General features: G+C 46.2%; 1 pseudogene across 1 annotated transcript; it reads left to right on the top strand.

The window, feature by feature from the left end:
- The first annotated feature begins 12,018 nt into the window (after positions 1 to 12,018).
- Positions 12,019 to 59,102, top strand: LOC309835926 (cilia- and flagella-associated protein 337-like; annotated as a pseudogene). The gene is made up of 10 exons: positions 12,019 to 12,202; positions 36,562 to 36,628; positions 46,682 to 46,767; positions 47,645 to 47,751; positions 52,089 to 52,195; positions 52,636 to 52,716; positions 53,753 to 53,795; positions 54,811 to 54,856; positions 56,146 to 56,205; positions 58,866 to 59,102. The product of its transcript is annotated as a cilia- and flagella-associated protein 337-like (transcript).
- Positions 59,103 to 64,938: the final 5,836 nt, after the last annotated feature.

The raw sequence follows: 64,938 nt of genomic DNA, 5'->3' as shown, positions 1-64,938 counted from the left end.
TTTAAGACACATACAGATTTCTGATACTGACACTGGAAAGAAATGTGTCTAGTAGGTCCCTTCTGTCTTTGGAAATAAAAAGAGCAATAAATTAAATCTAATGCAAAGTGACAAATTATTTGTCAAATTTAATGTAGCCATGTATGGGGACAGATGGTTATTAGACTTCTGGTGATCATTTCATAATGTATGCAAGTGTCAAGTCATTATGCAGTACACCTGAAACTAACATCATATTGTACATCAACTATACTCCTCAAAAAAAATGTAACGTAGCCACATAATGTCAAACAAGCCTTGTAGCTGTAGTGTTGATACTTCCCAGACACCGGCAGGCCTTCACCTCTTGTATCTACCAGGCCACTTTACTGGCTTTGACAAGAAACCCAACCGCACCAAGCATTTAATGATTTTTGTAGATACTGAGATTTGAGGGGTCGCTGGGAAAGGTCACCCAGTCAAGGTCTTGCCACTTCGCTGCCCACTGTCCCCACCCCCTCCTTCTACTCTTTCTTGGCCCCTTCATCCCCTCTCCCAGCCAACTCCACCCATGCTCAAGTCTTCTTCCGTCCGCAGCTGTTTCCCTCCCTCTGGTCCTGGCACCAGCCAGTGGGCACCCTACCCTGGAGCCAGCCATTTACCCAAAGTGGGGTGGTGTAGCATTTCCCCATGAAAATCTGGCCGCTCTCCATCTTGTACACTAGGATCGGGAAGCCAGTCTCTCCTTCCTCACTCCCTCCATCTCCCGTCTGGCAAGGGAGATGCTGACCATGTCAGGGAAGTCCCTGCCTCTCCTTCCAGGCTGGTCGATGCAGTTTGGGGTCTACGTGACAGAGGGTTCATCAGCCTAAGCATCTCTTTATATAGTTAGCTCTCAGCTCCAGCACTGGTTTTATAAATAAATTTCTTATTTTAATTATGAACCTGCACAGTGGAAGGAGATGATTAAACGAAGAGAAATCTGAAATCACTTCTGATCTGGGCGAAGTAAACAAGTGCCTATTTCCAAGACTGTTCTGCAAATAGAACACAGACGTGACATAAAGGACACTCGTCAGATCTCCCCCTCCCCTGCGCTGTTGTTGTTCTTGATGTCTGAAGATGATTTCTTTTTTCGTTCTTTGCTTTAGTTACGAGGATCCTGACAAGTGCCTGCTTCTCTATGGTGATGATCAGGTAGGTGTGCGGGGGGCAGGAGAGGGCAGGAGGGGGCAGTCGGCACTGATTCAGAGGCCAGAAGACCATCTGCCATCCTTTCAGGGAGAAGCAAGGGGGAGGGAAGCGGGTGGGAGCATCTGTGTCTTGAAGCCGAGGTGCAAGAAGAGGAAAGAGAAGAGGAAATACTGCATTATGGCAAATATACAAAACACTGAGAAGTTAACACGTACGGCGTGCTGGCCTCTGCCCGGTGCTGTGCTCGGTGCCTTCAATCCTCACACCACCGCCACCAGGCGATGTTCTTACTGCCCTCTGTGAGAACGGAGGCAGTGAGGCACAGAGCAGTCATGCAATTTCCCGTTTACATGCTGCTCGGAGGTGACAGAGCTGGGATTTGAACCCAAGCAGTCTGATCTGAACCTGCATTTAAGCACTGTGCTTTACTGGTTTTTAAGTAAAACGAAAGGGATGTTCCAGGTACATGTGTGGAGAAATGGGGCTGGGAATGAAGGAATCACTCGGAAAGCTTTAAAGCGGGAGCACAGGGGGAAACGCACGTTTGGTTTGCCTCCCATTGGGCAGGGGAGGCTCCTGTTAATCAAGGCCAGCAGGAAAGGGGCCAGGAGGGAGGAATCCTTCTCTGGATCTTGCTTCACAATTAGAAGTAAGGTTTAAATGCAAATTCTGGTGGAAGAGGAGACAGAGTGATGTAAATGCAACTGAAGTTGACGGTGTGATGTCCTAGAATCTTTTTGAAGAGCACACTGGAACAGGAAAAAGACAAACCATCAGGAGGGCGCCAGATTCTTGGATCAGAGAGTGGGACAGAGGAAGAAGGAAGAGGGAACGTGGCAGACACTGGAATGCACTGGTCCCAATTTCTGATTTTGCTCGGGTGTCACCTTTCTATTTTCCCTAGAGCCCTTTAAGGCAGGTTTTTAAAATTGAGGAGCCGTGAGAGGGCAGATGGGCACTCCTACAGAGACCCACAGTCCAGGGCCCTGCACAGCGGGAGCAGGGAGTCTGCGCTCACTGCCCAACTCCAGGGGGGCGCCACTCACACAGGCTGCGACATGAATGGTGTCCCTGGATGTGTGCTGTGCAGCGTCCAGGCCTGGAATTTGCCCCCAGTGGACGCTGGCACCGGGATGGGATGGGAGAGGGAAACCCACCCCATCCCCGCAGGGTCATTCGTGCCCCTGTGGTCACCAGCCCCAGGCGACTGTTAAATCCGGCTCCCGGGCTCTGTCTGTCCCCCGCGCTCTAGTCCTGGGTGCCGTCCAGCCTGGTGACTGGCGGCGGTCCAGCAGAAGCCAGGGAGGCGACGCCAGGGCCCATCCGGGCGACACTGCCTGTTCATTATAATGCAAGTTCATTGGCAAAAAATGCAAATGATTCATTTCACTTCATCCTTCTGACAGACTGTGCTGGTAGCACTAGCTGGATGCTCCCTGCACCTGTCATCGCTGCCGCACTGCTCACTTTGCGTAGAAGGCCTGCCACACTTCAGGTGCATATATAGCAACCGTCGTGAAAGCCGCCTGGGGGAAACTCGATCATTCACTGCCCCCTAGTGGACCGGAAGTGGATGAGCCCGTACACCGTGTTCCTTTGATTTAGGTTCTAAGCAAATCAGAGTTGTGCTTTTGTTTCAGGAATAGTTTGCGGGGTCTGCGGCTTTCGTCGCTTTTGCTCGTGGCTGTGGTTCTTAATTAACAGCACTTTAATAAGATAAAATGTCAATCATGGGTCGCTCTTTTGTGCAGCTATATTTGAATGTTAAAAAGTCTCGACATTTTCAAACAGTATTGAGCCTTCATATGATGCTCATTTTAAAAACCAAATATTCTTTAGGCTGCAGAAAGGCTTACGGTGAAGGTAGCGTTCGAGAGCTCATGTTGCCATCTAGCAAAGTTGTGAGTTGTGCCTCAGAGAGAAGTAACTTTATTTATCGAGTAGAAGCACCGGCTCTGCCTGTCTGATCACCTAAGGTCACCTAACCACCCTTTGGCAGCTTTCAAGGCCTTCACAATCTGCATATTTCTTGCCGGGTGCATATCCCTGGAATCGGGGACATGCTCAGCATAAGGGAAGCTACACTGGCGACCTGCTGGCAAAGACAAGGGAAACTTGATTCATCATCGTCGTACCACAAAAGGCTGTCTCAGTGAGTGACTATCCTTGGGCTTCTTTCTTTATTGCATCTGGCCCAGGATTACACACTTAAAGATCATTTGATAATACTCATCAGTGTTGCATTCAGCATACTAAGAAATCTGATTTTTTTTTTTAATTTTTAAAAATTGAAGTATAGTTGCTTTACAATGTTGTACCAATCTCTGCTGTACAGCAAAGTGACTCAGTTATATACACGTATAGACATTCTTTTTTCATTCTTTTCCATTATTGTTTATCACAGGATATTGAATACAGTTCCCTGTGCTATACAGTAGGACCTTGTTGTTTATCCATCCTGTGTATAATAGTTTACATCTGCTAATCCCAAACTCCCAGTCATTCCTTTCCATCCCCCACTTCAAACCCCTTGGCAACCACGTCTGTTCTCTCTGTCCATGAGTCTGAAGAAACCTGTTTCTTAAGAAGGTTAATAATCTACTTTTATACCCTTTCTAAGCTATTTGCACATTGCAAGGACCTGAACAGATGTGTAACTATTTCAGAGTTAAGTGACATCATTGTTCTGATCTTTTGGCATATCTACCACTAGAATATTGTAGATACTAGAATAACTCCCTTTCCATAGCCTGGACTCTTGCCACAAAGACCTCAGTTAATAAGGTCTAGGCCAGTCACGTCCAGAGCATCCCTTGTATGGAGGGATTAGCTTTTCACCTGTGCATCTAGAATGATGCTAGCTATGTGCCATTCTTGGGAGAACTGAAAAAAAAAAAAAAAGTCCCTCGAATTATTTTCTGTGCTTAGTGGTACAGATGAGGAAACTGGGCAGAGATGGTTACATAAGAAGTGGTACCTGGGTGAGATTAGCATGGGGGTAGTGCTATATTCCCCCTAGGACAGCCCTGTTCATTTAATTCATTTATTTCGGGCTGACTATAGGGTAGACATAGTCCTGATGATAGGAAACTTCTAAGAGAGAAAAATATTGGTGAGAGAGCTTTGGTGTGTCAGCATAGAGCAGAACTCAAATTTTTCCACGTCTGTGTAGATCAGAAACCGCAGTAAGTGAATGCTTCTGAGTTCCTCCTAAGCAAACTGTAGTTTTCCCCCAGAATGTCACAGGAAGTTCTGCCGCTGATTCAACAGGTTAAACTTTTCCTCCTTAGTCAGAAAAAAACGAAGCTGCTGTCCAGTGTGAAGGCCCAGTGGGTTCTGGGCCCTGGGGATGGGGTGGGGTGCAGGGGGAGCAGGAAGCAGGCTTGTTTACTGACCGGTCAGAACATTCCAGCCGTGAGACTTGAATGGCTGCTGAAGAACACAGTGAAAGCCTCAACCCATGGAAATTTTCAATCCAATAATAAAAATTAAATAGGCGCGGGGTACAACTTATCAGAGAGAAATAGGTCAGTAGAGCTGCCTTCCTGTAGGTCCTCATACCAGCCCAATGAAGCTCTGTGGCCGCCTGGTTTTTAAAGTTGGGCAAGACACCCATCAGATGGCTCCATTTTGCCTGACCTAGTTTAAGTCAGTCAGTCAACGTGTCTCATGGACCCAGAAGCCCCAGAACTGAGTGGTCATCTGGTCTACCCCCGGCCTCCTCAGCCAATATCTCTGAGGTATCATCTCTAAGGAGGTGCCGGAGTAGGACTGAATTAGGTGCTAGAGGCAAGGAGAAGGGAAAACAAATTGGGGTCGTAGGCAAAGCTCAGAAGATTCTTTCAGCCATGTTGGGAACTTGACAACCTAACCAGAAGAACCAAGGCAAAAGACATGGGAAATGATTGAAAAGTACACCTAAAGAAGGCACATAGAACACAACCACTATTTCTGCTTTCTGACCTTATCCTGGTGCTTCCTCCTATTAAGATCACCGGCCTCCCTGCACGTGGGAGGTGGGCGCAGTGGTACAGCAGGCGGAGGGGCACAGAGAGGAGCCCCCGTCCCGATCTGGCCATCATTCAGCAGAGAAGCTGGCTTTCCGTGAGGCTGCACGCACGCCATGCTGCAGACTCCTCTCCAGCTGGTCTCCGGCCAAGCTGCCTCATTGGTGATACTGAGCAGGTTTTATGTAAGAGTTTCAAAGCTGCTGCAGCAGCAGCAAGTATAACCTGGCCTTTCACGTCTCAGTCTAGACAGATGCAGGGCTGAATAAAGGCTTCCTCCAAGCCCCGTGTCACGTTGGCCATCTGGAACGGAGCCGACCACTCATTTAGCAAATTGCTCTGTTTAAATGCAGCTGCTGTGTCTCAGTGTTTGCTGCTACCAAGACAGATCGCATGATTCCTCTGCTTTCATTTATCTAAGCCGTTCCTCTCAATCTGCCTGGGAACTTAAAAAGCCTGTTAATGCATGACAAGGCACTTGACCTGCATGATTTCAAGCCCGGAAGGAGCATTCGTCTTGTGCTGGGCCGTCCTTTCCTCAAAAGCAAGGGCACCTTGCCTGTGCTCCCCGTCTTAATGAAAGCCTCCTTTATTAAGAATCCCATTAAGCTCCACCATGCCCAGCCATCCAACACTGTAAATATTACCCTTTAGAAATGCACCCAGAGGCCTGGCAGCAAGTAGGGCGGTGACCTCAGACCTCTGTGGACAGAAAGGTGTTGCTTAACAGCTTGGTGCCTCTCTCCTTTTGGAAAGAGGGATTACAGTCATTAGCAGATAATGTCAACAAAGCCCCTGGGACGGTTCGAATAAGAGTCGGAAGCAAAATGATTTCAGATGAGCAATGAGCACTCAGGTTTGGTTTTGTTTTCTTCTACGTTGGTTTTCTTTTTTTCCAAAGGAAAAGGCTAAGCACTTTATTGTCAGGATGTCACTGGTCACCGTGGCCTGGTCTTATCATCTGCAGTTTATGAAGCAAATAACCCTGCTGTGACCACTGGTTTCACCAACTGCTTAACTCATTTGGGGTCACAGTATCTTTAAGTCTAGAAGTCAGAAGCCAAAAAGGTGAGTGTTTATTAAATAAATACCATGTGCTCCACCCTTAGCTAGGCCCAGTGGAAAAGAAAAAAAAAAAAAGTACAGTAAATGATCTTTGCCGTTGAATCCTTTAGGAGACAAAAAGAAACAAATACAGAGTAGTTAGCACAGGGCAATTTGGAGGTATGTGGGCTTTGGAGTCAAATTTCCTGGGTTCAAATCCCAGATGCAGTTTGGGGCAAATTCACCTTCTGCACCTCAGTTTTCTCATCTGCAAAACTGGGTGGACATTTATTTACCTATTGGAGTTAGTTTTAGTGGAGATTGAATCAATTTTGTACACTGTAGGAATTCAACAAACCCTACTAATGGTAGTTCAAGGATGCACAGTCTTGACTATAAATGCTAGAGGAATTCAGAGGGAATGAAGAACATTTTGGACTGGGAGAGACAAGGCAATCAATGGATGGGCGAGATCCTGAAGGAAATATAAACTCTGGGTAGAGGAAGAGATCTGATATGAGCAAGACATAGAGACAGGGGCAGATCAGGAGGCGGGGCAGCTGGGCGGACTGGAGGGAAGAGCTCCCACTTTGCAGTGTAGGGGTGGAAATGTTGAATGAACGAGGAGCCCCACTGATGGAGAATCTTGAAATCAAGCTAAAGGGTTTTTACCTAATCTAATTGGTAACGGGGAACCATCGTGATTTCTTTAGCAGGAAAGTGGCAGAGGGAGAGCCGTGGGTTAGAAAGACTTACCTGGTGCCAGGGAATAGGGTGGTTAAGTGGAGAAGCCGGGGCTGGGAGGCAGGGTCCAAGCCCTGCACTGTTCCAGGCCTGATGGATGAGGGGTTAAGTGGAGGTGGCCCCAGGATGGATGGGGTAGAATAAGGCTGGTACTCCCTTCCCCACAAGACTGCCTGATGCCTAGGTAAACACTGGGAGGGAGGGAGGGAGGGAAGGAGGGGGCGAGGGGGAAGGAGAGTGCAAGAAAACCGTTTTTATGGAGCACTCTTTATGAGCCGGGCTTCCTCAGCCCTTCTCATTTCATCCAGACCCAACTGTAGGTCCTCAAGATGCCAAGAGACTAGCAGGCCCCAGGGGCTACAGAGCCTCTCAGAAGGGGAGCTGTGTTCCAGCCTGATGGGCTAATCGGTGTGGCTTATACATGTGGAGGATGTGACGTCCTACACATGCAGGGTCGTGTGGGAAACTGCAATCCCAGCTCGGGATTCAGGGCAGAGCTGCAGTCGTGGGCGCCACTAGCTCAGGGAAGACAGCTCAGCTATGATACTACAGGAGCATGAGAGAAAGAGAGAGCGTGTGTTTTGGAAGAAAAGAGCAGAGGGCTAAGACCCCCACCTTAGAGGCACGAGGAAGGAGCTGAGAGGGGCAAGGAACCAGAAGAAGCCATGGGAGGAGACGTGTCCTGGAGGAAAGAGCTCATTAGTAGCTGAACACCCAGGGAACTCGGGGACGATGAGAGACTGAGACAACTGCATTTGATGTATTAGAAATGGAGCCTGTAGCGAGAAAAATGTCAGTGGAGGAACAGGGAGACAAGCCAGATTGCAGGGCTCTGAGGAGGGAACGTGGGGGAAGAAAATGACACATTGACTAGGAGAGATGTGGAAAGAGGGCAAGAGTATACCGCGATTTCTTGAAATAAAATGAGTTTCTAAATGGTACTGTAATCGCAGGAAAAAGTGACAGAACCCAGTGACACTAATGTAATTCTCATTAATAGACTATGCACTGGAAAAATATTACAAAAGACACATGACGCAGAATTTTGGGTGTATGTCATACTAAGGTTAAAAAAAAACAAAAAAAACAACACACTGAGATGCCTTTTGTATCCATCAAGAAAATGACATGACCTACTGTGAACTCCACAGACTGTGAACTCAGCTAAGACCATAGCTCGATCCAGCACTGATCCACCTGAGCTCAGAGACCACGTGAAATGTAGCAAGCCCAGAGCTTATACCACTTAAGACTTCTGTTACCTTGGGCATGCCACTCAAGCTCTTTCTGCCTCAGTCTTCTCATCTGTAAAATGGAAATAATAAAATCGCCTACCCCAGAGGATTCTTGTGAACATTTAATGAGATAAGGCATGCAAAGCAGCTCATTAGAGCAGTGCCTGGCACTTATTCAAGGAGATATTTCATCATGGGACACCATCCACAAACTAGCAGTGTTGATTTCATATGAGAGACAGCAAGCTCTGCTATTCTACACGCCTGCTGTTATGCAAGTGTCTTTCTCTGTGTCAAATGCTGTTGCAAGTGCAGGCCGCTGGGAGAAGTGTCCCGGAGTGATCAAGGTCCTCCAAGTGCATGGTCACATGCAATACGGAGCTCCCTGTGACCCCGGTCTGAGCATTTGGACAGGGCGGCCTGTCCAAGCTCATGTTCCACTCAAGGTTATGGCAGCTCCACTTGCTGGATATGAAGGCCCAGCTGTTTGGCGAGAAACAGAGACACCTGAAAACTATCTACTCCCTTTTAAATGGAAAATGATTGCTTGTTGTTTCTGCCGAGGGAACACAAGCATTTAGTGTGCAGGAAATAAATGGAATGTGTTGGCTTTTTACTTCTGAAGGGAATTTATTTTTCTTTTCTTTTTTAAACTGTGTTGCAGGGATGTGTGAACATTCTGTTTTTGGCTTCTGTCGGTGAACTATTAAGGTAAATATTGAAGTTTAAGTCTAATTTCTAAATGAAGGAGAATAGCACTTTTTTTTTTAAAGCAAGGACATAATCTCTTTATGTAACTGTTGCCATGGGGTAAAAGAATAAACCCAGAAAATGCTCTTACATTAGCTTAGGGGTTGGCTTTGCTTTCTCTTCTTCTTTCTAATTTTCCCATTCCCACCCCCTGCTGTACTCATTTGCCTGCTCTGCTCTGATGTTCCCCTCTCCTGGATACCACTACGGACCTCCAAAGTTGGTACATTTATTCATTCATTCAAGAAACGTTTTCTGAGGATGGATCAGATCATTCTGCTGTGTTCAGAGGATAGAGCAGTGAAACCAATACTAGTCACAGAAAGTCAGGATGGACATTGCAACTAAACATAAAATCTTCAGAGTATCAGATAAAACATCATCCGCCTGTGTCAGTCAGGGTGGACACGCTGCTGTAACAAACAAGCCCCTACATGCAGTGGCTTCTCACATTAGAAATGTATTTCCGGCTCATGTAACAGCTCACTGCCTGTACTTGTGGGTGGCTTCCATGTGGTGATGCAGGGACCCAGGCTTCCCTTGGGCCTTGGACCCTCTGCACCCAGGCAGCATTTGAGGAAGAGGTTGGGTCCCGTGGGGGATGGTTTGGGCTATGCCGGGAAGTGCTGTGGATCACTTCTGCCCAGATTCCCAAAATCAGGCACGTGCCACCCCGATTGCCGTGGAGGTCAGGAAGGGTGAACAAGCACAGAGGGAGACGGGTTTGGTGAGGCGTCAGCCTGTCATTGCCAAGTAGCCTGAGAAGGAGGTACCAAGAAAACAACACACCGTATGTCTCCTGGAACATTTCTGCTGCTGGCAGCGAATCCCCTGTCACCAGAGATTTCTCTCTTCCCATCACCTCTCCCTTTGCCTCTCTTTCTGCCCCTCTTTGCCACTGGTGGGCCCGCTGAGTCCATCTCCTCGCAGCCTCTGGTAGAGGTCATATTTGCCTGGCTACAAACGTCACGTTGGGAATGTGTCCTTCCCTCCATCCCAGCTTTTCAAATCCCTCTCCCACCTTCAGCGCTCAGATCAAACCCCGCCTCTTCCACGAGGCCTCCCCGATTGCCGCACAAAGCCCTCCCTCTGCAACATCATCACCTGTCCCTGACCTGGGCCTTTCTTCTTCACCTCCTCATTGGGAGCTTTTATAGATACGCCTCATCTTTCCAACAGACTTAACGCCACTAGAGAGGATAGCACCTGCCACCCAGCAGGAGCTCAAGACATGGTTGCGAGAGAGGAGAGTGAGGTGATGGGACACAGCAGTCCGAGCTCTGTCCTCCGAGGCTTGGCTGTAGTGAGACCCCACGGCTGCCCCCGTGTCCTCATCCATAACCCAGAGACAGTAATGTCTGCACCACCTTTCCTCCCAGAGGGGCTCTGAGGTTCGGATGAGGTCGTTCAGGTGTATCCAGAAGGAGGGCAAGGAAGGTTAGTCCCCAGGTGATCTGACCGAGAGGCAAATGCGAAGTGTCCTGGGGGGAGGGGCGGGCTCAGGTGGGTCCCAGCACCTGCCAGGGAGCAACAAACCCCATGTGTGAGTGAGACAAGGAGGTGAAGGGGTGGCCGTCTGTGGGGCTTCTGGGAAACAGGTGTACTCTAACGTCAGTGGGAAGGGCTAAGGCTGGAAGGAACACCCCGGCTTCTGGCACTGAAGTTAGCAACGCAACAGCTTTTGCAAACAAAAGAAAGAGTCGGACACCCTAAAGACGAGCACAGGTGCGCCCAGGTCCCAGACTTAAGGAAACCCGGTCACGCTCCCCTGCCAGTTTCGCCTCTGCCCCAGCCTCTGGCTCCCCTCTGGGATGTCACTCAACCTAAAGGGCGGCTCCAGGCTCGGGCAGGGAAGGGCCTGCTGAGTCCCATGCTGACCCAGCATCTGTGAGATGTGGGGCGGAGGGAGCTGCGGAGGAGAGAGGCCTTCCCCCGCTTGAAAACGTGGGAGCAAACGCAAGCGGCAGCCCAGACTTCCAGAAAAGGCTTAGAGTTAACGCTGAGCCCAACACCACGGCTTAAATGTAAATCCCACCCCGCCCCCCATGGCCTCACGATGAGGCGACATGGATTCCTCTGAATGGACGTAACACTGGTTGATTTTAAACTTCTGGGGTAACGAGAAAACCACAGTCTCTACAGAACATTTCATTTCTGCTTAAGCAGAAGCCAAGTGGATTGAAGTCCAAGCATCTTTGCTCTTTTGCTCATTTTTGGAAACTGCCAGAAAGAGAGGTGCCGGACGTGCCTCCTCTTGACCCCCCCCCCCCACCAGTTAGTCCTAGAGATGACAAGTGTGAGCTGTGGTCAGTGGAGAATCCCAGGTGTGTGGGTGAGACCCCTGGATGGGGTGAGACCTCACGGCCATGTCCACACAGGCAGCAGTCAGCAAGACCTGGCCAGCTCCCGCTTAAGGGAGGTCACACACCCCACTCCCTCTCAGGGGATGTCACACCCCACGTCCCTCTCTGGGGGAGGTCACACACCAGGGTCCCTAAACCTGAGGTCCTTCTCAGAGGGAAGGTCACACCCCGGTTCCTTTTAGGGGGAAGGTCCCACCCCAGGTCTCCCTCAGGGGAGGTCACACCCCGGGTTCCGCTCGGGGAGGGCATATCCCGGGTTCATCTCAGGGGGAGGTCACAACTCAGGTCCCTCTCAGGAGTGAGGTCGCACCCCAGGTCCCTCTCAGGAATGTCACAGCCCAGGTCCCTCTCAGGGGAAGGTCGCACACCACACCCTCCATCGCTCAGGGAAGACGTCACTCCGGGTCACTGTGCTGTCACTCTTCGTGACTGTGGGCCCTCAGTAGATAGCTGTCTTCGGCCTGTCACAGCGACACTGGGGACACAGAAGCACGGAGGTGAGGGCCGTCCTGGTGAAGCATTCAGAGCCCATCTCACTTTCAGGTGTGGTGAATCCTGACACACGAGCTGCAGCGCAGGCACACGGAGATCTGCGGAGGCTCCCAGACACCAGCAAGCCCTCCACCGACACTCGGCACAGACGCCCCAGAGACACCCCCCAAGATTCCCACGGGTAAACGTGCAGACACTCGTGAATGCGCCATGGTCCTCCACACCTGCAGAGACATCTTCACGTTCACCCCGCAGACGCCCTACAGATACTGTCTCACGCTCACGCACGCCACGCCTTCCCCACTGTCGCCACACAGGCGCTTTACAGACACCCACACATCCTCCACAGACACCTCAAAGTATACCCCAAGCCCCCTGCGACAGCGCTCCACAGGTCTCCCCCAGATTCCCACACTGGTCTCCCAATTGCATCCCACCGTCTCCCAACGCAGACACTCACAGACGCCCTAGAAAGCGTTCCCCGCCTCGCTGTGCACTGCGCAGGCCCAGCACTGTCACCTCCAGCACAGTCACACGCCAGGGGCACACACAGTGCCCCCCGACCCCGCGCACGTGGGCAGCCACACACCCAGGCCCTGTGCACACGCACGCACAGAGCCGTGTCCACACCCAGACACAACTCAGACACCCAAGCGTGGCCGCCCCCTCCCTGAGCTACGGCACCATCCCCTCAGACAGGCTCTCAGCCAGACCTCACAGACCTCGCAGAAACACCCCGTCAGACACGTGAACGTGGAAGCTCACAGGCCCAACAAACGCAGACGAAGACACAGACGCCTGAGCTTCATTTCTTCCATTTGTCATTTCAAGCAGTCTTCCGGCTGTCATCTTGAAAATCACTAACAGTCCTTTAAAAGCTGTTTAAAGACAACTGAGAATATGGTGCGACGCTCTCTGGTCCTGGGGAAGGGGACAGAAATCCGCTGAAATGAGATCAAATGGTGCCCGTGAGAGTGTCAGCCAGGGGACACCTCCCACCACGCCCTCCAAGAGTGGCCTGCAGAGCCCGCAGACCCAGGGGTGGCTTCTGGGACACGCTGGCCCCTTTGTCCCCCAGTGGCCTTGTCAGGAAACAGTCTGTTCTGACCCCTTTCTCGTGGGAGGCTTCATCCTGCCCTCAGAGACAGCCTTTCCTCCCATACAGCCCTGCAGCTGGTCTCCACACAATACAAAAGTAGAAGAAAAAAGAGGTGATGCTCTAAAAAAAAATCCTCAAATTCTCTTAGAAAATAGGTGCTTCCAAAGAGGGGTAAATTGTGCCTGTTAGAAGCAGGAGGGGAGAGACAAGGAGATCAAAAAGAAAACCAAGAGGAGGGATAAAGGGACTAGAATGCAAGAAATAGCCCAGACCAGCTGGTGGCCATCTGGGAGCTGCAGAGAAAAGGAAGAACAAAGTTGCTGAGTTTCTAGCAAGTGGGTACAGTTTATCATGAGAGGAGATTACTGCTTTGAGGAAGTGGAAAGAAGCCAGGGCCATTAAAAAAAAAAAAAAAAATCGAGTGGTTTCCCTAAGGATTGGATTGCAGTGAGTTTGCTCCGGTCTGAAGTAAACTAGTTAAGGACATTATCATCTGGGGAAAAGTTAGGAGGTTAGGAGGCATCCGAGATGTAGTGATATAGAGACTACATCTCTGGATGTCAATGTAAAAGTGGACAGTGGAGGGCTTCCCTGGTGGGGCAGCGGTTGAGAGTCCGCCTGCCAATGCAGGGGACACGGGTTCGTGCCCCGGTCTGGGAAGATCCCACATGCCGCGGAGCGGCTGGGCCCATGAGCCATGGCTGCTGAGCCTGCGCGTCCGGAGCCTGTGCTCCGCAACGGGAGAGGCCACAGCAGTGAGAGGCCCGCGTACCGCAAAAAAAAAAAAAAAAAAAAAAAAAAAAAGGAGAGTGGAGAAAAGGGAAAGATATCTGGATATACCTCATACAGATGTTTTTTTAAACCTCAAGTAAGACCATAAGGAAGGCCAATGACTATAGGATAAGCAGTAAATTATTGTAACCAACTGTTTTGATTTCGGTAAAAATTTGAGGTACATTGAATGTGTTTGCATAGGGGCTGTCCATAGATGGGAAATAAATAAATTATAAAATCAATATGTACTGTGCAATACAGAAAGACTCGCCCCACAGAGAACTGAAGGAAAGTGTGTCTGAAACTAAGCTCTTTGTGTCTTTGGCATCCACCAAAAATTAGCCGTCCTCTCTCCTCCTCCGGAGTGGAAGGCACTCCACTAAGTGGTGATGGCATCACTTAGCTCCCACATCCAAATAATTGGTCACCATGTCCTGACAACTCTGTCCCTTTAATAACTCTAACCTGGACCCTCCTTTCTCTCCCCATGGCCACTGCCCCATTCAACCTGTCATCATCATCACAGCAAACTCCTAACCGGCCTCCCCGGCCCTAATATCGAATCCCTGCACAGCGACCTCCACATTTTCATAGGGTGGTTTTGTAAAAAAAAAAAAAAAAAGATCTAATTTCTCTTCATTCAGTATTTGCTCTAGGTGCTGGGATACATTGGTGAACAAAGCAATGATATCTGCCCGTACAGAGTTAGAGTTTAATGGGAGGAGAAGGACAATAAACATCATGTTTTGTATGATATCTTGGAAGGTGATAAGTGCTGTGGAAAAGAGGAAAAAAACAAGCAGGGTACAGGGTATCAAGAGTGCCGAGTGTGTGTGTGTGTGTGTGTCTTTAAGTGGTGTGGCCAGGATAGGCCACAGTGAGAGGCTGGCATTTGCTCAGAGCAGGGGATGGAATGAACTCCATGAATATCTGGGGGAAGCACATTCCCTGTAGACACACAGCCAGAGACATGCCCTAAGGTGGAATGTACCTGGAGGGCTCTAGGAAGGGCAAGGGCCATGTGGCTGGAGCAGAACAGACACAGGGTGAGAATGAAAGGGGGGTGAGGTCAGAGAGCTAAGGGAGGTTGGTCACATGGGCCTTGTAGCAAGTGGACCCACTGCAGCGTTTTAAGCAGTGGGTGACCTGCTCTGACTTCCATATTGAACAGTCACTCCGGTGATGATGGTGACCAGGGGTAGCAGAAGAGATTGTGAGAGACCGTGATGTGTCTGTCCGGCTCAGAATCCTGCAGTGACTCCCCTTTGCTTTCAGATAAAATCTAAACTCTTCTGTGTGACCCACGAAACACTTCAGGATGAGGACCCTGCTTCTTTTTCCACATTTCTCTCTTCCTGGCACTTTCACACCCCCAAGCCCTGCCATGTTCTGAAGCAGATGGGCTTCTAACAGGCATCCTCATCTCTCATGGTGCCATGCATTTGTGTAGGTTTTCCTGCCTGAACACAGTGCCCTTCTGGGCCTTCACTAAGCATTTCTCCTCAGGGAAGCCTTTCTCTCTTCCTGGAGCCACGCATCCCCAAAGCAGTCCGTGCGTAGTTCAAATATTGGGGCTATAGCCCTGAGTCAGAATGTCCTGTCCCCAATCTGTCTCTGTCACCAGACTGGGAAATCCTAGAGGACTGAAATAGAGCTCTTATTTCTGAGTCCCTAGTAGACATGGATGAGGGATGGATGGATGGATGGATGGATGGATGCTGGCTCTTTCATCAGATCTTGAATTCTAGGGATTTTGTTTTTAGCTTAAAATTAGTTAAGCGTTAGAAACGCTTAAAAACTGTCTATAAGACATTAACTTCTCCATCGTGGAGGAGATGGCTGAAGGACTGTGCTCAGGTAACTACTTGTGAGCACGTGTATATATCAACCGCACCTGATGGCTGCGTGGCTGGAAAGTTGAATATAAGAAAAATTTGTATAAATGGCACTAATTTGCCCATTGACCAAATATAATTTCATACAGGCTTTATTTTCTTGTCATGCTGTTCAATTAGCAGTAGCTCACGCTGTAACTTTAAGTTCCTTAATACTCATCTTTCCCTGCCAGCCACTGTCAGATATGTCATTTGGCTACAGATGATTGATTTCTGTTTGGCAGAATACTGAGGAGAACCCTTTCAGGACATGAGAGTCTTTCCACAATACAGAAGCATCTCTCAGTGCCTCTTGTTTTCTAGCGTTGTCACCGTCCAGTTTGGGTTGGCTTTAGGGTCTCCTTTTTTTATCTTGAGAAACGCTGGAACATGCAGACCATATGTGTTTGACCAGAAATGGATTTCGTCCCCACCTCTTGTTGTTTTAGGGAGGCCTAGGAGGCAGTTCCCTGACAATGACTAAAGACTGACTTCTTATCACCTATAACCTTCTGATGACAGAACCAGAAGATGCAAGCTTGCCCCCAGGTGTCACTTCTTCACCAAGGCCATTCCTCCACAAAGTACAGAGGAAGCTGTACGGAAAATGAAACAAAAACAAAAGCACATTTTCTCAGAGCTCTCTGGATATGAACGTTACTCCAAGCCTGGAATAAGCATAATGTAATCAGAGTTTTAAATGAGTGAGAAAGTCCCAGGTAGGCATCTTCTCTAACTTGTGACCACCCCAGTAGAAGCAGAAGCCTCTCTGCCACATCCCTGAGGAGCAGACGTTCCAAACCGGCTCAGGCCTCCCAGGAAACGGGAGCCCCTACCTCACAAAGGCAGCCCTTAAAGACGTGGATTATTTCCAAATATCAGAACACAGTCCCTTAGGTGATTCCAAAGAGGCGTTCCACACTTCCAGGAAACAGAGCAGACTGAATTCTTGCATCTACTTTTATTCCCTCCTAAATAACACTCGTCTAAACAACAGGAAAGGGATTTTTTTTTCCCTTGAAGGTACAGCCCCACGAGGATGGGGTGAATGAGAGGAAACAGCAGCAATAAAATTTAGAGACTTAGGAAACCCAAAAAAACTGAATCCTTGGATCAGCTGTGGGAAAAGCTGAGTCAACATATTTCATAAAACAGAACCCACATCCTCACCCGCCCAGGCCCAAGAACTGACAGCACTGCCTCCTAGATTGCTGACAGCCGTACTTTCCCCTTCTAGGCAGAAAACAACGACACAATACCTTTATTCTCTTTGGAGAGAAGAGATGAAATCCATTAAATACGAAGATGCCACTACAGAGGAAAATCCAGAGAAAAAAAGAATTCTTGGATATTAAAATCGTGATTTTAAAAATTTAACTTAATAGAATGGTTGGAAGATAATATTCTCCCAGAAAGTTGAATAAAAGGACCAAAAAATGTGAAATAAAAAAGATAAGAAAACCACAGGACCAATCTGGGAAGTACAGTATCCAAATACTAAACGTACAAAAAGAGAAAAGAGAGGGCAGAAAATAATCCAATAAATAGTTTGAGAATAGTTTCCAAAACATTGAGAGCAAAGAGAAGATTCTAGAAATGTCCAGAGGAGGAAAAAATCAGTTCACCATGCATAGGATCAGGACTCAGTAATGGATTTGGACTCCACCACAGCAGCACTGGGAGCTAGAACGCAATGGAGCAATCCCTTCAAAAATGTAAAGGAAAATTGTCTCCAGTGTTGAATTTTATACCCAGATAAACTATTATTGAAATTTGGGGGTAGAATAAAGTCATTTTCAAAGATGCAAAGTTTCAAAAATGTACTTCCCGTATATGTATCCTTCTCAGGAAACCACTGAAGGATTTTCTCTATAAAATGAGGGGGGAAACTGAAAAAAAGAAGAACCAGGATACAAGAAAACAGGAGATGCAAATGGCAGAAGGAGAAGCAGAGGAGCGAATGGCAGCCTCAGGATGATGGTGAAGGAAGGACCTGAAGGGCAGCAGAATATATCACCCCAAAATATGCCTTTTTGCCATAAGGATTATATCAGGTTGATTATTTTTAAGAAACAGCAGACACAGGAGAAGCTCTGAAAGCCAAGTAGAAGTTACCCTTTTGTAAGAGCATTTTACATTTATAAGGGAAATCTTCATTTGTAGGGGTATCTCCTTCTCTGTACTGGCAAGGGGAGGATGACTCTAAAACCCTAGAAACACTCACCAGGAGGAAGCAATGGTTTAAACCTACGTAATGACCTTGCCCTTGTTTACTGTTCTTTGCCTGATAATCTCCCATAACTGGCTCCTCCACCCACATCTTCTTTTGTCTTTAGCTGAAGACGGTATTGAAGGTGATGACTTGGGCCATTTGGGGTAAAATTCACTCAGTTTTTCTGGGTATCTCCCATGTATACGGGAGGTATGCATGTTATTAAATTTGTCTGGTTTTCTTCTGTTAATCTGCCTTTTATTGTGGTAGGGAGGGTGGGGTCTCAGCTAAGAACCTAGATGGATCTAGGAAAAATTATTTTTCCTCTCCCGCAGACCCAAGATGGCAACTGTGTACCGGGCATAGGGCGGCCAGGGCCCTTCAGAAGGCATAACCATTGGAGTGAATATCTGGTGGAGCCGACTATCTTGAGAGGAGATTGACATGGTTGGTAAATATGAACGCTAAGTACTCAGAAGTCTAAGCAAATGAAAGTCCAGAGTCCAAAGATCATACCCGCAACTGAAAAACCAAGAAGAAGCAGTGCAAACGTGCTATTTAGAGACATGGAATAGATACCAAATAATCATCTAAAAGAAGGAAACGTGGAGGCCTTCGGGGATAGAAAGGAAGAAAGGGGTCCAGATTCTTGCAGAACTGTTTGACTCTTCAAGCAACTGCATGTAACTTAGATTAAAATAAAAATAAATTTTAAAAAAAGGAAAAGAAAAAGAAGCAAAACTTCCCCAAAAAATTCCAGATTTTCAACTATTTGAAGATGACTCTTAAGTTTTCCCTTCTCCCAGGTAAACTGTTCTAGTTTTCTTAACTGTCCTTCATCCGACCTCATTTCAAGATATCTTGTCATCCCGGCATCTCTTCTGGACAATGTCCCAAGTGCTCAGAACTGAGTACCACAAGGTATCACACAGCCCACCAATGCTTGACCCACTGGCATATTACAATACCTCCCACTTTAAAGCCATGTATTCCTCATCCTTTCCTTATAAGTTAATATTCTGAACCTAAATCCAGGGCTTTCATTCTTACTAAACTTCATTTCATTGATTTTTTTCATCCTTATCGTATTTGGTTAAAATAATTTTAAATTCTGATAATACCATCCAGTAGATTAGCTCTGTCTCTCTCTCAGCTTTGGGTCGTCAATAAATTTAACAGTATTTCTGTGTATTTATCCAAGTCTTAGAGGAGATCATTGAACTAGTCACAGTGAGAAGAGAGTCCTGAGTTACTCAACTTTCCCCTGGGTGGGATTCACCTGGCATCACGCACTTTGCTTTGAGTAGAGGTATTCATTCATTTGCTCCAAGATGTAATACAAGGACACTTTTGGGAGAGGAATGGAAAAGAAAAGGTACTGGTAATAATTCTAGGAATTATTCCTTCTAAAGGGTCACAGCAAGACAAATTCACAGTACCCTTCAGCTGCATCTGAGTGAAAGAGAATGAATTTTTCGGAGTTTTGCCCTATAATGGAAAGCCACATACACACACAGAATTGAGTGAAACAATTTCCCTGTGCATTTGCTAGAAGATAGAGTCCCATGTAGCATAAGCCTCCCATAGCCATGGAGCCAGAAGGCTGTGCCCTTGTGAGGTATGGAAAGGTACCACACTTCACCACCTGTCAGGGGTCCCTGGATGGGGGCAGCAGATTTGAGGTTCCAGTTGCAATGACAGCCTCCTCCAGTCTCTGCTTCTTTGGTGATTCATGCTGGTGCTTGGACAAGTGTTAGGTTACTTTTTGACAAGCTGAAAGATGAAGTTCAAGGTGAACAATTGGCTGATGACCCAAATGTACTCAAATTCGACAAGCCAGCGCCATACAGAACTGTTACCTGGATCTAATCAAACCCATTTCAGAGCAGATGAAAAACTGATAGAGGAAAGACTATTTAAATCTCCCCTGTAGACGCCTTCAAAAAAGAACAGCTTTTCTCATAAGTATCCCAGGAAATCTCTCTGTTTTATGCTTGGTGGAGATTAAAAAAACATAATATGATTCTTGTCTGAATTAAGAAAATATTGGTGGATAATACAGAAACTATTATGAGAATGAGCTATAAATTACAATCAAGTCCTTATTTTAAAGACTTTGCCTCCATCAATTAATTCATGCACAAGAGACTGAATCCATATTTCCAAGCAGTAATTCCAAGGAGTTTAAAGGTTTTTTCCTAAAGTTTTATCTCTTGAGGTATGAATGCATGTTTCAAGTCAGTTACTTTGATTACTGATTACCATCACCATCTCCTTAATCTAAGTCTGTAAACTTGTCCAGTTTTTCTCTTCTGCCCCATTTTCGGTCATGAAAATTCCTTCCCAGAGGTTCAGTGTATCCCGAGAAAGGTAACATAGACGACGTATGGTATTATGGAGAGGCTAATGGGAGTGGGTCAGAAAAGTTTTTCTTTGAGGGAAGTTTAAACAAGAGAAGATTAATTGATAGAAAAAGTGAGTTGAAGGATTCTCTAAGTACCGCAAAGAAATAGGCAGGCTGAGGAGAAGCACTTGTTATTTGCTTTGTTGTTGGAGAACAGACACTTCATAAAGTAACAATAGCAGAACTTCTAAGCTGCTTCTCGAAAACTGCTTTTTTGTTGTTGTTTTTTTGTTTTTGTTTTTTGCGGTACACGGGCCTCTCACTGTTGTGGCCTCTCCCGTTGCGGAGCACAGGCTCCGGACGCGCAGGCTCAGCGGCCATGGCTCGCGGACCCAGCCGCTCCGCGGCATGTGGGATCTTCCCGGACCGGGGCACGAACCCGTGTCCCCTGCATCGGCAGGCGGACTCTCAACCACTGCGCCACCAGGGAAGCCCAAAAACTGCTTTTTAAAGAGAGAAGTTCCAATAACCAGTGAGATCAGATTCACTGGGGTTTTGTTATGGAAGCCCAGTGAATCTAAACCATAACATAAATCTTAAAAAGACAAGACCGCAGGCAAAATGGAGACTGTCTGGTAGTCAGGATTGGTTTCTGAAGTGCCTGTAATCTGAAAACGGACACAAAATGAGTAACAGGTCTTGGGAGTTCTGAAGTTTGGGGACTGAAATCTACTCAGTCTATAACTGTCTGACTCTTTGGCTTAGGCGGGTAGAGGATAAGGAAGCTTGGATGGAAAGTTCGAGAAAACTCAGTAGTCAAGAGCTTCTTCAGGCAAAGATGGATGAAAAGGTGTGTCCAAGACATGGGGTACCCCGACAGAAGTTCCTTTGGAGAGAAAGTGAGTCCTCACATAGACTCTCCCTCACCCCTCTACAATGCGTGACAGTCCAGAGAGGGTTATAACCAAACCGAGAGGAGTGCTCAGTGATTGCCAGTTTAGAGGGTCTCTTATTGTCCAGATAGGACCACTCTTTGCAAAAGATTCTCAAGAAATAACTTTTGAGTGTTTTGAAATTTACAAACTTAATACTTGAAAAGTAGTCAGAAGTAATGGAAAGATATACTGCCATGCTAGCAATTAAAACGTGCAGGGAGAATTTTATTATGACATAACTAATAATTTAAAAACATTACCAGGGGAAAAACAAACGGTATTGGGACTGCTTTGGGAAAGCCAATGCACGTCTATAATTGCTGGCAGCATGTACAGAAACATCTTGCTACAGGTTCAGGGATACGTAGATCACCATTCCAGGTTCATCTACTCTAATATTTTCAAAGTCATCTCAATGAATGCCTCCCAGCTTTAAATAGTTCCATAATTCTGTGATTTGTTAAACTGTGAGAATATCAATTGTTGACTATTGTGTACAGTTATCCATTAAGAATGCTTCAAAGGGGACTTCCCTGGTGGCGCAGTGGTTAAGAATCCATCTGTCAATGCAGAGGACACAGGTTTGATCCCTGGTCCAGGAAGATCCCACATGCCGCGGAGCAACTAAGCCTACGCGCCACAACTACTGAGCCTGCGCTCTAGAGCCCATGAGAAGCAACTACTGAAGCCCACGTGACTACAGCCCATGTTCCACAGCAAGAGAAGCCACTGCAATAAGAAGTTCTCCCACCACAATGAAGAGTAGCCCCCGCTTGCCACAACTAAAGAAAGCCCGTGAGCAACAACGAAAACCCAATGCTGCCAAAAATAAATAAATTAAACAATACAAAAAAGTGAGAATACTAATATGCCTATCTCATAAGGTTATGTAAAGGAGTAGATGAGTTAATATGTATAAAGTGCTTGGACAGTGCTTGACACATAAGAAGTTGATAAATGTTTGCTATTACAATAACATAAAAGATGACTAACAGGATAAAGGAGTTTATCTTTCTTTCATTAACAAAAATATCAAGCTATAGGTGATTGCTGCATTGGTTTAGCTTATCAATGGTGTCATCAAGAGCCTTCAATCTCCATCATGTCACTTAACCATCTTTAGCAGGCTGGCTTTTTGTCTTTCAGCCCATGGCCTCATGGTCTCATCATGGCTGCTGTAGCTCCAAATATCTCACATCTCAACTGTGTTTAAAATCAGAAAGAACAACGCCATCCAGAGAAGAGGGAAAAGTGAGAAAGAAAAATGAGAGAGATAGAGAAAAAGAGACTATCTCACACTATTTTCACATTTTATGAAGGAGCAAAGTATTTTCCCAGAGCTCCTCTGCTGATTTCACCTGATCTCATTGGCCAGAACTGAGTAACATGAAACCCCTGAAATCAAGGGCTCTCTGCCTTGGTTTTGTTGGCAGGAAAAAGAGAGAGAGTGTCTTAGACAACTCACAGGACCTCCACAGTTAATCATTCCTCTGTTATTCCAGCTGCTTTGTTCCTGCTGGGCTGTGGGAAGGACAGTCTGTCCCCCAGAGCTTTTGTGTGAATGGATCGATAATTACAGAGCTTTTATAACATGGAGATCACTGATGCCACCTCTAAGTTCTTCCCATCTGTCTTCATGCCTGATGCCTATGAGCAATGTCTACTTCTTTATGAGACAGACCTCGAAAGCCCAATATCTTCTTCTAAAGGCTGTTCAAACCCCGACTGGAACACACAAGGGTACCCATTGGAGTCCACAGCTGGTCAGCTTTGGTTGAGCCCTGCTCTCTACCGGGCCTTGTGTGGCTCCAAAGGAAGCACCCTGGCCTTCGGGTTGTCCACATCTGGATGAGCAAATCAGAACAGCACGCACCAAGCATCAATTCCATGCTTGGCTCTCCTGGAGTCCAGAAGAGCGAGCGGTCAAATGGTCTGGCACATAGTGAGGTTCCCTTGGAGGAGTTACTGAGGCCACAGTGAATGGGAAGCATTTATATGAGCCAAGGAGAGGAGGGGGCCATTCCTGACCAGAAGGCTAGCCTACAAAAAGGCTGCTGATTGGGGTGAGCAGGATATGGGAGGGACATTCATTCTTATCCTTTCGAGATTTGTATGTTTTTCTCCTTAGAACTTGGAAGACACTGCCCAAAGTTGAGAACATGCCAAACATTAACATTACTAGTGCTGTCAACTTTCCAAATGTAAAGTATATCCGCTGGAAAGTGCACGGAGACTGGGTTACTCAGGTTAAAAAAAAAAAAAGTTTAAGTGAATGTAAATTGTAATGTGCCAGCCAACCTCTTTCCCCAGGGGTATCACACAAGCAGTCAAATAAATAACAGTACATATATTCTTTAATGAGTCCTCACTGGTCCTGAGACAACTTTACTAACCTAGCTGAAAACAAAGAAAAATAAATGCCACATGAGATACCCAGAATGGCACAAAGAATGCTAAATATCTGGTTTCTAAAAGTGAGTGAAAATAATCAATTTGAACTTCCTGGCATGTTTGGGGAGTTTCCATCCCAGGTATCCTTTGGGTCTGAAGATAGTAGATTGTTCTCTTTCCTCTGGTAGGAGTGAGGACCAACTCAAATGACCCAAGTGTCTTAGGACCCATAATGGGACTGTAGACATGAGGGTTGTTTCCCTGAGATTTCTACTGGCCCTGAGAAGTGAAATTAGTGCTTCCCAAGTGCATAAAAAATCAAGACATTGTCCTTTATGTTAAGACAGCCCAGTATAACCAGGAAAAATGAAGACATATGCCCACACAAAAACTAGTTCATGAATGTTCATAGCAAGCACTATTCATAATAGTCAGAAAGTAGAAACAATCCACATATCCATCAACTGGTAAATAGATAAACAAGCTGTGATATATCCATACAACGAAATATTACTTGACAATAAAAGGAATGAAGTAGCGATACAAGCTATAACATGAATGACACGCAAAAGCATTATGCTAAGTGAAAAAAGCCCGTCACAAAAGACTCCAAATTATATGATTCCATTTACATGAAATGTCCAGGATACGTAAGTCCATAGGGACAAGAAACAGATTAGTGGTTGCCTAAGGATGAGGAAATCGTGCGAGAATGGGGAATGGCTGTCAGTGGGTATGGGGTTTCTTTTCAACGTGATGAAAATGTTTTAAAATTGATAATGGTGATGGTGTACAACTGTGAATTTACTAAAAGCCATTAAACTGTACACTTTAAATTGAAAGAAAAAAAGACAGTCCAGAAACCAAATGCAGAATGAACATGCAGGAGGGAGAGCCGGGGACCTCCAGGACTGATGAGAATCCTCCACTGGGGGAGGATAAACATCTCTTGTCTCTTCTTAAACGCATCAGGTTTAAACTAGGCAGAGAAGATTTTTTTTTTTTTTTTTTGTGGCGGGCCTCTCACTGTTGTGGCCTCTCCTGTTGCGGAGCACAGGCTCCGGACGCACAGGCCCAGCGGCCATGGCTCACGGGCCCAGCTGCTCTGTGGCATGTGGGATCTTCCCAGACCGGGGCACGAACCCGTGTCCCCTGCATCGGCAGGCGGACTCTCAACCACTGTACCACTAGGGAAGCCTGAGAAGATTTTTAATAAGGAAAACTTATGCAAGACTTATGCAAGAAAGGAAAAGTAGGAAATATTATTGGGTGAATGGAAAAGAATCAAACTTATTTGCTAAGTGAAAAGGAAAATTAAAGGTGAAGAAAAATTGGACTAGGAAAATGGCATCTGCCTAAAAGATGAAGACCAACAAATTCTCAAACACAAAGAGAAGAAAAGAGAATACCAGTCCCAGGACTTCCCTGGTGGTGCAGTAGTTAAGAATCCACCTGCCAATGTAGGAAACACGGATTCGATCCCTGGTCCAGGAAGATCCCACATGCCGTGGAGCAACTAAGCCCATGAGCCACAACTGCTGAAGCCCGCGTGCCTAGAGCCCGTGCTCCGCAACAAGAAAAGCCACCGCAATGAAAAGCCCGCGCGCTGCAATGAAGAGTAGCCCCTGCTCGCCACAACTAGAGAAAGCGCAGCAACAAAGACCCAATGTGGCAAAATTAATTAATTAAAAATTTAGAAAAAGAATACCACTGCTACAGTAGAAAGGAAATGGGAATTAAGAAAGCTAGATACAAAAAGAAAACGGTAATCTGACTGAATAAGCACACGTAAAATTGCCGTGTAATACCATGTGTTTCTCGAAGGTGGCTGGAACCAGATTCTTTCCTTCAGTTTGTTTGAAGTACAATTTACCTATCATAAAATTCACCCATTTTAAGTGTACAATTAATGAGTTTTGGTTAAGTTTACTGAGTTGTGCAATTATCACCATAATCTAGTTTAAGAACATTTCCATCACTCCTATAAAATCCCTCTTAACCATACACAGTTATTTCCAATTCCTACTTCCAGCCCCAGGAAACCACTAATCCACTCTCTGTACCTATAGATTTGCCTTTTTTGGCCATTTTCTGTAAATAAAATCATACGATATACGACCCTTTGTGCCTGGCTTCTTCCACGTAGCCAAGTGGAGCTATGCTTCTGTAGAGTGTGGACATTGTTTCCCACTGAATTACCAGCCCCCAGACCCTGCTTTCTCGGCCAGCCCATCTTCTCTTGCTTTTTTCAGTCCTCTGTGCCTTGGAAAGTGGAAGGAACAATACTGAGATCCAGAGCCAGTGCTGACCAAGGGGTGACCACACACGGAGGGGTGGAGGGAGGAGAAAACAAAGCTGGCGCGGGCCCTACAGAAACGGCGCCCAGCAGAGAAGAACCGTCTGTTGGGTAGAATTCCCCAGGGGCTCCTGTCCTTCCTTCTTGCCCTGCACCTCAGAGGGTACGTTCAGGGCCTTCCCGAGAGGTCAGCCTTGTGAGCTGCCTCTGGGGAGCCTGTTCCCAGGGAGAAAAGGCAGAGGACCGTTCTGGGCTCAGTGGGTTGCTCTGGCCACTGACTCTTGGTCCCTGTGCCACACCCAGCTCCGGGAACCCACCCTCCCTCCTCTGGAGCCTCGGGTCTGTGGTTTCTGCACTCCGTAAGGGTTAGGGTTATCTTCGTCTCCGCCTCTGAACTAAGCATAATGCCTCGAAGGTCTAAATGAGAAGGAATCACCCTTTGTAACTAACATGGTGCTCTTTCAACACTGCTGTGGCTTTATCCCATTTTTCCATCCTCTTTTTTGGCCTCGCCAAGAGGCATGTGGGATCTTAGGGGATCTTAATTCTCTGACCAGGGATCGAACCGGCGCCCCCTGCAGTGGAAGCACCAGAGTCTTAACCACTGGACCGCCAGGGGAGTCCTCCGTCCTCCATCCTCCATCCTCATATTCTTACTAACGGCTTCTGCAGGGGGAGAAGGAGGCCTGAGAGAACTCCTCAAATTCCACCCAGTCTGCTTCCTTGCCCCCAAGACTGGCCCTGAACCCCACACAGCGTCCTGACAAAAGCTCTGCTTCCCCAATCCCAGCACATCTGCTTCAGAGCCCGGCGCACCATTTCCAAAGCCAGGGGAAAAGAGGCCATTACCCTTCCCGGTACCACACTCGGCATGGCTTCCAACTGCCATCTGATTTACAGTGAAGTATACACTGTCTTCTCTGTGAAACCTCTGTGGCTATGCAGGCAGCATTCTGATTTTCTCAGAAATATCCAAATGAGGTAGTAGAAATTTCCTCACGGTCTATCAGACAGGACACCCAGGAGTTGCTTGTTCTGGTATCAGCCTGGAGTTGGTGTAAAGGGAAGCGAGCCCCCCGCGCTCCGTACCCACCACGCCGCCCCACACAAATGTGGTTTCGCAAAGACGCACCTGTCCTGTGAACAGGGGGCTCCTTTCTCCCTCTTGAAATGTGTGTCCAAAGAACGCCTTGAATATTGTTACAAACTCTTACTTGACCTGCTGTGTGTTAATTAGCTTTTTTTTTCTTCATTTCTAGCTGAACTACTACAATTCGATCAAAGCCGTCATTTCAAGCTCCATGCATGAGCCCCTGCTGCAGTCATAGGTGCTGCTTAAGCTTCTCTTAAGTTTGCCATGTTCTCTCTTTGTGTGTCAGGTCCTTGGCTGTCTCCCACCTTTAGAATTTCTGCATTGCAACAGGCATCCCACGCTTTGGTAATAATTCCCAGTGCAGCTCAAAATGGGACATCCTCCCACTGCTGAGTTCTATAAGCTGCACTTTAGGCTGAAGGGGAGGCGGAGGGAGGGAGGACAGGCCTATCACAGGCTTCGCCCAGGCCGAGAGCTCGATCAATATTTGTTGAGTTGAAATAAGAGCAAAGTCCACTTCAAGCGATCTCAGGCTGTACCATCTGAGCAGCCCTAACGTGCCACATGATAGATATTAAATATACAGTGATATCGACATAAAACAGTGGCCTTGGGGCCTTTGTATAAAGTGGGATTTGGGAATTTTTTAAGACTTCAAAAGGCATGCTGGATATAACAACTGTCAGCGATGGCAGCAGGAAGACCCAGAAACTGAAGACGTTTGGATTTTCTGGAAGTTGGACTTGGATCAAGTGAATTCAGAGAAAGGAGAACCCAGGTCCCAGTTCAGCCTGCCCTTTTCAGCCCCAAATGCACAGCAGTCTGGGCGCGGACTTGACCAAGCAGGTCTTGGGTCTTTGGAGCAGGGAATGTGACAAGTCTGTGCCCTTCACAAGCGAGTCATTTTGTCTGGACCAGACAGAAGCTGTACATCCTGGCACTGGATGAACTCCAAGAGGTCGGTGATTCAGATTAGAACCGGGAACCAATCTCTTTACATTGGATCATTCCCTGGTCACCAGTTCATGGTCTGAAGTAGATGCAACCTCTGACTGACCCAGGGGCATTCTAACTAGAACACCTAGTGCCAGGCACTGTACTAAGCTCCTTCCATGTATTCTTTTATTTAATCTCCATAATTGCCTTATGATTAGATTCCACTACTAGCCCCATCTCACAGGTGGGTAAACTAAAGCACAGAGTAAGTAACTTGTCCTCAGGTATTGTTCAGGGCTTTTTTTTTTTTTTTCCTGTATTGAAAGAAACCCAAACTCAAATTGACATAAGCAAAAAGACAATATTTTGGATGTCTTATATAACACGAGAATGACAGGAAAGCAGCTTGGTGTTCCCCAAGATGGCAACGAACCCGGCCTCGCACGGCCTCACCACCAACAGAGTCTGGCTGATACTCCAGCACCCCAGTCCAACCACCCCTGGGAAGGTTCTCATTGGCCAGTTTGGCCCATCTTTGGGACCACAATGATCCACCTGATAGAGGAAGGGCAGGGGCAAAAAAAACCTGGCAGTGCCATTCAAACCACGTGATTAGTGTACGGGAAGCGGTGCTTTCCAGAAGTGGGAACAGGAAGAGGGGGATTACTGATTACAAAAAGTGAAGAATGGCTACTGCCCTGAGCCACGCAACTTGGAAATGGAAAGCCAGGAGCTTGAACCCAGGTCTGCCTCCAAAGCCTGTGCTTGTAATCCCTAGACCCACAGTGAAGGCATCACTTAGGAGTGTGTCAGAAACGCAAAGTCTCAGCCACCTCTGGAACTACTGAATCTGTCTGCCTTTGAAAAGAGCTGAGGGTGACTTGTGCCCATGTCAAGTCCGAGGGGCATTCTTTAATCACGATAATACTATTTTTTTGCTAATTTTCTCCCTATCTTTTCTATATTAGTCTATTTTTTTAATTAAGTTTTTTTAATTGAAGTATAGTTGATTTACAAAGTTGTGTTAATTTCTGCTGTACAGCAGTGATTCAGTTGTACATACATATACATTCTTTTTTATATTCATTTCTGTTATGGTTTAGGACCTTGTTGTTTATCCATTCTATATATAATAGCTTACATCTGCTAAACCCAATCTCCCACTCCATCCCTCCCCCAACCCCCTCCATCTTGGCAACCACAAGTCTGTTCTCTCTGTCTGAGTCTGTTTCTGTTTTGTAGATAGGTTCATTTGTGTCATATTTTAGATTTCACATATGAGTGATATCATATGGTATTTGTCTTTCTCTTTCTGACTTACTCCACTTAGTATGATAATCTCTAGTTGCATGCATATTGCTGCAAATGGCATTATTTCATTCTTTTTTACAGCTGAGTAGTATTCCATTGTGTATGTGTGTGTGTGTATGTATATATATATATATATATATATATGTATATATATATATATATATATATACACACATACATACACACACCAGACCTTCTTTATCCAATCACTCGTCAGTGGACATTTAGGTTGTTTCCATGTCTTGGCTATTTTAATAGTGCTGTTATGAACATAGGGGTGCCTATCTTTTCAAATTATAGTTTTGTCCAGATATGTGCCCAGGAGTGGGACTGCTGGATCATATGGTAGCTCTATTTTTAGTTTTCTGAGGAACCTCCATACTGTTCTCCACAGTGGCTGCACCAACTTACATTCCCCCCAACAGTGTAGGAGGGTTCCCACTTCTCCACACCCTCTCCAGCATTTGTTATTTGTAGACTTTTTAACAGTCTATTTTTATCATTGTTTTGTAATAACTTGCCACTTGAAGATCTTCTTAATTCTTCACACTTACTTTATGAAACTTCATCCTTATTGTGTGAAGCTCTTGAGAGCATGCTGCAAAGGCCCACCCAATAGTTCAACATCACCACTATCATACTGAATTTGCAAGCTGGTACTGGTGACGATTCCTCACCTGTGTTGGGCACGTACTAATTTGTGAAGCATTTTCACATTTATCAGTGGTTCTGAGCCGTGGCTGCCCTTAGAGACCTTCCGGGGGACTTTATAAAATCTGATCACTACCTGGGTCTTGCCCTCAGAGATTCCGACTTAACTGGTCTGGGATAAAGCCTGGGCATTAGGGCTTTTAAAAGCTCTCCCAGGGATTGTAGTGTGTGGCCAAGATTAAAAGTACTGTTCAAGGCGTGTGGTCCAGGTATTTGTATCTTCTAGACATTTCCCAGTGACTTTAATTTGCAGCCACGGTCGAGAACCACTCACATATATTTATTATTTGATCTTCATGGTAGCAGGTGAGGTATGCACGTGTGCACTCCCATTTTACAGGTGAGGACGCGTGAGGTCTAGCGAAGTTTGCCCATCAGGTCACTTGGCTGGAAGAAGTGGAACTGGGACTCGACTCCAGTTTCTCTGACCCAACGCCTGTATTCTACTTGCCATACCCTAGACTTGGCTTGGTAAAGCCCTATCCCACAGGCCCTGGGGCTTGTTTGGGGCCAGCCTCATTTCAAAAGGAGATTCTGACCCTTGAGCAGAATAAACCTCTGAACCATCATCATTCACCCTAGGGTGGTGAGAAAGTTGTAGCCGGTAGAGTCTGCCTCGATTTTCTTTGTGATCTCTGGGTGGGGTCCCTGCACATCTGGGTGGTAGCAGTAGAAGCAGCAGCAGCCTGAGAAAAGAACAAGTGAGGAGGCCAGACACAGACACGCATGTCCACTACCCAGCCCGGCCCAGCAGACAGGAGGAGTGGAAGGCTGAGAAGACAGGGCTTGTGTGTTCATTACCCAGAGGGTAGTTATGACTTGGGTCTCTTCCTACACGAAATCTTCTCCAGGTATTTCATTTGCTTGGATGACCTTTACCCTTTTCTCTTGGCCCTCCTAACTGCCCTCACCTTTTCTCACTCTTCCTCCCAGCTCCATCTCCAGCCCCACTCTTGGATTTTAAGGGCCTGATTTCACCAAACAGCGCATTTGTAATGAATAAGATACTTAACACCATCTTCAGCAACTCAGAAGTCGGCCACCCACGTCGCGACAGCCATTTCTTTTATGAAGCCTTTCAGCTGAGCTGCGCCCGAGCACTTCTGAGCTTTGGGAAAGCTGAAATCTTAGGGTTTTTTCCCTCCTTTCCTTTAGAATCTTGTTTCAGTGGCCACTGAACATCATGGAAAATCAGTAATGAGTCGTGTCCAAGGTCTCAGCCACCTATGAAACACCACCTTGCCTCTTTCTTGACAGGAATCTGACAGAGGCCCCGTCCACCTCTGATTCATAGCTTTGGAACTCACATTTATCTTTCAAGGCAAGCTTCCTTTATCAATTTCTGATTCACTGACATTTAAATCACCAAAATGTTAGAAAGAGATGTGCTGTGAGTATGAAGTTTCTTGGGAATTTTCATTAGACTTTCCTGGAACTGGGGAATTGTGGTTTTCTAGAACGGTAATGGATAGGAATCCTAAGAAACTGAAAGTCAGCATTCAGAGACTGACGACGCTCAGAATTCAGCGCTTGTTGTGACAGAACAAAAATCAATGAATCCGGAAGGAGGGTCTCTGGGTTCTAGCCCTGGCTCCGCCACTCTCAGAGTGGTGACCTCAGGCCTCAGTTTCCTCTCCGGTTCAATATGGAAGTTGGACACAAGGGTCTGTCCAGCTCAAATTCACAGATCCTCATTCTGCTGTAGGGCCCCTGTCCACCCCCTCCTTCTCACATCACGGAAAGCCTGGGACACGACAGCTGCTGAGAGCTCTGAGCCACTGTGAAGTTTCTCTCAGACCTAGATAACGCTACTGTAGAAAGCATCACTCCACCCCAACCCCCAGTCATCATCACTGCACTGATAGTTTCTCTGTGTTGGGTGCTCATGATGTGTCCGGCATTGTACCAAGATGAGAATACGGGGCCACCTTTGGAGCAAAACTCCTGGAAGAGTTGCCTCTACTTGCCCTTCCCTATGCCTGCCCTCCCAGCCTGTCTAAAACACACTCGAACCCGGTTTTGTCCCTGCCATGCCACCAACATCCCTCCTGTAAGGCCCACCAGTGCCCCTCGTGTGGATAAATCAGTGACCGACCCTCATCCCACTTGCTCTCTTAACACTTGAAGCCGCAGGTCACTTGGCTTCCTTCCCGTACTTCTCTCTCTTGGCTTGAGGACTCCAGCCACTCTTGGTTTCCCTTTCATCCCGCTTGTTGCTCCTTTTCTGAGGGCCTCACTTGCTTCTCTGCATGACGTAATGTCCATGACATAATGCTGGAGCCCCCAGAGCTCAGTCCTTGGTCCTCTTCTCTTCCACATCTGCGTCACTCGCTTGATGATGTTGTCAATTCCCAAATGCACATCTCCAGTCTGGCCCCCTCCCTGAACTCCAGTCTGGTATTTCCAGCTGCCTTGGATCTATCCCTAAAGGACTTCTCCAACTTGGGTATCTCACAGACATCAAAATGAAACCCAAACCTGAATCCAGATCTCTCCCTCACACTGTCTTGCCCGTCTCAGCTGGCTCTAAGTCCATCCTTCCAGTTGCTCTCCCCAGAATCCAGTAGTCACCCTAGACTCCTCTTTCTTGCAACCTGTTCTGACCTGTTGGCCCTGCCTTCGTAATACACCCGGAATCTGGCCTCTTCTTCCCAGCCCCACTGCTACCATCGAGTGAGAACCACTATGGTCCCTTCCCTGGATCACTGCAAGAGCCTCACTGCTCTCCCTGCTTCCATCCTGCCCCTGTAGTCTATTCTCTATCCATCAACCAGAGATATGCTGTAAAACGAAAAGTCAGATCTGTCCAAATCCTCCAGGGCCCTCTGTGTCAGCCCGACCCTCACGTCTCTGACTTGTCCCCCACTTCCTTCCTTCCTTCCTTCTCTCTGTGCCAGTCACACAATTTCCTTGAATATATTTAGGATTTTTTCACTGCTTCGTCCCTGTTCCTGGAAGGTTCTCCCTGCAAATGTCTGCATCGCTCACTCCCTCAGCCCCTTGAAGTCTTTGTTCAAATGTCATTTCTCAGTGAGGCTCCCTTGTCCACTTTATTATATATTGGAACAGCCCAGCCCCTGCCCTTGGCAGTCCCTATTTTTCTTACCGTGCTCTGCCCTTGTTTAAATCCATGCACCTAATCCCCTTCTAATATAATATCTAATTCATCTATTCTGTTTGTTGTTGGTGATCTGCCTTCCCTCATCAGAAGGCAAGCCCCTCGAAAGCAGGGGTTTTGTCTGTTTTGTTCACTGTTTTGTCCCACACACTTAGAATAGCACATGGCACGTAAACAGGTGCTCGATAAACATTTATGGAGTGGGTTCCTTTATGAAGTCAGAATTCATAACAAATCAAAGTAGTGCTCTGAAGCATTTCACACCAGGAGAGCTGAGATTCTGTAATGACAAGCTCTCCAAGCGTTTCCTCCTGTGCCCTTCTCCTCCCGTCTCCCCATCCGCCCCCCCCGACACATCCCCACAGCGTCCTACACCTGTGTCATGCTCAGTCGGGTATGTATTGCGTTCCCTCACATGCCGCCCCACACACTCATCCACTCCACCATATGCTATAGCCCCAGCACCCCCAGCCCTGAGTGGTCACTAGAGACCATAACCCTGTCAGGAGAAAAGGTAGATGGCTCACCCCACCCCACAGTCCCCTGCAAATTAGTTCCAATCTCCACTTCTGGTCGGTCCCCTTCCACAGCCCCTTAGGGACCCCCCTTTACATACTCCTGGACTTCAAAACTCAGCTTGAGATCAGCCAGCTATTCCCAAACGGGATCATCTCCAGCAAGAGGGCAAAACCATAACAAAAGAGACCAAGAATGGCACAGAGGCTCTGCGGCATAGGAAGTGCTTTCAAGTGCATTTGTTTACTTGCAGTGATGGAAGGTGGGACTTTCTTGCTTTTCTTTGGTTATTCATGAACATGAAAGGGGACATATCTTGGTCAAGGTCATAGACCAGGCTGGGCCTCCAACTTCCTCTCTCCTGCAGACCTAAGCAGGGTCCCATTTTGTGACAGCAGATCTGCGGGCTCCTGCCACACTGAGGAAATGGATGGAGTGGAGGGAACGAAATATAGGGAGAGGTAAGCAGGAGAGGCCCGAAGGGCATCTCAGAACAGGAAGAGTAAAGGTCTGAGCTTTGGGGGGACACCCTCACCTCAGTGCTAACCCCCTGGGATGCTCTGAGCCCGTGACTGTGGCCTCTGGGTCAGCCCTGAAGCTGCAGTGGCTTGTCAGAATTCACCCTCCACCAGGACCCCAGAACCTGAAGACTTAGCTGCTAGTTAGTGTTCTGGGATCTGAACCCGCCTTGAATCTGCTCTAGGTTTCCATGGTGATTGCTTAAACTTTTCATCATCCAGTCTTTCAGACCTTGGGGGAGAGCAATGCGCTCTGGTTTCCATGACAACCACTTAAACATGTATCTCTGTCTGGCTCCGTTGGTAAAGAACTGCCAGAGATCATGCAAATGAACTGGCTGCTCTCCCTTCGCTTAAAAAAATAAAAATAAAGTGACACACCTGCTTAGACGTTTCAGATCTCTGCTCATAACAAGAGGGGTGAAAGTGTCAAACTGGTGTTTGTGAAGGGTTTCCTGCATTGCTTTGACATTTCGAGTGCCCACCCAGATACACAGGCTCGTGCTGCCATGTGAAGTAATTATCTACGCTCAGCACTTGCCCTCCTCTCCCCTCTGCCCGGCAGATGAAAGAGCTGCAAATTCAAGGCTGTTTACCTTCCCGCTGCACGCTAAAGGGGGAAGGAAGGACAGGGCCAGAGCCACTACCCGACCCAGCCCTTGGCCCCTGTGGGGAGGAGCCATGGAGAGCAGGGTCCCCCCCTCAACTCACTGTCCATAAACCGGCCAGGGGTGGCTCCGGTCTCGGGGGACAGCCCCAAATAACGTGCAAGTCACAGACCCCAGTCGCTCGGCAATGACTCTGCTTCTCTGTTGGAATTCATGGAAGGGAGAACAGCCATGTGACTCTGAAGAAAAGCTCACAAGGGGAAAGATGAGGGCTCGTTCCCCCACCCCACACACGTGCCCAATCCTCCCGACACACCCTAAACCAGAGGCCCTGAGAGGCAGGCACGGGCCCAGCAGCCACAGACAGGTGTGAAGCGTGTTCTAAAGCTGGGTACCAACACGTACAATTCTGGCGGTTTCCAGTGAAAGCTAGAGATTTCCCACTTTTCCGGGAAAATACGCAGGCCTACCTCAGTCCTACCTCACCTGGGTCCGCTGGGTGGCAGTAGCTCCACCCTCGGGAGGTGAAGCCTGCACCTGCTTTGAGTGAACTTTCCTGAGTACCACACTCCTCTCCCTGAGTCCCGGAAAAGAGTTGCGCTTATAATTTGTGACAACAGGCACAAGACACAGACCAAACCAACGATCCTTTGGCCAGTTGCTGAAGTCACAAACGACGGAAGAGGATTCTTATTTGGGGGCAGAGGGACGGAGAGGGGGTGAAGACAAATGTTCTGCCACCTTCGTCCTCCGAGGTCCTTTAGGCACCTTCAAGGCTGAGGTCGGAGGGGGAAAGCCAGACGAGTGGACAGGAGATGCGCTGGTGAAGGGTATGCTCATCTTCGGGTGACACTGTTACCAACCCAGGTCCTTGGACTCTTTAATCAATAGATATTTATAAGAGGCCCAATGAGGAATTCAGGCAAGGCTGTATTGGGGCTGCAGGAAGGGAGCGAAAACAAGTAACAGGTGCCCTTGCTCGCTTCCCGAAGCGGGGGGGAGATGGTTCCTTAAATGGGGGGTGGGGTAGGGGCAGAGATCAGTGGGTCAGGCCCACAGTGGTGGCTTAGGTGGTCTGCCCACCCCGTTGGTGGTGCTGTGTGCAGGGAGCTTGCGCATACCCTGCTTTGCTCTCCCCACCTCAGAAATGTCAGTTGATGGCCTTTTCGTATCTTATTGTTCACGACTGCCCCAGCTGGGCACCCACGTAGTTATTTTTAGTCCCTTATAGTTACTTTGTATTTTTTTTCGGGAGGAGACTTTTATCTAAGTGCAAGCACTCCAGTAAAGGGTCCCAGGTCCCAACCTGTCTCAAGACCAACATCTAAAACCTACAGGAAGGCCCTTGATCGCTTCTGTATGATGCTACAATTTTGACTCTACTGTTCAATAGATTCAGAAGCCCAAAAGTCATTTGACTAAAAATATCTGTCAAAATAATTGTAGGATGAAATTGGCTGGTTGGCTGATGAAAACAGACAGGCCCTGATTTAGGAGGCAGACGGTGCTCCTTGGCCCTACTGTTTTTAACCTCTCCAGGTGTAAGTTTCCTTACCTACAAGGTGGCGGTAAAGGTGCTTGCCCCACTGAGTTTCTGTGAGATTCAAACAAGATTGTGTGTGGACAGGCTCTGGCCCAGTGCCTGGCACGCAGTATAGATCTGGGAAAAACCTTGCTTTTCCTACATCATTTTCATTCTTCAGACTATCTATAGTTTAACACCTGGGGTTGAAAAAGAAGAAAGCACTAGTCATCACTGAAAGTGAGCCTGAGACCTTTCTTGTCAGAAAATTGACTGATCATGTTAAGAAACTGTATTTTGTTTTTCTGTGAATATTTTTAGGATGCACTATGGGAACAATAAACTGCCAGGCGAAAGATGAAAGAGACAAAGGATGTTAGAAAAGATGTCAAAGCAAGAAAAGGCCAAGCATTCCTCGGTTTGCCCCAAAGGCGAGCAGAATGTGATCAAACAGTTTTTCTCATCTATAAAGGAGTCAAGGTATTTTCTGTAAAGGAAAGAACTTGCTGCTGATGGGAGGAATGGATCGAATAATTAGAATCTAGGATCCTTATCTGCCTGGGTAAGTCTTTCTCCAACCAATGGTGCCCTTGACCTAGTAAGTACAGGAGAGCAGGACTGGGGATCACTAATTCCCCTTTAGAATAACTTAAGAACCCCTGTCCAAAATTGATCTCCCAGACACACAGAGCCTGGAAAACTGCTTGCGGCTGTTACAGAGTCATTCTTTGGGGTTAATAAGGAACTCACTTAAAACTCAAATACTTTGCAAGGACGAAGAGATTGTGTGGAGCCATCGTTCACTCACGATCGGAAGGATTCTTTGATCAGACTATCCTCCCTACAATGAACGATGATCAGTTGTAGAGAGCGATTGGGGATTGTGATGTATGGTCAATGTCCTTTCTGTGCACCTCACTCAGATGGCCCTAAGCTTACACTCACTTCTCCACTGGAGTTGTTTAACCCCAACTGAATTAAGGACTCTACCACCCCTGAGGTGTAGCAGAACTGACCTAAGAAAACAGGGATTGTTCTGGAAAGCCTGGAATTGAGATAGCAGGGTAGCAAACTGTTGCCATCACCCCCTCAATGTGTAATCATCATCCTCCTTAGAATTGGGCCCCTACCTCTCACGTGTGCCCCTCCAGAGCAAGTCTCAGTAATGCTTTCTTGGAAATAACAGTAACTGTCATTTTATTGAGCACCTACTTTGTACCGGGCATTATGCACCATATCCATTCTCTCTAATCCTCACATCAACTCCATTTACCAAGGAAAAACCTGAAGCTCAGAGGAGTTAAGTAACTTTTTGGAAGTAATGGCAGACAGGTTTCAAACGCAACCTGGCTTCTAAAAGCCTTGTCATTTCTGTTGATAAGTGTTGGAGAAGGAAGGAGAGGGGGAAATGGAGACTGGATAGTGGGACTTGGGATAAGAACCAGTCATCTAGGGAAAGCCAAGCTTCCTTGCTGAGCCTCTGTACAGCCATCACTTAGGAACTGCAAGGTGACCCTCGTCCCTCTCAGCCTTGGGGCAGTGCTGCATGGCAGTGAAGCGTGTGGGATCTGGTCCCGCCGCTGCCCCTTTCTAGCGGAGTGATCCTGAGCAAGGGCTGCAGCCGCCATGCCCTCCTCTATAAAGGCAATAACAAGAATACCCACTCCTGGAGTAATATAAAGATAGCAAATGAGATGTTCCATGTAGAGCACTCAGCACAATGTCAGATGCCTAATAAGAAAGAAAGAAACATGATTTTTCTACTCACTTCTATTACCTTAGACTCCCATGTGTCTGGAGACTGAGAACAATTTGCTTACTTTCCAATGACTTGGTTATAAAAAGACATTGTTCTCTCCCCCTCGACCTCAGCCTGCTTCCCTTCTCCCTACCTCCTCACCCGCCCACTACATACCCAGCCCTGAGCCCCTCGGGGCACTGTGATCCCTCAGAGCTCCTTAAAATAAACACTTATTAAAAAGACATTCACGCCAGATCTGAATACTGCATAAAGCAACAACCTGCGTGGAATCTGCTCCAACCCCACGCTGCGCTCTTCCGTGTTTATTCCTTTTATAGTGATATTGTCAGCCACGGGAGAAACCAAGCCCAGGGCTTCATCTCACACGGAGTTGTGTTGCTATAACTGGGTACTGTCTGCTTCAGACCTTTTATCGCACAAGATAAGATACTTGTGTCGTTTCAGAGGGAGACATAACCCTCCTCAGGCTGAACAGAGCTGCCAAGTCTGGGACAAGTTTAGTCTTGCATTTTTATTTAGAAATCGCAGATAGAACTGCTCGGTGTTCATCTGTTCCTTTTGCATTCTAGAAAGCCAACAGGTATGCTGAAAAGCCACACAGCTCCAGTGAGCTACATCCATGTGTCTGCCGAGGATAACAAAATAGTTTCCATGCCCGCTGACAACACTATTAAGGTCTTTGCCCTCTTATGTTCTGATGCATTATCCAATGCGGTTTCAGACAGAGAAGGTGTTCCCTTCATGTTTTCCTTCCCCTCTGTGGCCTTTGGGGCCTCTGGATTAGCAGATACTCAAGTGTTATTTACTTTTGTGGATTCGCTTTGGAAAAGGAGAATATGTAGGCGGTGGAAGGGCAGCCTCTTAGAGAACTTTCTATACCTGGTGTTTTGTTGCGAGGAGTTAACATTATTGAATTGAAGGCCCCTGCTTGTGTTCTGTCCAGAGACTCCCTTTGTCTTTGGAGAGTGCAGGTTGGGGGATGGAGAAGGGGATCTGGGAACAGAATGGGGACATAGGGAGGCACAGTCCCTTGCCACTAGAGGTTATCACCTTATCTTGTAACACACTAGGGCGAGTGGGCCCTTTCTGAAACGTTGTCTATAAAGCTTAGAATTTAAACCTTTCTGACCCTGGCAGAGGTAGTGACATTACCACCTTCATTCTGTTTGCCTTCACACCTCTTTTTCTAGCGAGGGTCCTGTCTACCTCTAAAACTCTGTCACTCTGTTATCTTTGGAATACACTATTTTTCATATAAAAGAACAAAAACAAAAAAACCTCACTGATTTATTTCATCCATCATCTCATATGCTTTTCCAGTGAATATGACACGTTTTCATGACTCATCCACCTTCTTTTCTGGACTGTCACAGGGCCAGAGGGTGGGGATTTAGAGCAGCATGAGTCAGAGGAATGCTGGAACCTTGGGAAGGAGATCAGATTCACTGCTTTGTACAGATGCATAAAACAGCTCACTCACCACTCACATAAGAAAGGACTGATAGATGTTAAGGGCTGAATCGTGTCCCTTCAAAATTCCTATGTTGAGGTCTTAACCCCCAGTACCTTAGAATGTGACTGTACTTAGAGACAGTGCCTATAAAGAAGTACTGAAGGTTAAATGAGGTCATACTGGTGGGCCCTAATCCAATGTGACCGGTGTCCTTACAAGAAGAGGAAGTCAGGACACTTAGACTGAGAGGCAACCATGCAAAGACACAGCAAGAAGGTGGTTATCTGCAAGCCAAGGAGAGAGGCCTCTGAAGGAACCAAACTTATCCACACCTTGACTTTGGAGTTGAATATCTTGCTTCACGCTATATAAAAAGGTTAACTCCAAATGGATCACAGACCTCAATGTAATAAGAGCTACGTCTACAAAACTCTTAGAAGAAAACATAGGAGTAAATCTTCATGACTTTGGACTAGGCAATGATTTCTTAGACATGATATCAAAAGCACAGGAGACTAAAGGGGGAAAAAAAATGAGTTGGACTTTCTCAAAAATAAAAACTTGTGCTTCAAAGGACACTATTAAGAAAGTGATTAGACAACTTACAGAATGGGATAAAATATTTTCAAATCATATTTCTGATGACGGACTTGCATTTAGCATACAAAACTCAGCAATAAAAGCACAAATAGTTTCATTTTAAAATGGGCAAAGGACCTGGACAGAAGTTTCTTCAAAGAAAATATTCAAATGGCCAATAAACACAGGCCAAGATGCACAGCATCATTAGTCCCTATGAAAATGCAAACTAAAACCACAGTGAGATACCACTTCACACCCATCAGGTGGCTAAAATCAAGAGAGAGACAATAGCAAGTGTTGGCAAGGATGTAGAGAAACTGGAGCCCTCATGCGTCGCTGGTGGGAATTTAAAATGATGCAGCCACTCTGGAAAATATCTGGCAGTTCCTCAGATGTTCACCAGAGTTAACATACGACCTAGCAATTCCACTCCTAGGTGTACACCCAAGAGAACTGAAAACATCTGTTCACACAAACACTTGCATATGAATATTCATAGGAGCATTATTCATGATAGCCAAAAAGTAGAAATAAACCAAATGTCCACGAACTGAGGAATGGATAAATGAGATCAGGTACATCCATACAACGAAATATTATTCAGCAAGAAAAAAAAAACGAAGCCCTATCACACGCTACAACACGGAAAAGCTTGAGAAGCTTCACGTGTTAAGTGAAAGCCAGTCACAAAAGGCCGTGTATTGTATGATTCCATTTATATAAAGTGTCCAGAATGGGCAAATCCACAGAGACGGAAGTGAGTTTAGTACTTGCCAGGGGATGGGGTGAGGTGGGAACAGGGAGTGGCTGCTAATGGGCATGGCGTTTCTTTTTGGAGGAATGAAAACTTTTTGAAATTAGATAGTGGTAAAGGTTGCACAACTCTGTGAATATGCTAAAAGCCACTGAATTGTACGCTTAAAAATACAAATTTTGTAGAATGTGGGTTAAATAGCAATAAAGCTGTCATTTTTTTTTTTTAAAGGAGAGAGGGGAGAGAGAGGGAGAGGGGAGTCAAGGATGGCACCAAGAGTTCAGGCCCCAGCCGAACACCGCAGTGAGGAAGATGGTGGGTGAGAGGAGCGTAGGGTCAGAAGCCCAGTTGTGGATGTGCTGGAGAGAGTCATCCTGAGTTGAGGGGAGATGTCAGGGCTGGAGATATAAATGTGGGAAGAATCAGCAGTTAGATGGAATTTTAAACCATGAAGTGGATGAGATCATAAAGGGAGCCAAAGTGGGCAAAGGAGAGAAAAGCCCCCAGGACTGAGCACAGGGACCCTGTGACGCTCTGGGATTTTACTGTCCGTAGGGTCCAACATGGCTCCTGTGTAGTGAACTTAGAGTCTATCTCGTGGCAATGAAGAGGTTATTTTATACACAACTAGGTGTTGCGATCACAGTCAGGGGTACAACAGGACCCAGACTCAATTCAGTTCTCCAAGAACATTTGATTAAAATGGTAAGATTTATGGACTTTAGTTTCTGATTTATTTTGAAAATCAAATTTATGCAAAGACATCCACCAAGGCCACAAAGTTGGAGATTTCACTTTTTTTTTTTTGAAATTTGCCACCATCGGATAATCACAATTCTGTATGTGAGGACATGTTTTCTATCCTATTTTCTTTTCCTAGTGCCTCTCCATTTTCTCCCAATCTAAACTCATGATTACAAGATTAGCATCTTGCCTGTGATGATTCAGGCATATTGAATCACTTCCCAAAGTGTGTTTAAAATATATTGAAATCCTATCTTGGAAATAGGGTGTGTAATTTATTTCAGAATATATTATTTCTATCAAATAAAAACTAATCAACTAGGAACTAAACAGCTAAATTTCCAGTATGCCTGATCAAATAGTCTTCGTTCTTTGATTTATTTTTTTAGCCCAAATATTTCATGTCTCTAAATCATGGGGACACACGAAACGTCTCAGGAGTCTGCTGGTTTCTGGCATTCTCTAAAGAAGAGTAAAGTGACAGATTGAGATTTCCATTTTCACTTGTTATTTTCTGTGAATTTAATATTGCACACCACAAAGAGAGCTGTTTTGTGTCAACAGGAATTAGGACAGAAAGAAAATTATTTCTTGGAAGGAAGATAGCATGGCGTATTAGTTAAGGTAAGGCTTGCCACTGTAACAAATAAACTCTATATTTTCCATAGGTTGAAACAACAGAAGTTTATTTCTGTCTACTGAGGGGCACTTTTTCTCCCTTCAAGAACAGGGCTGTCTCCATATGGGGGTCCCACCTTACTTAGGTTCTCAGATTCCTCTTAATCCAGGTGCAATGGGTATGAGAATAGAGAAGGCATATCTGCCTCTTAAAAAAATCCCAGCCATAAATGATACATCACTTTCTCTCACATTCTATTGCTGAGTTCATGACTCTGGATGAATGGGAAGCTGGGAAATGCCTTAGTCCAGTAGCTGCTTCCCAGTAACTTTACTGGGACAGACAGATTTGAGTTTAAATTCTGAAATTACCACAAACTGTACGACCTCGGGTGAAGTACTCAATCCTTCTGAACTAAGTTACTGAATTCTTTGAGACATTGGTTTACTCTTCTGCAATATGGGAGAAAGGGTCGTCTTGTAGATTAGCTGTGTTCATAAAAGATAATTTATGAACTGTGCTCACCACAGAGTAGTTTTACCTGGTAAGATTCTTTTTTTTTTTTTAATTTACTTTTGGCTGCGTTGGGTCTTCGTTGCTGCGCATGGGCTTCTCTAGTTACGGCGAGCCAGGTCTACTCTTCGTTGTGGTGCACAGGCTTCTCATTGCGGTGGCTTCTCTTGTTGTGGAGCACGGGCTCTAAATGCACAGGCTTCAGCAGTTGTGGCACGTGGGCTCAGTAGTTGTGGTGCACAGGCTTAGCTGCTCCTTGGCATATGGGATCTTCCCAGACCAGGGATCCAACCCATGTCCCCTGCATTGGCAGGTGGATTCTTAACCACTGTGCCACCAGGGAAGCCCCTTACCTGGTAAGATTCTTTTGAGTCAAAGGGGACAAAAATCTAACTGAAACAATTTAAGCTGAAAAGGGAGAATTTGAAGGACTCAGTGCACTATTGCTGGTTTAAAGACAGAGGAGGCAACAGAATGAGGGATGCAAGTGTGTAAGAAGCTGAGAGAGAGAGGCCAACAACCAGCAAACAGACAGGAACCCATCCCTCCAAACACAAGCAAGAGGGTTGAAGACGGCAGCACAGGAATATCCTGAACTTATGTCCTCCCACAGACACAAACCTACAACTGCAAATGGAACAGTTCCCTCAGAAAGAGATCTGAAAACTGGATGAACAGAGCCTCGTGAGAAAAGGTGAAAGGACAGCACTGAGACGCGTGGAAGAGACAGAGATACAGGCTCACCAGGGAAAACCACACCCCAGCTGCACAATTGGGAGGGACCCCAAAGAGGTGGAGCTTTTCCCTGAGGAGTGAGGGATTCGAGCTCCACATCAGGCACCCCAGCCCCCAGATCCTGCATAGGAGAGATAAGCTCCCAAATCACCCGGCTTTGAAAACCAATGGAGAATAAACCCAGGGAAACTATAGAACTGCAGGCAACAAAAACCCCGATCTTAAAAGGCTCACGGGGGGCTTCCGTGACACAGTGGTTGAGAATCTGCCTGCCAATGTGGGGGACACGGGTTTGAGCCCTGGTCCGGGAAGATCCCACATGCCGCAGAGCAACTAAGTCCGTGTGCCACAACTGCTGAGCCTGCGCTCTAGAGCCCGTGAGCCACAACTACTGAGCCTGCATGCCACAACTTCTGAAGCCTGCGTGCCTAGAGCCCGTGCTCCGCAACAAGAGACGCCACCGCAGTGAGAAGCCTGCACAACGCAATGAAGAGCAGCCCCCGATTACCACAACTAGAGAAAGCCCACGCACAGTAACTAAGAGCCAACAACGAAGACCCAATGCAGCCAAAAATAAGTAAATACATAAATAAATTTATAAAAAAAGGCTCATGCACGGACTCACCCAACCTGAAAACCAGCACAAAAACACCAGGTTGAAAAGTGTATGTGTCATAGATGAAGGGCACCCATTTACTAATCTTCAAGTGTCTGCTGAAGAAGCAGGTGTCATTTGGGATGCTTCCTGGGGATAGAGTTACTGGCAGGAGGCATTTACGTGACCTCAGGCTTCCTTGCTAATGCCAGTGCTGGTGGGCACCATTTTGGAACTCTCCATGTGACCCGGTATCGCCAATGGGCACGTCCCACTGACAGCCCCGCCCACCCTGCATCCTGGCAGCCTCTCACAGCCAGGTGAATGACAGCCAGCCCACCAGCACTCCAAGGCAGCCACAGCCCCATGACAACAGGAGGGCACACATAGCCCACGTAGGGGACACCCCTTAAGCACCTGGCTGTAGTGGCCAGGCAGGATTGCACTTCTGAGCCCCACAGGACAGCTCCTAAGTAAGACCATGCCTTCAAGACTGGGAGAGACAGCTAATTCTTAATACGTATACATATACTTAATACACAGAGAATTAGGCAAAATGAGGAGACAAAAGAATATGTTCCAATTGAAAGAACGAGACAAAACCTCAGAAAAGACGTTCAGCATCTCTAATTATTAGAGAAAGGCAAATCAAAACCACAATGAGATATCACTTCACACCTGCTGAAATGGCTATTATCAAAAGGACAAGAAATAACTAATGCTGGAGAAGATGTGGGGAAAAGGGAACCTGTGCACACTGTTGGTGGGACTGTAAACTGGTGCAGCCACTATGGAGGACGGTATAGAGACTCCTCACAACAACTAAGAATAGAACTACTATATGACACAGCTATTTCACTTCTGGGTATTTATCCAAAAATCATGAAAAAATTAATTCAAAGAGATATATGCACCCCTATGTTCACTGCAGCATTATTTACAATAACCAAGACATGGAAACAACGGAAGTGTCCATTAACTTCTTTAATGGATAAAGAAGATGACACACACACACACACACACACACACACACACACACACACACACGGAATACTACTCTGCCATAAAAAATAACAAAATCCTGCCATTTTTAATAACATGCATGGATGCAGAGGGTGTTATGCTAAGTGAAATAAGTCAGGTGGAGAAAGACGAATACCATATGATTCCACTCATATGTGGAATCTAAAAAAAAATGAAACAAAAACAAAATAAAACAAAAGCAAACTCATAGACACAGAGAACAGATTAGTGGTTACCAGAGGGGAAGGCGGTTGGGAGGTGGGCGAAATGCAAAGGGTCAGCTGCATGGTGATGGGTGGCAATTAGGCTTGTGCTGGAGATCACTCTGTAGCGCACACAGATGTCAAGTTGTAATGCTATATACCTGAAACTTATCTAATGAAAAGGGGGGGGACATTATTGGTTATTGAAACCAGATCCTAGGACAGGTGGACTCATGGGCAGCTGAGCTCACAGATGGCACTGTGGTTCCCATGCTGTATGCCTGCAGTTTGCATTTCTGCTCCTTGGTTCACACTGGTCTCATCAACACCTACTGCTGAATGGCTTTCTCCTTCCAAATGGCCAGGACCCATCCAAGCCCAGAGCCTGAACTTACATCCCAACTCTACTCTTCCTAGCAGCTCCAGCCAGAAAAACCTAAAGGAAGGACACAGACTGACCAGGCTCAGATCCTTTGTCCAGGTCTTACAGTCAGAGAAGCAGTTCTCTTCACAGAAGATAGGAGTGTGCTGGACAGACAGTAGCTACATCTGGGGTGCTTAATTTATTGTAGCTGTTTTTATTTGGGGGACGTCACTATGAAGAGCTTCTCCCTACCTTTTCCTTTCACTGACCTTGTCAGGGTCCCTCCATAGCATCCCAACTGAGATCACTCTTCCCAGGCTCCAGAATTCCCTCTGTCCTCCCCTCATCAGAACCCTCTTTCTCTCAGTAATGTTAGCTCATGAACTGAGAAGAAATTAACAAGTAAATGGATTCCCATTGTGGTACAAGTGACTGATAAGAAGGATGTGTGTTACCTTTCTACCAGTAGGAAATTGTCCTAGAAGCCCCAGGGTCTGCTTATTCAGTCCTAAGGCACCAGCCTACTTGCAGTCCGTCAGCTGCAGTGGTGCTCACATCCAAGACCCCATCCCCCAAGCAGGGCAGCCACCCAGGGACACACAGGGGCACTGCCAGGCCATCATTACAGCCAGGCCTGGAGGCAGGCTCCTCACTCAAGATGCCAAAGCAGCCAGCTGAAAACCGGGAACGTCAGTCAATCAAACTTCTCTTTGTTCTACGTGATATCGCCGTGTAGGACAAACAGCCCGTTGGATTCATTTTCTTTCCTTCCTTTTTTTGGACCCAAGTATCTGAAATTCCACCTCATGGAAAAAACAGCCGCATTTCTAGCGCCAGCACTTAGGTGCCAGATACCGTCTGCCTATCCCCGCTCTGTCACTCGGGAGCCCGTGATCTTGACCAAGTGAGCCGACCCTCCTCAGCCTCCTGCTGTTTCCTCATCTGTGAAGTGGGCAGACTGTGGTCCCGAAAGTTCTAATCGTCCTCATGCCAAGTCCTGTTCTTCCTTGAAGAGGATTCACCCACACCAAGAATCTTCTGGCACTCAGTCTGAGGTTTCAGAGCTCCCAGATGTCTACTAGTGGCCCAGGCTTATGGCTGGCCGTCGCAGGGCACTACAGAGAGCGAAGCCTGACCACCAACATTCGGTTAGTCGGTGCCTACTGCATGCCAGCCTCCTCCAGACATTCTACGTCCTTTCTCACACTTCCTCTTCACAAAATTTCCATAAAGGATTCCATTTTACAGATGAGGAAATGAGTTCGAAGGACTGGGGTGGCTTCACTCCAAGGGCTGTCCGTTCTGTGTGCTGACCTCCCAGACGTGGCTCCGGGGACAAAGTCCAAGAGCACAGGTGGGTCCTTTGCACCTGGGTACTCATAGGAGGCATGCTGCAGGGCCCCCCCGGGACCTGGCCTGGCCTCGTCCCTGCTGTGAGGGAGAAGCGCTGCCATTCAGGCTTGAGCACTGCCATTCAGAATGGGATGATATGGTTTGTGTGTGTTGGGGGGAAGACAGACATTAATAGGGAATAAGGTCCACTCTGCAATCTCACGAAATCACACTCCTCCTACCCCAACAAGGAGACGTGGTATCAGTTTTCAGGGTTAGTGGCTACTCTTCATTGCACGTCCATTATGTTATGTGAGGTTCTGTGCTAAGGACGTTACATCAGCCCTCCCTATCCATGGGTTCTGCATCAGCACATTCAACCAACCATGGATAGAAAAAAAAATTATTTTTGATTCCAGAAGTTTCCAAAAAGCTGAAGTTGAATTTGCCACATACTGGCAACTATATACATAGCATTTAAATTGTAGTGGATGTTATAAGTAATCTGGAGATGTATATGAAAGGATGTGCATAGGTTATATGCAAATACTATGCCATTTTATATAAGGGACTGGAGCATCCGTGGATTTTGGTATTCTACGGGTTCCTCAAACCAATCCCCCATAGATATGGAGGTACCACTGTATATATGTTTTCTCATCTAATCCTCAAAACAATGCTTTCAAGTAGATACCATTATCCCCATTTAACAGATAAGAAAATTACAGTTTTGAGCAGCTAAGTGACTTGCCCAAGGTCACAGACCCATCATTTGAACTCAAGACTACGCTCTTAACCATTCTTTAATAAAGCAATCGATGCCTCATCCTGGGTATGCGTGTCACATACTCAGTTTGGGTTTTCATTCTCTCTCTCTCTCTCTCTCTGTTTTTCACAAGCAAGGTCTCCCCTTGAGCCTCACCCAGTGGCTTCCCACAAAGAGCCCACGGTGTGCTGCCAGTACAACCCCACCTTCAGGCAGGTGGTCAGCTACTCGGAAGCATCTGTAAGTGTCAAATCTTGGTCTCTTTAGCAATGATGTATTTGCAGGTGTGGTCCCACTGACTTCACCTCGGTGGGGATCAGAGTGTTCTGGGGACCTTCTGTCCCTGGAAGTAGAGAATGGGTGGTTCAGTTCTACTTTGCTGATCACCTAGTAGTGTTCGGACACTCTCATGTGAACGCCACATGGAAGAGCTCACAGATTCTGCGGGGGCTTGTGGTGTGAGTAATTTGGAAGGACCGTCTGGTCCTGTGGAAAGGTATTATTTCAAGGCGATTTTCTTGCGTGGTGTAGGATGATCAATTCAACGACCCTAATCCACTGTAACTCTAATCCAGGAAGGAGGGTTCAGAGCATGCCACGTCCACTTCCCTCTCACCGGGGCTCGTGAGGACCATGCTGGCCCCAGCCTAGAGGACCGGCACAGTGTCTAGTCCACAGGAGGGACCATAATCAGTAATCACTGCTCCTTGAATAAGGAACTAGAGCAGGGAAACACGCACATCCCATAACTCATGTTCTCCTGTCCTTGTGGTAACGGGAGGGCACATCCCAAATACACCCACAATGCTGAAAAGTTCTGAAAGCTTCTAATATTCAGTTCAGTTACTTCCTGCATCAGTGGCCTGGGTTCCAGCATCGCAAGTGAGTGTCCTGGGCCATGTGGCCGCGCCCTCTTTCCTTTTTCCTGCCAGAGCCTGACACACCCTGTCTTTAGGATTTACAGCATCGGGGACATCACAGCCCAGACACGTCCTCTTCACGTGCACACTTACTTGAGCTGCACTCCCAGTGACACTCGACTGTCTTTGCATCTGTTCTTGTCTAGCTTCTGCTCCAGAAATTAGCGGTCACCCATGGTTAAATACCAAAAGAAGTAGATCAAACATTTTTTATGATGACTCAGTCTCAATTCATCTCAAAGAAGGCGGGTTCCTGCATAGTTTGGGTTCAAACTTGTAAAGAAGCATTTATCCTCCAAATTTATCAGAGTCACCTCTGAGTCCAAGGAAGCCAACCTCTTCACCTACTCAGCATCCTGCACATTCCTGCCCCTGGCTCTGTGCAACCTTTTCTCATCTCCACCCCAGAATTTCCTGCTTCCTCCTCTTTTCTTTTTTCTTTTTTTTTTTTACATCTTTATTGGAGTATAATTGCTTTACAATGGTGTGTTAGTTTCTGCTTTATAACAAAGTGAATCAGTTATACATATACATATGTTCCCATATCTCTTCCCTCTTGCATCTCCCTCCCTCCCACTCTCCCTATCCCACCCCTCTAGGTGGTCACAAAGCACCGAGCTGATCTCCCTGTGCTATGCGGCTGCTTCCCACTAGCTATCTATTTTATGTTTGGTAGTGTATATATGTCCATGCCACTCTCTCGCTTTGTCACAGCTTACCCTTCCCCCTCCCCATTCCTCCTCTTTTCTTACATACACCTGAGCAATCCTTCAAGGTCAAACTCAAGTCCTCTCTGTGCCAGGAAACACTTGCCTTCACCGCCCTGACTCATGCAGGCACCTCCCACTTCCTGATGACTCACAGTTAGTGCCTCTCATGGCTGCTGGGGTGTGTTCTCACCTGCCCTGCTCTGTTTCACCTGTGTGAGCCTCGCCTCTGAACAATTTCTGCAGGCACTTGAGAGCAGGGATCAGAGCATCTATGTTTCCCTCTTCTTTCCTTCTTGATCTCTCAAAACCGTTCTTATTCTTTAAGGCACAACTCAGATACCAGCTCCTCTAAGAAAGCATCCTAGATCCCCTCCCACACCCAGGCAGAATGAATGGCTCCGTTAGCATCTGGGCTCCTAATTCCATGGTAACACAGTCTGTCTCCCTCAATAGCATTATTTTGATATGCACATCTCCCCCAGCGGTGGGTGGTAGGTAGGTGTTGAATTGAGATATAAACACCCTCACAGCTATTATACTGTATTAGGCACATGCTGGTAATAAACTCTCCAATACTTACTGAATTAAATTATTGATTTGAGTGTTCGCTCACCTTGCAGATCTGTTGCTGTGTGAAATCTCTGGATCATCATCATGCCGACCATCACAATTCATGACATCCAAACCACATTACACTTGATATCTGTGGAGGAGAGAATATAGTCCAAGATCTCGATGAAGCCTGAATTTACGAATACCACTATACCACACTGTGTTCATTCAGTTGTATAAGCAGAGTGCTAGGGACCACCGACCTTGCCTCTGAAAATCCTTGTAAACTGTACAATGAAAATTAATAAATGCTCGATTAAATGTTTACAGCACATTACTTATGAGCTGCAACTTAACACACACATAGTTATATGTAATACCAAAGTTTATAAGAATGACAATTTTTTATCAACTGAGCTTAAAACTGTATTCTTTAAATTATTTTAAAATTTGCTAGCAAAATTCTATTATATTTAATTGGGGACATGGTTGCATTTTAATATATTTAAATAGATGGGATCTCCAAAAGGAAGAACAACATGGGGCAGTGAAATTCTTTTTTTTTAATATTTATTTATTTATTTGGCTCCGCTGGGTCTTAGTTGAGGCATGCGGGATCTAGTTCCCTAACCAGGGATAGAACCCGGGCCCCCTGCATTGGGAGCACGGAGTCTTAACCACTGGACCACCAGGGAAGTCCCTGGGACAGTGAAATTCTTAAAGGAGCCCTGCTATGGCATGAAATTCCCTCCACAAAATGTAAGTGAGGTAGGTATACCTGAAAAGTATACACAGCACCTCTAGACTTTTCTTGATTCTGTACATAGAACCCTAAAGTCATTTTCAGAGATGTTTCCCTTGCTGACTTCAGTCTTCAATCTTTTCACTTCCATTACCAGCAGTAGCAAGTGGCTTTCTTGGGGAAATAAAAAAAAATTTTTTAAAAAAAAGCTGTGTTTAATCACACAGCAGCAAGGCAGGTCCTCCCTCGGGTGTTGATCCTTTGTTGTCCACCCAGCTCATGCTCTGTCTGCTCATCCGTCCACGCCATCAGGTACTTAAATCAATTCTGGATCTCAACCATATCACAAATCACTGCATGTTATGGAACTCTGGGATATTTGCAAAGATTGAAACCGCTAAAGTAAAGTAAAGATTAAAACCACTAAAGTAACACTAAGCATTTACTGAAATACTCAGAAGAACAGATGAACGCCCCTGAGCTGTACACACCCCTGGGAACGCTGGCCTTATAGAAGGACAGAGGAAAGGAAGCAAAGTGTACCCTACTGATCTCAGCAACTTGCAGTCAACAACAGTGCTGTCTGGTTTTTGGCTTGGAGACCCAGAAGTTCCTCTAATGTCAATGGGGCAGCCTTTTTTACAAAGTGGCAGGCTAGAAGGACCGTTCAATAGTCTTGAGAAAGAGTGCTGTCCTCAAGCGTTTCTCCTCTGACACTGTCACTGCCTCTGGGTGCAGGATCCAGAAAGTCTGCCCCAGAGGACGTCCTTCCTGGGGGGGCAGGGGGCACCTACCCCAACCAGTCATGACAGATGCTATTCACGTCCCTTTAAAGATGATTCTCATTCAAAAGCTGCTCAAAGGTTGGAGCTAAAAGAAAGTAACTACAAGACTGGAACGAGTTGGACTGAGTGAAGTCTTAAAGCTGAGGGTTTAAATAGCCTCCCCAGAAAATGGGTCATCTATCCATTCAGCTTTGCTTTGATGGTGAATAAATTTTGCTGCTCAAAATTCAATCCACACCTATCTTCTCTGAGTCTAGGTGGCCAGGAGATTTTCATCCAATATTTCTAAATTTTCTAATCTTCTCAGAGAGTGCTATAGACTGAATTGTGTTTCCCCCAAATTCATGTGTTGAAGTCCTAACGCCCAGTACCTCAGAATGTGTCTGTATTTGGAGATGGAGTCTTTAAAGAGGTCATCAACTTAAAATGAAGCTGTTAGGGTGGGCCCTAATCCAGTCTGACTGGTCTTGTTAGAGCCAGAGGAAATGTAGACACATAAAGAGATGCTGGGTTGCACAGGCACAGAGGAAAGAGCTTGTGAGGACACGGTGAGAAGGCAGCCATCCGCAAGCCAAGGAGAGACGCCTCAGAAGAGACCAAACCCTGCTGGCAACTTGATCGTGGACGTCCAGCCTCCAGAACTGTGAGAAAATAAATGTCTGTTGTTTGAGCTCCCCAGTCTATGGTATTTTCTTATTGCAGCCCTAGCTAATGAATACACTCAGGTAACCAACTTGTATTCAAAGTACGGAAACTTTTGGGGTAAACTTTCATCTTTCATATCTATGACACTAGACCTCTAAATGCAAATTCTCTTCAATTTGATGGCCAGTGTCTCCAGGCTACTTTTTCCAACTTCCTGATACAGGTGGTGAAAGTATGGGACTTTGAAACAGGAATACTGTTGTGCGATTTTATTGAGGCTCAAGGCAATGCTGGAATCCGTTGTCTGACCTTTGACTCCAGTGGAAGAGGGTATGTGCCTTCTCCAGAATCTTTTATTTAAATTTTATTTATTTATTTTATTTATTTATTTTTGGCTGCATTGGGTCTTCGTTGCTGTGCGCGGGCTTTCTCTAGTTGTGGCGAGTGAGGGCTTCTCCTCGTTGTGGTGTGCGGGCTTCTCATTGTGGTGGCTTCTCTTGTTGCGGAGTGTGGGCTCTAGGTGTGTGGACTTCAGTAGTTGTGGCACGCGGGCTCAGTAGTTGTGGCACACGGGCTCAGTAGTTGTGGCGCACGGGCTTAGTTGCTCTGCGGCACGTGGGATCTTCCCCGATCAGGGCTCGAACCCGTGTCCCCTGCATTGGCAGGCGGGTTCTTAACCACTGTGCCACCACGGAAGTCCCACCAGAATCTTTTACCGTTAGGCAGGGTGACCCCGACATGCAGTCATGACGAGGGTCTCTGTTTCCTAGTCTAGTTACTGGGGGCAGAGATGGCTGTCTGAAAATATGGGAGCTACAACAACGGACCTTGTCTTCACACCTGGAAACATGGTGAGTCACCTCCTACCAAAGGTCCCCATAAAATAATAATGCAAGATTAGGCATTTGTAGTAAGTGTAGAAGAAATCAAGTGAGATAAAATCTAGGATGCATGTAACAGTCCTACATCCTTTTTCTCTGGCATTTCATTGCCAGTGACTCTAAACTTCTATGTAGGAAGGACATACATTATATATATGTTTGTTCTCCCATCTATAGCCCATGCATTTGTTCCCTCACTGCGTGGTATAGGCCTCATTTCTTAAAAGAGTTTAGCTTTTTAAAACATTTTAAAAATCACATAAGTCAAACATCACAAAGTCTAGATGAACTAAAAGCTACTCTCTTTTGTGTGTCATTGTGATTTTTTTCAAGGCTGCTTATTCCATTTGTTCATGTGCTGTGTCTGTTCTTGGTAAAATTTCCGCAGTTCTGGCCTGTGAAACTATGGAGAAGATCAGAGGCAAACTTTCTTCAACTATCAGTACAAATGAAGTCCAAGTAAATAAGATAAAAATTACTCAGAGTAGGTGGGCTTCCCTGGTGGCGCGGTGGTTGGGAGTCTGCCTGCCAATGCAGGGGACATGGGTTCGAGCCCTGGCGTGGGAGGATCCCACATGCCACGAAGCAACTAGGCCCGTGAGCCACAACTACTGAGCCTGCGCGTCTGGAGCCTGTGCTCCGCAACAGGAGAGGCCACGATAGTGAGAGGCCCGCGCACCGCAATGAAGAGTGGCCCCCACTTGCCACACCTAGAGAAGGCCCTCGCGCAGAAAGGAAGACCCAACACAGCCAAAAATAAATAAATAAAATAATGAATACATAACTACTTAAAAAACAAATTACTCAGAGTAGGGACTTCCCTGGTGGTCCAGTGGTTAAGACTCCGTGCTTCCACAGCAGGGGGCACGGGTTGGATCCCTGGTCTGGTAACTAAGATCCCACACGCCTAACGGCTCTGCCAAAAAATAAAAATTACACAGAGTAATGAGTGTGTGATTCCTAGTTCTGCCTTTGACCTCATGCATTCTTTTGCTCATTCACTCAGTCAGTAAGGGCCAGGAACTGTGCAGGGTCCTGTCAGGAAGAAGGTGAGCCTCTTCCCATAGCTGAGCGAGGGCTTCATCAGCCTTTTAGGGCAGTGAAAGTGGCATCAGCTGTGTTTTGATGGCTTGAAAGACACCTAACTGTGGTCTGAAAACTAAAAAGTAAGTGCTGAAGTTTCCCCAGTCATCAGTTGGGTTAAGTCAATATATGTAAACTGACTCAAGAACTAATAAAGAAAAATGCTTACTCTAAGTTGATAATATTATCTTTCTAGATGAAAAGCAAAGTGAAGTCTGTGATTATACCTACTTGAAGTTAAGCCAAAATAAGTGAGTCCCAGTCAGCTTGAATATGAGGGTCATCTTGGAGATTTAGTGGGACATATTTTTCGATACAAACTTTGTCCTGGAGGAGGACACCAAGATACTAAAGGGAATTTTCCGGAAGCAAATGTGTCGAAGAATTCCCCAAATTGTGGTTGCTCCCTGATGGCAATTTAGGCAACTAGCCTCTTCCAGAATATTAGAAACAATTCTCTGCACATTTTGATAATGGTTTAGAGGTAGAGATAGGAAACAGGGTATCTCTCCACCGAATGCTTCATTAAGGGATAAATCACAAGCTAGGGTAGTTAAATTCAGCAGCCGTAAGTCAAAGAATAAAAATCCAATAAATTCTCTCCTGAACATGAAAATGTTAAAAACAATCCTTGATCAATTTCTGCTTGTGCCCTTGCCTCCGTGGTTCAGCCATGCTCTCGGGATCAAATAATCCTCCGGAAGGCAAGCTGCTCTGAGCAGACCATGAAAACAAACCAGGGTATCCTGTTTCTGTTCCCTAATCCTTTAAGAACCACTTAAAAAACTGAGCCTAGTTTATCAAATCACATTTTATCTTGCTCTTCCTAAAAAACAGAAGCGGTGATTTTCTTGTTCTCTTCATTTATCACACCGACACAGCAAAATGAGGCCACAGTACTGATTCTATGCAAAAATTAAACAGATGATAAGCTAAAGTAAATGTAAAAAGCTAAAATGTAATAGTCTGTTATTGTTCTAGGTGTATCATAGCTGTTGGATGGGATAGAAGAATAAATGTGCACTTTGTAAGTGAAATGTACAAAATTATGATATTTCAAAACCCTGCTTCAGACTGACATGCTTCTCCCCACCCCCATGCCCTGTTGATTCTTTTCTCACTAAAAACAGATTTTGGAGAAATTCTTTATACCTCTATCTGGTATAAGCTAAGCAATGATATGGGCAAAAGAGTTTCCTCCTTCCCTCTCTCCCCCTTTCCCTCCCATCTTTCTTTCCTCCCTCCCTTTAAAAAACCTTTTTAGTATTTGTTTCAGTTTTTTAAATTCTTTTCTATGGGAAGAAGTGTAATGACTCTGTACCCAATTCCGACACGTGGAGGTTTTTCCCACACCAACAAGCAATTCTCCGACACCAGCTGGTACCCTACAATTCCACTCAATTCTGACTCTATCTACCTGGAGAGAGCATCAGATTCCACGGGGTCAGGGTTCAGTCCTACAAGACACAAGACTCCTGCCCCCCTCCCCTCTGCCCTGCCCCGCAGACACCATTTGCAAGTCCTGTCCAACTGGCTATAGATCAGAGGTTCCAACAACGCCCTCCTTGGGTTATATTAATTTTCTAGAGCATCTCACAGAACTTAGAGAAATATTTCACTTACTGGATTTTCCTCCCACCTTGTCTTTATGCCGTAGTCCCTGTCTAAATGGGAAGAGGAGATGAAATGCCATCCATAAGCATCTCTGTGGAAAAAAAAATCTTTTTTTATGGCTTAGAGATGGGAAAAGGGATTAAGAGACAGGGGAAGATGAAAATGCTGACTACAACTACGTTTTAAATCTACCTGTGGCATTTATGTCCCCTGCTTGCTCTGCGGGGTGGTCCTGGATTTCCAAAGCCTTTAAACATGGTAAGTTCTTTATTCATTTGAAAGTATGCTGTATGTCAGAGCCTAAGCCTAGCACCCTCAGATGATTTGAGACATGACTGCCTGAGAGGTCTTGGCGTTGAATTTGTCCTTTGGTATTACAGGTTCCTGGGCTGACGGCTTTTGTTTTAGCTCATGCATCGCTACGGGTCTTATTACAGAGGCGAAACTATGCAGACCATCCGAGAAGAGCTTGTCAGTTGGCATATGATTTGCTGAAACGCAATCACCCAAACGTCAGGAGTGGATTGCTGTTTATTCCCACTGGCACTCGGGGAATTTGCTTTGACATTTCAAAAATCTGCATCACTGATGGGGTGAGGGGTAGGGCTGTAAAATGTGCCAACGCCTCTCTCTGAAATCGTGAGTGTGTTGGCAGCTCATTTTACTGCTTGTACAACATCTCCTGTTTGGCTTTGGATACAGGACACACCTTGTGACTTTCACCACTTCCGGAAGCCAAAGCCACACTGGCAGGATGACGTGGTGAGCCCTGGTCCCCTGTCCGACTCTCCATCCAAACAGTGACACTTGATGGGGATGTCCTTCACTCCTGGGGCTCACCCCTATTCTTCTGGGCCTGCCTAGGGTGGTCACAGCATCTCAAGAGCCTCTGCTGTGGGGGGATTCATGATTGGGGTCCAGGTAGAGTAAGGAGCACTGAGCTCCAGGCAGCTGCCTCTGCTCCAGGAAGAGTGATGGCCTTTGTTCAGACTGGGGCAGGAGGCCGAGGAGGAAATCCCCACAGTTCTCCTTGAGCTCAGCCTGGAGCCCTGTAGTGTAGGAATGGCAGCCCAGGATGTGACGCATGTGACTTTCTTCAAAGAAGCATCCACTTCCTGCTTCTGCTTGGCATGCAAAACTGTATGTATTCACTCTGCCATCCTTGGGTGGCCAGAGAACCTGGCAGATGACATTCCTGCTGCCCTGTGGCTTGTTAGGGGCTCATAACCAGGGGACTTCTTGCGATTCTTATTAGCCCCCAACTTTCTACAGCTTCCCAGGGTTGAATGATCTCCCTCAAAACTGTCTGGATGTCAAGCCATGAAGACAAGCAGTAAGAAAGGAAGGTCACTGTGCACAACCATTTCCCACCACCTAGCCGTACCTTATGCCTCTGCAAATATTCCAAAAGCCACAAGTCACTAGAATACAAACTCAATGAAGACAGACCTTGTCTGTTTTCTCCACTGTATTCCCGGGATGTAGCTCAGGGCCTGGTTTATAGTAGCTGCCCAACTAATACGCTTCCATTCAACCAGCATGTGTCAAATGTGGGCCCAGCCTGTGCTGTTCACTGAACATCAGTGACGAGCAAAGTGGTCATCACACGATCCCTGCCTTCATGGAGTTTGCAGATGAGTGATTGTTTTTTTAGTTTTTTTTGGTTTTTTTGCGGTACGCGGGCCTCTCACTGTTGCGGCCTCTCCTGTTGCAGAGCACAGGCTCCGGACGCGCAGGCTCAGTGGCCATGGCTCACGGGCCCAGCCGCTCCGCAGACTGGGGCACGAACCCATGTCCCCTGCATCGGCAGGCGGACTGTCAACCACTGCGCTACCAGGGAAGCCCTGGATGAGTGATTGTTGAGTGAAAGAACAGAATTTGCAGAAAATGTCCCCAGGAAAGCCATGGCCATTGCAAGGGCAGAAGTCATGCAAGAGTCAGTGAAGTGTTAGTTCATTCAAATGTTTTTTCAGTCACTTATCAATTCTTTCAACCCCCTATTTATCAAGCACTGACATAGTGCCATCCTTAGTGGGTAGGCACAGAAAATACAAACATGAATAAAATGTGATTCCCGGCCCAGAATCTCACAGACTGGCAAGGAGATAAACTAAGGAAGTAATCATCATACGATGCAACAGATGATATAATAATGTATTAGTTAATGTAATAATGTTTTAATAATAATATAAAATGCTGGAGAAACCCAGAGGTGGGAACTACTAACTTTTGCTCTAACATTGTACAGGATATTAAAAGATTACTAGGATTTTTCTGGGAGGCCAAGGTAGGGAAAGGCAGTCTAGATGAGGGGAAAGGAGGAGAGCGTGAACCAAGTCTGGAAGCCTGAGAAGCATGTTGTTTGGAAGGACTATGAATATTTTGAGGGGCTGGAGGACCAGGTACAGGAGGGAAGTGAGCTTGGAAAGCTAATCAGAACCTGAAAGCCATGCCAAGGCACGTAAACTTCATTCCGCAGGCAGTGGGGCCAGGGAAGGAGAAGCCCAGACACAAGCACTCACAGATTTCAGAAGGAGGCAAGATTTGGAGACAGAAGATCGTGGGGAGGAGAGGGCCACTGACCTGCTCTTTTCCAACTGTCCTACCCACCGTCCTCCCAGCTACTTTCAAGCAGAAGGGGCTTCTTAGGTGACCACGGATAGGTCCTCAAGGGACTCTCTGTAGGAAGTACCTGAGGGCAAGGGAGAAAGATCTTTACAGCCCTGGGAAAAATCAATTCTTTTCACAAAGAAACTGTACCCCCGTGAGAAAGTTGAAAGGATAATGGCCAGGGACTCTTTGAACTCTGCAGCACTGGTCTCAAAAACAAAAACATTTTCATTTCGTTTCTTATCTTTCTTAAGGATCCATATACATAAATCCTCCTTTCAAGGAGAATAGGCAATTCCAATTCCTAACAGCACTTGTAAGCCACAGTGCGGGGCAGATGGGAGCCCTGGAGGAATTGAGTTGAGGGACTCCACACCCCGGAATGTAGACCTGGGGCTCTTGGGAGGCCAGACCCCCTTGGCCAGTGCTTGGGTTCCATTGTCACATTACCATCAAGATTTCAGCCCCGAAGAGGGTTCCTTGTGAATAACCTCCTTGCCAGCATTATGGGGAGGTAAGGAAGATGCTAGGAGTAACACCTCCCTGGGGAAGGTGATAAAACTGACCCAAGGAGACGCAGCACCTCTCTGGCTGACCTGCAAGCAGACTCCTACCTGGAGGGATGCCCCTGACCCCCAGGACTGGGCCGGGCCACCAGGTTCCGCAAGAGTCCTTAATGGGGGGCAGCCACAGGAGGGGCCCCTCTGTCTCCTCTGTCTTAGGCATCCAATGAAGGGGAGCGAGCTGTGGGTGACTGGGGACTGGATTTCTTACTCTGTCCCTCTCTGTCTCTCTCTCTCTCTCTTTCCCAGAACCTCGGGCAAAAGGAGGACATCCTCTGTGTAGCTCTATGCCCGCCTATTCTCCTTGCCACCTCCAGCTACGACGGGGAGATTATCATTTGGAACGTCATCTCAGGGCACATGCACTGCAAGCTGAATACCCCCAGCCCCTGTGATGGCACAGAATATGGAGAACGTAGGGGCAGGGCGGCCTCCACAGCCACTGTGCCCAGGCCCGCAGCCTCTGACTCCTGGCATGTTGTCTAAAGGAAACTCAGTTCTGGACTGCTTCCCGGTTATAAGGGATTGGCCTAGTTTCAGGCATAACTTGTCAGATGGAGATTGCCAGAGCTGGGGGGGTGGGGGGGGCGGAGCTTGAGAGTTCAACTAGCTCAATCCACATCTCCAGGCACCCATCCATCAAAGCCCATCTCACATTCACCTGAAACTAACACAACATTGTAAATCAACTATACTCCAATACACTATGGAGAACAGTATGGAGTTCCTTAAAAAAATAAAAACAGAACTACCGTATGACCCAGCAATCCCACTACTGGGCATATACCCTGAGAAAACCATAATTCAAAAAGAGTCATGTACCAAAATGTTCACTGCAGCTCTATTCACGATAGCCAGGACATTGAAGCACCCTAAATGTCCATCAACAGATGAATGCATAAAGAAGATGTGGCACATATACACAATGGAATATTACTCAGGTATAAAAAGAAACGAAATTGAGTTATCTGTAGTGAGGTGGATGGACCTAAAGTCTGTCATACAGAATGAAGTAAGTCAGAAAGAGAAAAACAGAGGCTTCCGGGAAGATGGCGGAAGAGTAAGACGCGGAGATCACCTTCCTCCCCACAGATACACCTGAAATACATCTACACGTGGAACAACTCCTACAGAACACCTACTAAACGCTGGCAGAAGACCTCAGACCTCCCAAAAGGCAAGAAACCCCCCACGTACCTGGGTAGGGCAAAAGAAAAATGAATAAACAGAGACAAAAAGATAGGGACGGGGCCTGCACCAGTGGGAGGGAGCCGTGAAGGAGGAAAGGTTTCTACACACTAGAAGCCCCTTCGCGGGCAGAGACTGCGGGTGGCGGAAGGGGGAAGCTTCGGAGCCGCGGAGGAGAGCGCAGCCACAGGGGTGCGGAGGGCAAAGCGGCGAGATTCCCGCACAGAGGATCGGGCCGACCGACACTCACCAGCCCGAGAGGCTTGTCTGCTCCTCCGCCGGGGCGGGCGGGGCTGGGAGCTGAGGCTCGGGCTTCGGTCGGAGCGCAGGGAGAGGACTGGGGTTGGCGGCATGAACACAGCCTGCAGGGGGTTAGTGCGCCACGGCTAGCCGGGAGGGAGTCCGGGGAAAAGTCTGGACCTGCCGAAGAGGCAAGAGACTTTTTCTTACCTCTTTGTTTCCTGGTGCGCGAGGAGAGGGGATTACGAGCGCTGCTTAAAGGAGCTCCAGAGACGGGCGCGGCTAAAAGCGCGGAACCCAGAGACGGGCGGGAGACGCTAAGGCTGCTGCTGCCGCCACCAAGAAGCCTGTGTGTGAGCGCAGGTCACTAGCCACACCCCTCTTCCGGGGAGCCTGTGCAGCCCGCCACTGCCAGGGTCCCGGGATCCAGGGACAACTTCCCCGGAAGGACGCACGGCGCGCCTCAGGCTGGTGCAACGTCACGCCGGCGCAACGTCACGCTGGCCTCTGCCGCCGCAGGCGCGCCCCGCCCTCCATGCCCCTCCCTCCCCGCGGCCTGAGTGAGCCAGAGCCCCCAATCAGCTGCTCCTTTAACCCCATCCTGTCTGAGCGAAGAACAGACGCCCTCCAGCGACCTACACGCAGAGGCGGAGCCAAATCCAAAGCTGAGCCCCTGAGAGCTGTGAGAACAAAGAAGAGAAAGGGAAATCTCTCCCAGCTGCCTCAGGAGCAGCGGATTAAAGCTCCACAATCAACTTGATGTACCTGCACCTGTGGAATACCTGAATAGACAACCAATCATCCCAAATTGAGGAGGTGGACTTTGAGAGCAAGATTTATGATTTTTTTCCCCTTTTCCTCTTTTTGTGAGTGTGTATGCGGATGCTTCTGTGTGAGATTTTGTCTGTATAGCTTTTCTTCCACCATTTGTCCTAGGGTTCTATCCATCCAGTTTTTTTTGTTTGTTTTTTTAATTTTTTTCTCTTAATAATTACTTTTTTATTTTAATAACTTTATTATATTTTACCTTACTTTATTTTATTTTACTTTATCTTTCTCTATTTTTTTCTTCCTTCCCTCCTTCCTTCCTTCCTCCCTCCCTCCCTCCTTGCTTTCTTTCTCTCTTTCTTTCTTTCTGCTTTTTCTCCCTTTTATTCTGAGCCGTGTGGATGAAAGGCTCTTGGTGCTGCAGCCAGGAGTCAGTGCTGTGCCTCTGAGGTGGGAGAGCCAACTTCAGGACACTGGTCCACAAGAGACCTCCCAGCTCCACATAATATCAAACGGTGAAAATATCCCAGAGATCTCCATCTCAAAACCAGCACCCAGCTTCACTTAATGACCAGCAAACTACAGTGCTGGACATCCTATGCCAAACAACTAGCAAGACAGGAACACAACCCCACCCATTAGCAGAGAGGCTGCCTAAAATCATAATAAGTCCATAGGCACTCCAAAACACATCACCAGACGTGGACCTGCCCACCAGAAAGACAAGATCCAGCCTCATCCACCAGAACACAGGCACTAGTCCCCTCCACCAGGAAGCCTACACAACCCACTGAACCAACCTTAGCCACTGGGGACAGACACCAAAAACAACGGGAACTACGAACCTGCAACCTGCAAAAAGGAGACCCCAAACACAGTAAGATAAGCAAAATGAAAAGACAGAAAAATGCACAGCAGATGAAGGAGCAAGATAAAAACCCACCAGACCTAAAAAATGAAGAGGAAATAGGCAGTCTACCTGAAAAAGAATTCAGAGTAATGATAGTAAAGATGATCCAAAATCTTGGAAATAGAATAGACAAAATACAAGAAACATTTAACAAGGACCTAGAAAAACTAAAGAGCAAACAAACAATGATGAACAACACAATAAATGAAATTTAAAATTCTCTAGAAGGAATCAATAGCAGAATAACTGAGGCAGAAGAATGGATAAGTGACCTGGAAGATAAAACAGTGGAAATAACTACTGCAGAGCAGAATAAAGAAAAAAGAATGAAAAGAACTGAGGACAGTCTCAGAGACTTCTGGGACAACATCAAATGCACCAACATTCGAATTATAGGGGTCCCAGAAGAAGAGAAAAAGAAAGGGACTGAGAAAATATTTGAAGAGATTATAGTTGAAAACTTCCCTAATATGGAAAAGGACATAGTCTATCAAGTCCAGGAAGCGCACACAGAGAGTCCTATACAAGTAAAAACCAAGGAGAAACACGCCAAGACACATATTAATCAAACTATCAAAACTTAGATTCAAAGAAAAAATATTAAAAGCAGCAAGGGAAAAACAACAAATAACATACAAGGGAATCCCCATAAGGTTAACAGCTGCTCTTTCAGCAGAAACTCTGCAAGCCAGAAGGGACTGGCAGGACATATTTAAAGTGATGAAGGAGAAAAACCTGCAACCAAATTACTCTACCCATTAAGGATCTCATTCAGATTTGATGGAGAAATTAAAACCTTTACAGACAAGCAAAAGCTGAGAGAGTTCAGCACCACCAAACCAGCTTTACAACAACTGCTAAAGGAACTTCTCTAGGCAAGAAACACAAGAGAAGGAAAAGACCTACAATAACAAACCCAAAACAATTAAGAAAATGGTAATAGGAACATACATATCGATAATTACCTTAAATGTAAATGGACTAAATGCTCCCACCAAAAGACACAGATTGGCTGAATAGATATAAAAACAAGACCCATATATTTGCTGTCTACAAGAGACCCACTTCGGACCTAGAGACACATACAGACTGAAAGTGAGGGGATGGAAAAAGATATTTCATGCAAATGGAAACCAAAAGAAAGCTGGAGTAATAATTCTCATATCAGACAAAATAGACTTTAAAATAAAGACTATTAGAAAAGACAAAGAAGGACACTACATAATGATCAAGGGATCGATCCAAGAAGAAGATATAACAATTGTAAATATTTATGCACCCAACATAGGAGCACCTCAATACATAAGGCAAGTACTAACAGCCATAAAAGGCAAAATCGACAGTAACACATTCATAGTAGAGGACTTTAACACCCCACTTTCACCAATGGACACATCATCCAAAATGAAAATAAATAAGGAGACACAAGCTTTAAATGATACATTAAACAAGATGGACTTAATTGATATTTATAGGACATTCCATCCAAAAACAACAGAATACACATTTTTCTCAAGTGCTCATGGAACATTCTCCAGGATAGATCATATCTTGGGTCACAAATCAAGCCTTGGTAAATTTAAGAAAATTGAAATTGTATCAAGTATCTTTTCCGACCACAACGCTATGAGACTAGATATCAATTACAGGAAAAGATCTGCAAAAAATACAAACACATGGAGGCTAAACAATACATGACTTAATAGCGAAGTGATCACTGAAGAAATAAAAAAATACCTAGAAACAAATGACAATGGAGACACGACGACCCAAAATCTATGGGATGCAGCAAAAGCAGTTCTAAGAGGGAAGTTTATAGCAATACAATCCTACCTTACGAAACAGGAAACATCTCGAATAAACAACCTAACCTTGTACCTAAAGCGATTAGAGAAAGAAGAACAAAAAAACCCCAAAGTTAGCAGAAGGAAAGAAATCATAAAGATCAGATCAGAAATAAATGAAAAAGAAATGAAGGAAACGATAGCAAAGATCAATAAAACTAAAAGCTGGTTCTTTGAGAAGATAAACAAAATTGATAAACCATTAGTCAGACTCATCAAGAAAAAAAGGGAGAAGACTCAAATCAATAGAATTAGAAGTGAAAAAGGAAAAGTAACAACTGACACTGCAGAAATACAAAAGATCATGAGAGATTACTACAAGCAGCTCTATGCCAATAAAATGGACAACCTGGAAGAAATGGACAAATTCTTAGAAATGCACAACCTGCCCAGACTGAATCAGGAAGAAATAGAAAATATGAACAGACCAATCACAAGCACTGAAATTGAAACTACGATTAAAAATCTTCCAACAAACAAAAGCCCAGGACCAGAAGGCTTCACAGGCGACTTCTATCAAACATTTAGAGAAGAGCTAACACCTATCCTTCTCAAACTCTTCCAAACTATAGCAGAGGGAGGAACACTCCCAAACTCATTCTACGAGCCCACCATCACCCTGATACCAAAACCAGACAGAGATGTCACAAAGAAAGAAAACTACAGGCCAATATCACTGATGAACATAGATACAAAAATCCTCAACAAAATACTAGCAAACAGAATCCAACAGCACATTAATTGGATCATACACCATGATCAAGTGGGGTTTATTCCAGGAATGCAAGGATTCTTCAATATACGCAAATCAATCAACGTGATACACCATATTAACAAGTTGAAGGAGAAAAACCATATGATCATCACAATAGATGCAGAGAAAGCTTTCGACAAAATTCAACACCCGTTTATGATAAAAACCCTGCAAAATGTAGGCATAGAGGGAACTTTCCTCAACATAATAAAGGCCATATATGACAAACCCACAGCCAACATCGTCCTCAATGGTGAAAAACTGAAAGCATTTCCACTAAGATCAGGAACAAGACAAGGTTGCCCACTCTCACCACTCTTATTCAACATAGTTTTGGAAGTTTTAGCCACAGCAGTCAGAGTAGAAAAGGAAATAAAAGGAATCCAAATCGGAAAAGAAGAAGTAAAGCTGTCACTGTTTGCAGATGACATGATACTCTACATAGAGAATCCTAAAGATGCTACCAGAAAACTCCTAGAGCTAATCAATGAATTTGGTAAAGTAGCAGGATACAAAATTAATGCACAGAAATCTCTGGCATTCCTATACACTAATGATGAAAAATCTGAAAGTGAAGTCAAGAAAACACTCCCATTTACCATTGCAACAAAAAGAATA

This window comes from Grampus griseus (assembly GCF_964374135.1).
Source record: "Grampus griseus genome assembly, chromosome: 18".
Classification (NCBI taxonomy): Eukaryota; Metazoa; Chordata; class Mammalia; order Artiodactyla; family Delphinidae; genus Grampus; species Grampus griseus.
The sequence above is the reverse complement of the archived record's forward strand: the minus strand, read 5'-3'. Positions and strand labels throughout refer to the sequence as shown.